This window comes from Chiloscyllium punctatum, chromosome 51 (assembly GCF_047496795.1).
Source record: "Chiloscyllium punctatum isolate Juve2018m chromosome 51, sChiPun1.3, whole genome shotgun sequence".
NCBI lineage: Eukaryota > Metazoa > Chordata > Chondrichthyes > Orectolobiformes > Hemiscylliidae > Chiloscyllium > Chiloscyllium punctatum.
The window spans coordinates 31,429,817-31,501,905 of NC_092789.1; positions in this window are offsets into that span (position 1 = coordinate 31,429,817).

The window sequence follows — 72,089 nt, forward strand, 5'->3', positions numbered from 1 at the left end:
CCCGCCCCCAACGCCTCATCTTCACCATGGACTGATGTCCCACGAAACCTCTGACCGCCATGACTAGGGCCTCCAAGCCTTCCGTTTCTTCCTCTCCAGATGCCACGGCCAGAAAACGTTCACTGACAAACTCATTCGTTTGGCTAAATTGGTCCTCACACTCAACCATTTCTCCTTCCAATCCTGCAATTTTGTCCAGACGAAAGGGATAGCCCTCTGCATCAACATGGGCCCCAGCTATGCCTGTCTCTTCGTCAGCTTCGTAGAACAGCCCATCTTCCGGAGTTACACCGGCAACATTCCCCACCTCTTCCACTGCGACATTGATGACTGCATTGGCGCCATCTCGTGCTGCCGTGAGGAGGTCGAACAGTTCATCCACTTCACCAACACATTCTACCCCGACATTAAATTCACCTGGACTATCTCTGACACCTGCTTCCCCTTCACAGACCCCTCTGTCTCCATCCGCGAGGGCGCACTCAACACTGACAGCTTTTACAAACACACCGACACCCACAGGTTCCTGGATAACACCTCATCCCACTCGACCTCTTTCAAAAATGCTATGTGGTATTTCCAATTCCTCCACCTCTGCCGTATCTGCTCCCAGCAGGAACAGGTCCACCACAGAAAACAAAAGATGACCTCATCCCTTGAAGGCTCATAATTCACCTACCATGCGTTTGAAGAGGCCTTCCACAAAATCTCATCCACCAACCGTACCTATGATCTCAACGCCCACCCCTTCAACCGCAACAAGGACAGAACACCCCCGGTCTTCACATGCACTCAACCAACATCCGCATAATTCGCATCATCCACCGAAATTTGCACCACATACAAATAGTCCTCACCACCAAGGATATATTTCCCTCCCTACCGCTATCTGCATTCTGCAAAGACCGTTTCCTCCGGGACTACCTTGTCAGGTCCATGCTCCCTAATAAGCGAAACTCCACTCCTGGCACATTCCCCTGCTACCTCGGGAATTGCAATCCCTCCTCCCACACCACCCTCCTTAGCTCCATTCAAGGTCCCAGAGGAGCCTTCCACCTCCATCAAAGTTTTACCTGCCGTTCCACATGTCATTTTATGTATGCGTTGCTCCCGTTGCAGTCTCCTCTACATTGGCAAGACCTGGTGCCTTCTCGCAGAGTGCTTTAGAGAACATCTCTGGGACACCTGCACCAATTAACCCCACCACCCTGTGGCCGAACGTCTCAGCGCCCTGTCCCACTCCGCCGAGGATATGCAGGTCCTGGTCCTCTGCCATCGCCACTCCCTCACCACCCGACGCCCGGAAGAAACACACCTTATATTCTGCCTTTGGACCATTCAAACCGAGAGCATCAATGTGGACTTCATCTGTTTCCTCATTTTCGCTGCTCACCACCTTATACCAGTTCCAAACGTCAAGCTCAGCAAAGCCTTCGTGACCTGTCCCACATGTCAATCTTCCTTCACACCCATCCGCACCACCTTCGTCTCCGATCTGTCAACTTTACCCCCTCCACCATCCAACTATTGCACTCTCAGCCACCTTCTCCTCAGCTCCAACTCGCTCTCATTTATCTCTGCACCCCCGAGGCTCCCAGTCTCATTTCTGAGGGCTCCAAGCCGATAGGTCGATTCCACTGTTCCCCGGATACCGCCTGACCTGCTGTGCTTTTCCAGCAATGCACACTGAATTCTGATGTCCAGCATCTGCAGAACTCACTCTCTCCAACAGACAAATAGTGATGGACAGAGAGAAAGGCAGAGTGAACGACAAATTAAAGAGGGAGACTGAAGATCAGAGAAAGATACAAGGTAAGAGAAAGGTAAGTGATAGACGAGAGAGTAGGAAATACATAAAGTGATAGAATGGGAAGATGGTACAAGACAGAATGGCAGAAACTCGGTGAGAGCCGTCGGATTCTTCGCTCATACGATCAGTCCATTTATTACTGCTCTCTTCCTGGTACCAGGATGGAGGGCTCCACTTCTCACTTGACCCTTGCTGTGGGCCTTTTGGAGATCATTACCGTGGACCTGGGATTGCAATTGGTGTCTGATTCATCTTACCCTTTGTGCTGTCCAGTCTCGGAGGACCTGACAACAACATGACGCTTATATTCTTCTTCGTCCTTGGACTCCAGGAACTGTTTCAGTTCATTGCTATTTATTTGAAATGGCAATTCTCAGTTGGATGAGGCCAATCGACCCATCGAACCTGAACAATCGCTTAGCCTGAAGCTGGTAAGATTAAAAAAGAGACAGAGAGAGGGGAAAACAAACACACAGACACACACACACACACACACACACACACACACACACGTACGATTGCACGTGCTCTCACACAGTCACAGGGAAACACATGCTCGGGTTTACACATACATACCCTGCACACACATGCATCCGCAAACACAAAAACATACACACTTACGCACACATGGAAATACCCAGGCAGACCTCCGACATACACACATACACACACAACCACACACACCCGCACTTGTCAACAGAATCACCACAAGCGCTCACACACCCACACCCAGACACAAGCAGATACATACACATACACGCACACACACATCCTTACACGAACATTTGCAAACGTCAACAGCAGAAATAGCTAATTGGTCCATTGCACCTTCATGAAAGCTTCGACATGATCAGTACTGATCCTGCCATTTATGGAATGACGGGCAGAGACACACAAAAGACAGATGAAAATAATTGAATTCGATGTCTGGATGGAGACTGGAGAATAGAACACGTGAGAGACAGAGGTTTGTTGGAACACCTCTGCAGCAGTTTCGAGTTTGTTCGCTTAACTCCTTTCATTCTCAATCTGTCTTGTTCAAGAAATCATGATCAGAACCAAATCCTTTGGACACTTTAATGGGTGCTTGTTTGTGAAGATGAGCTATCGAATCGTGTAACTGCCACAGCTGAACCAAACAAGAACTAACTTGACAGGAAAAAAATGACCCTTCCACTACCAATGTTAAACTAGGCTTTTCCTAATCTCAGCAGCACCTCTGCCTTCACGAGCTGTCTTTTAAACAAAGGACAAAATGACTATCATGGAGTAGATCAGTGCGCCACGGATGCAATCGTCCTTGCGGAAGGGTAACAAGGGACGGGAGGGGAACATGCAATTCGTGGTGACAACCCGCTCACGTGGCGCAAACGGCGGTGAGTGCTCCTCTTGAAGCTAATGCTGGTGAGTGAGGACAAGGCGGACCCGATCGATCCTGTCGGGCAAGTAGAAAGGTGATAAGGTTGAAGTGAGAGAAAGTCAGATCTGGACCCCAGTTTCAGTGCTGAGGAGTTCTAGGTTGAGGATAAATATGCACACTCCGTAAGGCCTTCTTGTCGAAGGTGGCATCTTCAGAAATGATGCAACAGAGATGGAGGAAATTGAGAATGGAATAGCGCGTTTATAGAAAGCAGTGAGTGAGGATACACAGTTAAAGTAACTATGCATGTCAGTGGGCTTATACTGGCTGTTAGTGAACAATCTGTCGTCAAAAATTTAAATAGAGATTTCAACGAAGGGAACCGACCAGGTCAGTGGTGGAGCACCTGAAGGTAAGAGAGGGTAGAAATTGGAAGCAAAATAGGCAAACTTTTACAATTCCCAATGAGAGAGAGAAGCAGTACTGATAATGTCGTTGATACATCACAAATAGATTCGTGGGTGGGGTCCATTGTCGGACCGCAATAAGGAATGTCCCATGTACATCACAAAGAGGAAGGCTACACTTGGAACCATGCCTGAACAATGGCTTCCAGACCTCGCCGATCTGAATAAGGTAAGGGGACCTAAAGAACAGCTCTTCAGGGTGAGCCCAAGGTGGGCCAGGCAGAGGGGTGCCGTGGTAGATGGGACATTTTGTTCAATAAAGTGTGGTACGCCTTCAGAACACCCTCATGTAGTGGTGATGATTAGGCATTGCATGTCTCATTGTGAAGAGAAGCTGGGAGGAGCCCGACAACTGGAAGTTGTTAAAGTGGAGTAAAGAGACAGAGGACTGGCGGATGTACGTCAGAATGAACCGGTGAAGAGGAGAAAAAACATTCAATCGATTTCGGAACAGACGTGCTCTGCGGAGCAAGAGTGGACAGAAAACACAGATGGGCAGAAGAGATTGTGAATGTTAGGAAGGAGGCAAATGCGGGCTTTAGCGGGGTTTTAGACTCAGGCGTGGAAACCGTGGACAGGGGATCACAGGATAAAATATGTTTAGTGACCGTTGTAGAGACTATGGTCTGATGTTCCATGGTGGAATCATTGTCCAGTTGGAGAAGGCAGACACTATCCAAAAACTAACGTCGAGTGTCTGTAATGTTTGTTCAATAGGCCAGACAGTAACCGCACCACGCCTTGTGACAATTTTAAGAAAAGAGTAAGGTTGGATCTGAGAGCACGGAATGCAGTCAGTTAAGAGGGAGATAGTCTAGAATGGAGAACGGGGAACAGGCAACCTGAGGCAATGAATGTGAAGTTAAAAGATTGCAATGATGAGGTCGACTACAGATGAAAGGTCAGAGGGCGCAATCCAAGTACAGGTAGAGTGTTGGAAGTCGGAAAAATACTTTGTGGAACAGGGAGAGGATTCTTGGCTAAAATAATTGGCAAGTAGGAATCCCAGAATATCAGAATTCAGTGATCTAAGACATGCATGATGGTGCCATTCTTTCACAAGGTTATGTTTTCCTTGTCTTTTCTCAGACAGTTGGTAAATACACGTTTTCCCGGGTGTCTAGGTTTAAAGTATTTAAGTGCCAATTTGTTTATAGCTAACCGAAACTGCCTCAGACAAGTGGCATTCAAGTTGAAGAAGTACACTTGCCCAATGAAAGAGGAGTGGCCAGTTCTCCCAACTGGCATGGGGGATCTTGCACAAACAAGAGTGAATTCTGGATGAGCGTTCGCCTTTTGTTTCCCAAAGACACTAGGGATTATGGGCAAAAAGCAGGAATTTGCAGTTCGGCAAGAGAGGCAACCCCTAGGTCGGTGAATGGTGAAATGTGCATGAAGTATTCAATGGACTCCTCCTTTCTTGTGTTCATATGAAACTGTACTTTATTACATGGAACTAGGAGGTTACTTTTTGTCTCAACAATAACTGTTCTTTGACTTTCAGAGACCGGAGATAATATAACACACTATGATCTGGAGATGAAATCTTCAATCCATGCATTTTCGACAGAATTACATTGGATAAGTCTAATCTGATCTTTGACAAACTTATTTCAAAACCGTGAGATGGCACAGGAGCTCCATCCAAGTTTTATTCTTGACACTAGAGTTAGCATCGACATTTTCGGTGCATATGCTTAACTTCTGCATCAAAACCACCTATACCCAACTAACCCTATGAAGCCACAAATTCTGTGTCTCTGAAAAATTCCCAATTCTTCCAAATTTCTTGTTTCCTTGAATCATTGGTCTTGAATATCATCTTGACTTTAATTGAACTGTGCCCAATCTCTCTGCTGTAGAAGTTTTCCATCACTGGGATGTCTTTTTGTAAAGAAGCCATTGCAACTGAACCAAACGATACGTTCACTGACGTATGAAGAGTAATTGGAATCTTAGCTTTCTACAACAGCCAACATGGAAAACATAATGTGGAGGTGGACCACGTAATAAATAAATTAAAATACCAGCTTATAGTGCAAAAGGTTTCTTTCAAAGAAACCTGTTGAACAATAACTAGGAGTTTGAAGGTTAATTTTGTCAACATGGGAGAGATTGTAATGCTGATATCAATGCTGCCTTCAAGTTGCGGTTTACATAATGCTCAATGCAGAGTTTCTGCAATTTCCACAGTTTGTGATAATTGGCTAGACTTCCATGGATCCTGATGATTTTTTTGAATATATGGGAGGGATTTCGTCATGGCACTCCGCTTCCGGGTCTATCCAGTAGTTGGAGGAATGATGGTGGGCAATGGATTTGAAATAGTCTTTTTCGCTGGCTTGGCATCGGGCTGATGTAGGTTAACTCCTGATCTTCTCCCAAAGGGATTGTTATGGTCCGGATCATACCAGACCATCGCCAAATGGTTTATGATTGTTGTCTAAACAGGATGGTTTCCTTATTTTAAGGCAAATGTAAGGTACCGTGCTCCAAATGCGACTTTAATGGTCAAATAATTCAACATTAAGCAAAGCACAATTTATTCAAACACTATCGTTAAAAGGCAAAGGCCAATGAAGAGCTGAGAATCACTTTAATCCATTGGAAAATTTAACAGTGTATTGGATACATTCAATCTTGCTGATGAACTGTTCTGATATAGTAACATGCCATAAACACACCTCTTTGCAAAAACGCAAAGTTAGAAGTCTGATTTCGTCACATGCAATGTATACAACAGAAAGAGAAACGCCACCTTCTAGCTGTGCACGCGAGCGGGTGAAATATCTCTTCACCTTCTGCTGAATTAAAGACCGAAAAACAATCTAGAAATCCTAACCTGTGAGACCAGGACAAACCCATCCAGGCTACTTCTTTGGTTCCAGCTCTTTATAAAACCAAGGCCTTACAAGCCATTTACAATGCCACGGACAGTTCTGCCCATCTTGTTCAATCTATTTCTAAACAGGAACCATGATACAGTAAACATTTTCTAGGCATGCCATTATCACAAGATGATATCAGTTTTCCTTGGATCGTCTCACTCACAACCGTACCTCTCCATACACATCACTGCCACAAATCAAATGCTCATATCCCTTTTTTATTGGGGGGGGGGGTGGGGTGGTGTGGGGCAGTCATTTATGCTTTCTCAATCACCTTTCTCAAACCTCTACTCTGATGCCCAGAGAAAACTACCCTTTCGAACATATGAGCTTGATCATAAGAAGACTGCTCTGCCATTCATTTAGTTAATGGATCATTTGATTTCAAAATCATCTCTGCGCTCAATAGCAGCAGTCTGTACAAATTCGGCTTGCAATATAAGAGGAGTGACTACAAAAGCAGGTTGAAAATACAGAATCCTACAGCTACTCAGTCACTGCCTGTCAACAACGCCCAAGTAATAAGGACTGTGATGGAATATTCCCCACTTCCCCCTGGATGAGTGCAGCTCCAATAACACAAAGGAAGCGTGTTAGTATTCGGGACAAAGCAACCCAATTGTTTGGGAAACACATTTACAAGCATCCATTCCCAACACCACCAACGCTCAGTCTCAGCACGAAATTCGCCAAAAATCTTCAGATAGCATCCTTCGAAGCCACGACCACTTCAGGTGACTATCTCGAATGATTGGAATGCCAGATACATATGAATATCTCCACCTGTAATTAGCCCTATAAGTCATTCACCATTCCAACCTGGAAATATATCCCTGATCCTTCAGTTCCAGAAGAAAATACCCTGCAACTAAATTCATTTTTACACAGTCCCTACACCACATGGACTGCAACTGCTCAAAAAGGCAGCTCAGCACCACCTTTGAAGGAGCAGTAACATTGGGAAAATTCATATTGTTTCCAACCAGTGGCATCCCCATCTGTGAATGAATAAGATCAAGTCTTGCTGCTCTGTTTATGTTGATCTATGTCGAGGACTGTCAGCACTTTACTTGTTTGGACAACGACATACTTACACATCTTCAGCCAGGATAGGTGAGCACCATGACTGTCCGACAAGACATCTGCAACATGGATCATTTTTCCACTTGTGAATAATAAAACACCAAAAAGATTGAAATGTCAGTTTTTAAAAAATGTCAGTACTTCATCCACCCTTGTAGTGAAATATGCAGCGTCGGATTGTTAAAGGTACATATCAGGAAGGTAGGCCAGTGTAGAGGAGACTGCATTTGGATCAATAGATACAGTAATTGGCATGTGCAGAAGAGCAGGTGAAACGTTGATGTATGCCAAAGGCTCCTTTGGAACATGGACGGAGATGAGGGAGAGGTTGGGCGCAGCTTTTGCAAAAGCTGCGGTAGCAGGAGAAGGTGCCAGGAGGGGAGGATTGCTCGGCGCGTGGAAATAAAGAACGGAGCCAACGGTCTTTATGGAAAGCGGCAAAGGGTTGGGCGGGAGAAATATAAATGGTGGCATCCGTTTGTAGGTGGCAGAAATGATGGACGATGTTGCGATGGATACAGAGGTTGGTGAGTTGGAAGGGAAGGACCAGGGGGCTGTTTCCTTCATGCAATTGGATGGTTAGTGTTTGAGGGCGGAGCTGGAGGAAGTGGATGAGATGCGCAGGAGGGATCATCAACCAAGTCAGAGGGAAATTGCGGTCTTTAAAGAAGGAGTGATATAGCTCGTCAAATCACACATTTCGAAACAAAACAGATTTTTCTTATAAAATATCGAATGAAGCACGAAAGAAAAAAATAACAGTATATAGAATATTTTGCCCTATCTGAAAACTCAACCGAATCTATCGCAGCTTAATGATAAAGTTCCAAATCCCAGCAACATCCCAATAACATACCCCATTGGCAAGAATTCAAATTCAAACACAGGTCCTGACAGCAGAGCTGTCGGAGACAGAATCAGCATTTAAATTCTTTTCACTGCAACTTTTCTTTGGATTCCCAGCTAAAACATAAACCAAAGCAGAAGGCCCATGATCTTGAAGAACTAGCAACTAACCTTCCATTGGACAAATGTTTGTAAACTCCTGAAAACGGTTTCCCTGATGGTTGGTTTGAGTAGTATCTGATAGCCATTCGCAAAGACCCAAACCAGGCAAATTGGACCCCCTGCCTTTTAAAACCCTGTTGAAAAGTGATAACAAGAAAAATGTAACCTTGCCCAAGAAACAGCATCAACAGATATTCGACAGGCACATCAAACTCCTTGGTGGAAATCAAGTGCTGATGGGTGATTTAAAAAGAATGCTTAGGTAATTTCTGCTCCGCAGTTGGTAACTTGCATGAGCCTTGAGTTTTAAATGTTACTGAACAAAGATTGTTCGTCAGGTTACGGCACACATTTAACCTCAATTTACTTGAATATCACCATAAGATATGCGGGTGATGTATGATCTCAACTTCTTCATCCCTGAAAGAAGTCCCTGAAGGTAAAGAGATACACTCAGGTTCAATAAAGTTTCTTGCACTCATTCCTCCTCCAGCAGTAATGGATTGCATCGACAACAAGGTTCAAAGGAGTAAAAGCAAGACTTTTGTCGCTTTCTGTTGAGCTCTTCGTCACTAGTTGTGTTCACTGGAAGGCAGAAGCTCTTTATTATCTATCATTCATTATCGTTCTCTCCCTTACGGGCACATAGACACACAAACACAATCGTGCTCATGCACAAACCCATACACACACCCACACACACACACACACACACAAACACAAACACACACACACACAAACACACACGCACAAACACACTCACACAAACACACACACACACACAAATACACACACACACATATACACACAGACACGCAGAGGGCTAGCTCCAACGGGAAACTGTTAAAGGGACAGTTCTATCACGGAGATCCGCAATCAAGTAACTCAAAGGAAACGTGGATCTTCCTCAGTTGAGGAAGTGGGTGGAACGGCATTCTGTGGGATGTCTGCTCTGAAACAGAACATCCCCAGGATGGTGACGAACGAGGACAATGTATTGGGTGTAAACTATGATTCCGCTACGAGGAATAGTGGAGCCACCACATTTTAAACGGTTCCCCCAGAATCTCTGTGCTGCCACTCTCCTGTTCACACAAAATACATCGATCTGATTCAGAAAGTAAAGAGAATTAAGAGGCACTATTTAATGCAGTAAGCATTATTAAACATATCCTGAAATCACTGGAGCAAGGGGTTGCGGTTCCATCTGATCTATAAGTGTCTGAATGACAGACATCGCTATCACCATAACTCAGACGATAAGAGGGTTTACGCTGTGTGTGGAGGGGGCGAGAGGTTTGCCACCTTCTGTGTTGTGCCACTGATTACTTGGTGCAGCAACAATCCTAACATGCCACGATCCTAATATACAAATACTTTGGCTTCTCATCCGCCGTTGGATGCGACGGAACAACATCTTCTTGAGGGATACGGCTGCTGAATGTATTTTGGGAGGTGAGTAGCGTACAGTGCTCCCAATATTTTCTGCCCGATGTAGATTAGGGCATGAGGTAAAGACACTGCTTACGGTCTGGTCTGCATAATATATTTGGGACCTAAAGTGTGCAGAGTGTTCCCAGTGTGTACTGTCCAACGTATATTGGGACCTGAGAAATTCACAGTACTCCCAGTGTGGTCTGCACAATGTCGATTGGGACCTGAAGAATGAAAAGTGCTCCCATTGTTGTCTGTCCAATGTAGATTGGGACGTGGGGAATATACACTGCTCCCAGTGTGGTCTTCTCAAAGTTGATTTGGACCTCAGGATTGGATATTGTTCACAGCGTTGTTTTCTCCATCTACATTGGTGCATGACGATCACAGAGTGTGCCTTCTCAATGTAGATTGGGAATTGAGGATTATGCAGTGGTCCCAGTGTAATCTCTCCAAGGTAGATAGGGATCTAAGAATTGTACACTGCTCCCAGTGTGCTCTACTAAATGTAGTTTGGAACTGAGGCTTACGCAGTGCTCCCAATGTGGTCATTCCGATGTAGACTGGGACGTAAGGTTTACAAACTTCTCCCAGTGTAGCCTGCTCAAAGTAGGTAGGGACCCCAGTATTACATAGTGCCCACAGTGTGGTTTTCTCAATATCGATTGGTGCATGACGATTACATAGTGCTCCAAATTTGGTCTTTCCAATGTAGATTGGGACCTGAGGAGTACACACTGCTTCCAGTGTGGTCTGCCCAAGGTCGGATGAAACCACAGAAGTGCACAACGTTCCCCTTGAGACTATCAAAGGTGGGGAAAGCGAAGAAGGGTAGACAAGTATCCCAATGTGCTCGGCCCAAGTCACACGAGACTTGAGTGGATAAAAAGGGATCAGCACAAATCGAATCATTGATGATTAAGTTAAAATGTCTCAAATGATTTGTTGTGGTTATATATGAAAGATTATTTTCATAGCGAATCAATGGAATAGATATTATGAGCAAGAGACCAAATGCTCTCCTGAAGTGACACGAATCGTGGCAGCTTCCAAAGAGGAGAGGGCGATGGATAACATGATGTTGGATATTTACAGATAACGTATCTGGATGGTGAAGGCACGCCACTAATGGAGAACTGGGTCAAATCTGGGAAAGGGCAGGAGTGGAAATTGTTGAAGCATGGGATATCAGGGCGGATATTTGAGCTGACGGTAATGGAGACAAGGAGAAACTTCATTAGCCAGAGAGTACTGAGTCAATGGAATTCATTGCCACCGAAGACTGTGGAGGCCAGGTTACTGAGTATCGATATGATGTTGAAGGTGGGTACTGTGGCTTTGAGAAAGTGAACGGTATTTTGGATTGACAGCTTACAAACACTTGTCATGCGATTGATTTCCAGTTCCAGATTGTACCGGAAAATTGAAAATATGTAACATTTGGCTGTGAAATAAACACCTGATTTGGTTGCTATTTTGACAACAGTACACATTTAACCAATCAGGTTAAATTATGCACCCGGATAGTAAAACTCAATCGATTTTGCGTTTATTGTTTTGTCAGCATTGAAGCAATAAGACGATCCAGATTTGCAGGAACAATAAAAATCAAGCAGTTTGAAAGTCAGATAGAGCAACTGCCACATGAAATACTCGTTATCAAAGGTACCTTTCCATATGAAATATATTCACATTAAAAGACAGAAGACGACCCAGGGAGGACTTCTTGCCAAAGGATGAAAGACAGCAAAGACCACACTCTGTCTGGCTCTGCAATAAATTGCTGTTAGTTTTATGTCAGTGTTTTATTGGAACAGTATGTTATTATAGGTCAAGGAAGAAGATAACAAGCAGGTGAGGGGTGATGGGCGTGATTAGAGATGTGCATAGTTGGTGTGTCCCTGTTCACATTTAGAGTAAAAGTATACATTCTATTTTTTAATGGGGGAATTTGGGAGTTCTATGTCACTCAAAGTTTAACAGATTACGAGGGGAAGTGAGCATTTCTGGACGATTGGTTTATTTACCAAAATTGTTCACCACCATGTCATAACAGTTTGGGGGCATGGGTCCGTGGCTTGGGCAGGTGTTGACAGACATAGCCTGATTGGACAGATTTGAACATATTGGGAAACGAGTGATCCCAGCAGATTTAAACAATTGACGATTAGTGTCTTAGATCTTTCAATAAATTAGGTGAATTATTTATTTAATGTCGGTTACTTGTGATTGGTTAAGTGAAAAGTAAGCGAAATGGGTCCTAAGATCAGTGAGTTTTGAGATGATTTGAACCTCAGGTTGAAGTTCCGGATATAGTTTAGCTCGCTGAGTTGGACAGGTTCATGTTTAGACATTTTGTCAACCTCAACGTGAGCGACAAATTTTCTCAGAATTCGCTGACATCTGTGGGCACAATATGCTAAAACTGGACCGAAAATGGGAAACGAATGCCATCTGGCAGAGTGCCACCCGCGAGCAGCTGTTATTGCTGCACAAATGCCTAAGATAACAGGCACTACCTAAATGTCTTAAATACAAGCATCCCCTTAACATTCCTCGACCTGAAAGAATAGCAGAGCAAAACTATCGCAGAATGCTTAGAGAAAGGAGCATTGATGCCCACAACAGATTCCATAAATACAACGGCGAAACTTTGCACCAAAAACTTTACTCACTCGTGCAAAAGATCATGAATAGACAGACACAGCGCAAAACGCCATTGATATTAGATAGGGACACACACAGACAATGAAAAACAAAATAGACCTACAAAAAAAATGGACAAACTTTCACAAAAGTAACAACACTGACAACATAGAAGCATGGATAAACAAATTCTCTGACCGACCCTTAACAAGCACTGAAAAGGCCGTCTTATTAAGAGAATTAAATTACAACTTCCAGGATTTGACAAGAAAGATTTATTTGCAGCATTAGAAACAACACTGAACGGCAACCAATTCACAGGAGAAACCCAGCAAATTATCAGACAGGTAGTCAGACCAACATTAAGTGGACAAAAAAGCAAGGTAACACCCACGATACGTAAAAAACAAAAAGACTAGAGAGACTAAAAAAAGGTAAAAATATTTTTATTCAATGTGCGATATTATCCGATGCACACACTACTTGCAGATACCAACACTAACCAACAAGTGTCAATAGAACCGACCAAACAATTAGCGAACTGATTCACAGCCCTACTCAAAAGATCTTTAAAAATCTGGAGAAATAAGTATGACCTACGTCAAAAAAAATGAAACCAAAGGATCCAGCACAGCATGCGTCTATGGATTACTCAAAATTCACAAACCAGGAGTCACAATCAGACCTGGAACACCAATTTACAGATTGGCCAAGGAGATACATCCCGAAAGATTAAAACACTTCGTAGAAATCTCACACCACTCCATCCACTCTACCCAAGAATTCCTGAAGGCAGTCAAAGACACAAAAATGGAAGAGGTTGAAATAATGGTCTGTTTTGATGTAATTGCCCTGTTCACATCAATCAACAGCAACTTGGCCAAGGAAACACTGCCTACACTATTAGAAGACCCGAAGACACACACGCCAAACTCCACCAACATCATCAGCAAAGACAGTATCGGCAAAAGCTAGTGGACCTATGCCTTACCACCGACTTTACCTTCAACAACAAAGCCTACAGACAAACCAATGGAAACCTATGGGATATTCGACTTCAGTGTTCTTAGCAGGGACAGTGATGCAGAGAGTCGAACAAATTGCTCTGCCTACCATCCAACGCTAACTTTGCGTTCGCCAATGGATGACACCTTTGCCATCACTAAACGAAACAAATTAGAGGAAACCTTCAAGACCATCAATAATATCCTTACTGGCATAAAATGCACTGAAGAGTAGGAAAACAGACCCAAACTGCCTTTTCTAGATATGTCAATAGAGCTAAAAGCCAATGGGGAACTTCAAACCACATCTACAGGAAATCAACACATACAGAATAAATATTGAAATGCAGAAGCAACCACCTCAACACCCATAAATGAAGCTGCATAAGAACATTTTTCCAAAGAGCCAATACACCTTACCGCACAGAGAAATTACGCAGAGCAGAGGAAAATCGCCTATACAGTATATTCAAAAAGAAGAGGGACCCAATGAACACGGTACACAGACTTCTCAGCAACAAACCCAAACAAGCAGGCAAAATACGACTCGAAACTGTAGGTACGCTCCCCTTCAAGCAAGACGTGTCGGAAATGACTTCCAGACCACTCAGACACCTTGGCGTCATGGTAGCCCAAAAACCCACCAACACTTGAACAGCAGCGAATGAACTTGAAAGACCCTGTACAGACAACAAGCAAAAGTAGCATCCTTTGCAAAATTCAGGGCAATGACTGTCACAAAAACCACATTGTACAAACAGGGAGAAAACTGGCCGCCGCGATACATGAGCATCAACTAGCCAGAAAATGAAATAACACCCTTCACTAATGTCTTCACAAACAGATGAGGAAGTATACCACTTTGTCTGGAACAACTTATTCATCCTAAGACAAGCCAAACAGACACACGCACGAAAATTACGAGAGGTATGACATTTCAACCGAAACTCTATCAACAAACACATTGCCATGGATCCCATTTACCACCACTTGAGAAAAAGAACAGGGATAGACATCAATGTAGGAAATGACAGCACCACAGGAAATGCCATCACCAACACAAAGAAACCCATCATTTAAATAAAATGCGGGAATTCTCAGCAATGTTTTGTGCGGAGACACACTGAAGATGTTACCTCGTGTGGTGACAAAGCATCGGAACATGGCACAGCGAGCATGCCTACATCCGGGTTTGAGCACTGCCGAAGGGATCGTCAGGTTTGAAGATGATTCCTGAGTTTGCCAAGAACACTTACTAAGGCAGAAAGCTGCCATATTTATGGATTTCGAAAATAGGTTAGAATTGAGTCGAACTAGGATCAAAATGAAAGCTGAATATGTAATCGAATTAGTCAAGCACTTACGTGTATCAGGGAAACAGGCAGGTGCATTTGTTTTAGAAATGTTTAAGATGCAACTGAGGCAAATGGACTGAGAAGATAAAGAAACAAAGAGAGAGAGAGGTGGGGAAGGAAACGAGGGAGAGAAAGAAAGAGAAGAGCAAGAGAGCAAAGAGAGAAGGTTCTTAGCTGAGCAAACAGAGCGAGAGAAGGAGGAGAGAGAATGACAGAGAGAATTTGCACTTCAGAAGTTGGAAATTGTCAGGAAACAGAAGTTACCAGTATGGAGTTGATCAGAGAATGTAGCGATCTCTACAGATATCTCTAAATTGCCACATTGTGATGAGAATGATGTCAAAACCTTCTTTCTTTCATTGAAAACGTGACTAGGCAGATGAAGTGGTCGGAGGACATGTGGGTAATGATTATTCAGGCTAAGCTGGTCGGCAAAGCTTGTGAAGTATTTGCAGCGCTTTCAGATGAGGGGTCAAGTGTTTATGCAGATGTCAAACAGGTTACTTTGAATTATTATGTGTTGATATCAGAAACCAATAGAAAGTGACTTAGAAACATAAAGGAGGAACCAGGTCAGACTTACATTGAGTTCGCATGAATTTTTAAAAATTAGTTTTCATAGATAGATGCAGATCTTAAAACTAGATAAGAGTTTTGAGGATCTAAGAGAGGTTATTCTTCTCGGTTTTTTTAAAATCTCACTTTCTGAGGGGATAAGAATTCACGTCGATAAAAAGAAACTTTAACAAATGAGCAGAACAGCAGTGATGGTAGGTGAATATGCATTGATGCATAACGGAAATTTTAGATTTCGGGTAGAATTTCATCATGTGAGGGATACAAATTAGGAGAACTGAAGATCCTCCACTACAAAATAAAAGTTAGAACACACTGGCAAAGACTTTACCACAGAAGAAAAAAAGAGGCCCAATTCGTTGAAAAGGAGTTGAAAGGTCGATGTGTTTCCACTGTAATAATATGTGATGTATAATGTCACAGTGCTTGTCGTAAAATACATTCTCTTTGTGAAACGATGTGGTGAAGAGGCTTCTTCAATGGCAGTAGTGAAAGTAGTAAAGGAAATCCCAAGAGACATCGATTAGCTGAAGGAGAGTGCACGGAATCGGCAGATGCACTATTCGAGGTAGTGCCTAACCACCATAATGACTTCAATTTCGGGATAACATTTGTTCAGAAAGAACAAGGATGAAGATAAATACGATATAATTTTGAGAAATACAGGATATAGTCAGGTTCAAATATTAAGAGATGAACACGTACAATCTTTCTGACCTGAAACCTGAGAGAGTGGTAATTTGTGGGACAGGTGTACAGTAATTTGACATTTCCCTATGTAAGATCAGGTTGGAATGCCAATTCAAGACGGGCGAATTAACAGTGGGAATGAGTGACGGAGTGTCATTTTCGGGAATGTAATTTGTCCTTGTGAACGATGTATGAGGATCAATTATGGGAGTGGTAGTCCTTACTGTGGTGAAGCCAAAGGTAGACCAGCGAACTTAGGAGTTACAAGAAAAAAAAACTAAACGTCTGCCAGACAGTTTATGAACAAAATCCAACAATGATAATTCACCGGAGGCAGCAAAACCTAAACGGAAAGACGACAGGAGTTAAGTGTCAGTTACCGGACAAACTGCTTGAGGTAAAACGCTGAAGGAAAAACCTGAACAGACAGAGGATGAGGCAGAAGTGTTGAGGCCTCAAAGCCTGTTGGACCTACATCAGAAAGACGGGGAAATGAAAGGTGTGTGTGTGTGTTTGTTTGTTTGTCTGTGTGTGTGCGTGCGTGTATGTCTGTGTGTGTGTGTGTGTGTGCGTGTAAGCATCACAGGAAATGATTCACATTGTATTCCTTTGGGGTTTTAACTGACAGAGAATCTTAAGAAGAAATTGGAAACCACGGAATGTTAGCACAGAGGGGGAATGGACAAAGTGCACCAGGCTGTGTTGCCAAAAGCATACATTCAGGAAGTGTTATTGTGGCACATGATTATTGTGAAGCAAGACATCAAAGAGTGAGGATGACTGAGTTAAGGTACAAAAGCATGTTTACTGATAATGATTGCACAAGGATGTGGTGAAACATTTGACGTGCATGTCATACATGCCAAAGGCTGTATTGACAACAATTCGAAATTAACCAGTCATCATAATGTGTGGTCTAGAGTACTAAAACCCAATCAAGTTTGAATTAATTGTTTTGTCAATATAAAGTTTGAATTAATTGTTTTGTCAATATCGAACCACGATGACCATCTTGTGTTGAGCCCATTGAAAAGCAGACAGTTTGAAAGTCAGATAGAGTAACTGCCATTTGAAACACACCCGATCAAAGGTCCCTTTCCATTAAGACGACCCAGGGAGATATCAGCTGAAGGAAGAAAGACACCAAAGACGACAGCTGCTGTATGGATTCCAGTTAAGTTGACATAATTTTTATCAGTGTTTTATTGGATCAGTACAATGTTACAGAGTTAGAGGCAAATAATAAGCATTTAAGTGAGGGGGCAAGAGATGTGCGTAGTTGTTGTTTAATATTCACTTTTATAGATTAACAATGAATTCCTGTTATTCTCATTAAATTGTGCAATTTGGAAGTTCTCTGTCACTCATATTTAAAAAATAATACGAGCAGAGCTGAATTTTCTGAGGTTATGTTTGAAGTAACAGAGTGTTCAAGGTGTGTCATAATTGTATATGAAACACTGATATATATAGTTACTTGAGTATTAAAGGGATTTAAAGAAAGCAGGTGCAAGGAAATGCAAACTTATCAGCCATGACTGAATGCAGGAGCGACTCGATGTGCTTAATGGCATGAATTCTGCTCCCACGTCTTATGATCTTATGGTCTGGAAGGGAGAGAGAACATCTGAGGATATGAAAGTATATTAACCACGATGGTGCTCCATTTGCACAGGTGTCTGGACCTGAATGGCTTCTTCTCTTTCCCAGGAAATTGATACCAGTCGTGCACGGTGAGATAAACTCATGCCCCACAAGATCAACCAAGGGCACAACACCAGCAGCAATTACAGTTTGTATCAACACTAATGCCAGGCACCCAAACAGAAAAGGCAACAAAATCCTCATTCATTCCTCTTCCCCTCACAGGCACAGTGACCTGCTGTAGTACAGAAGCTCATTATTAATGGACAGGACACACTGTGGTTTATACTGACCTCAGTCTCATTGAGTTTAGCCCTACGTTGGAAGATTTAAAGGGACCGTTCACACAACAAGAACAGCAGTAACTGGGAGCAGGGCCTACACATGACTCCCACTCTGTCCTTTAATAATATCACTCTCAAAGCTGAGATTCGTACACGAATAAATCAGATCTCAGGCAGAATTTTGGCTTGATCCACTTCATTTTGTTTGTGTTCAATGTAAAATGACATTTTTCAATGCTGCACCAGCACGCAGTGCTGCTGTATTGGATTGAGCATTAACGTTCAAAGGTGTGAAGCGATTAATGCATTTAAATACAGAAGGACTTTCGCCATTCGGCGCAAAATGTCACTGTTAGTTCTTTGTGGTGGAGCTAAAAGAGCCAACACTGGAATGATCAGCGAAATATTTCCCTTTACTAAAATAAACAATATGTACATATCCAATGTGAAAGTTTGTGGTGAACCTTCACCACGTCAATTCGTAAACAGTTCGGTTTCTCTGTTCACTGAGAAGTGACTGATTGACAGAAACGCTTAATCCTTGATTCCAGCTACATTTGGTATTCGTGAAATGTCTTTATAATGAGCACAGCGTGGATCCAATCTTCAATTTTGAACTGTGATTATTAACTACAGTGTAGTCACTCATCTGTTATAAAGATCCTCGGTGTTCCAATCACCTCACCAAGACTCTGAAAGACTCTGTAGAGAAAGATGAAATCACTGCTTTTGCTCCTCATCGTCCTGGTGCTTGTCAAACCCATCACTGCGGATGGAGAATCGAGACCAAGGTTCTTCCTTCTCGGTTAGTACATTTCTCCGAAAAATAATTGTAGTATCATCAGTTCCTCAGGTGTTTGCTGGTTTGTATTGTAATTTGAGGGTTTTTTTCTGTCTTCTTTCAATCAGCCCAGATTCTCATTCCTTCCTGCTCTGAAATGATGTTACCATCTCAGTTTAGATAATATTCGAAGAACTGTTCGATTTAATGTGCGACTTATTTACCCACAAAAACTATCCAACAAGGAGATGTCCTTTGCTGCGTTGTTTATACGTTGAATATAGAAACGTTTTCAAATGTCTGTTTGACCCACCCCCTGATCTCTGCAATATCCTTCAGAATCGACAACATTTCTTGATACTCATGCCGCTCTAATTGTGAAACCCAAACTCATCTAATTCTGATGAATCCAAGAGATCAGACAGTATGTCAATTTTTTTTCCCGATTTTCTTCAGTTGCCTGAGCACAGAGCTTTGGAAAGAGTTCCGTATAAATGCAATCAATTCTCTCAAAGATTCCTTGAAATCAATCATGTTAGAATATTTCCATTTCCGATAACGTACTCGGAAATCTCCTTTTTTTAACTTTCCGTATGAAAGAAAAGACTGTGCACAAAATTAGTCGACATTTCCATTGGTTAACTCATATTGGGATCATCGTGGACAGTTCTAATCCTATATCATTCAGTGCGACACTATTTTGAGCACTGTGCGTAGTGATACCAGTGATTTCCCTTGGTTCCACAACTTTATAACACTTTAAACCGTCATAGGCTCGTTATCCCTCAGTGACACAACACTGAAAGCACTGTGCACAAAGATGGACGAGATGTCCCTTCGGTTAGTCACAGTAGAAGCAATGCGTACTTGTCTGGTCTCTACATTCCTTACTTTGTCCAAACTGTAAGCACTGTTCTCTGTCCTTGACGACATATCCCTTAGTTTGACTATACTTCGTTCACTGAACATAGTTATGGTCTCAATCTACCTTGGTAAGACCACACTGTACATAGTTCGCGAAGTGACATCCCTCAGTTCGACGACAGTAGGAGCACAGTGCACAGTCCCTGTCTCAATATGTCTCAGTGACAACATTGTTTTCATAGAACCACGACTGTATGGAAATAGGCCGTTCGACCCAAGACGTCCACACCAATCAGAAGAATGCTTACTCACCGAGACCCATTGGGAAGGTGCAGACAGTTCTCGTCTCTATCTCCCCTGATAAGACATCACTGAGAACACTGGGCACCGTTCTCATCTTTACATCCTTTGGTAACCCCACATTGGGTGTACTGTGCACATTTCTGGCGTCCATCCCCTTGACTGGATCACACTGGCAGTGCTAGATACATTTATGCTCGTCATGTTTCCTGGTTTAATGACACACGGAGTGAAAATTGTCCCAGCTGGAGACGTCAATTAAGTATATCTTTCTGTTTTACAGCTTCCATGAAATATTGTTTAGTCCAGGGAGGAATTTGCAGACGTTCCCTTTGTCTTCCACAGGAAATTCGTTCAAGTGGGTTTTGTGAACATGGGGGGTTCTGCTGCCAGACAAAATGAACGTACAGTACATAAATCTGAAGTGAGACCCGTCTGAGGCGACAACTGTTGCAAACTTTTCCTTCTATTGACTGACTCTGTTCCATTGTGTGGATCCAATGGCCCTGACTTACTGCTTTGTAAATCGTATCAATAAAATCCTTTGCAATGTGTGTTGTCAAAGCTCGAGTCTTTCATTCATTTAATCGGAGAGAGGGGAGGTCACAAAAACACAGGCAGAATCTTCCATATTTTGCAGTTCAAACTGTGTCATCCCTCATCTGTTGGTCTTGTCCTCCACAACATAACATAACAGGAATAAACTGTTGGTGAAGATTCAGCACTCGATTCCATTCTGGCTTTCGGATTTGAACCGTTTTCACCGTGGAAGTCTCGGGTTCTCCAGTGACTAGTCGAATTAATCGAGGTTTGAAAGCCAAATTTTGACTGTAGGTCGTGGTGAAAGAACAAGAAGGAAGGAAAATAATGTCCTTGCCTTCCTTCCAACAAATCTTCCTGCCTCACACACATCTGTCGACATTGTCATTGTTCGAAATGAAGACAACAGAGTCCTGATAAAGATAAAACACTACCACCACACTGAGGATACAGTTCTTTTATTGGGTACAGTCATTGTCCCAAATGCAGAGTACAGATCTGAAATCTCCGATCTGGGCAGCCATGTGGCGCTAGTGGAATTCAATTTAATCACAATCTCTTAAAACAATGCCTCATATATGCACGATGCGTAATCTCCTGCGATCATCACCTGACAAACCTGCGCAATTCATCTCACCTTGGCCTTGTGAAGAGATCTCCAAGGAAATTCTGTGCATATGAGTAATTCATCATGCACGTGGTCCGCATTGTTGGTCGGAATGTCCGTGGGGTGGGAGCAGATCTTTTTTGAACGTGTCTCTGAAGCATTTACTCTATTTTCATGGAAAGCTTACAGAGTGGAAACAATCAATTAGACCCACCGAGCCCACACCAGCACACTGATCATTATCCCTTCTCTAAACAATCCATTAGCTGACGAAGTACATTTTCCATGACTGATCCCGTAATCTGCATGACCTGAGAATGGATAGGCAATTCAGCATGGCCAGTTCACCGAACTTGCTCATCTTTGACTGTGTAAGGAAACCAGAGCACCGGGAAAAAAAACACTCATATGTGGGATTTTTACGTATACAGGTGCTGTCAGAACTGCTGAGGTTCTCCAGCTATTTATATTTTGTTAATTTATGAGCCAAGATCCTGTTTTCAAATTCTACTCAGTTTGAGGTATGTCCCAGCGAATCGAGCTGATAGAGGAACGCTGTGCAACAGATAGAGCAATGGCAGTCTTTTCTCCCACAATTCCACGCCATTGTGAAAGGCGTCTATCTCTGGGCTTGTGTTTGCAGTCCATAGGGTTATTGCGAACGTCTCCCAGCAGCAGGAAGGGAAGCAGTCTCAAGTCCAAAGGCTGAGCTTAACGACTCTGCATTTCCCTTTCACCTTCCCTCCCAGCCAGAGGGGAGAAGGTTCTCTGAGGCCGCAGGAGCGAAAGGCAAATGTTATTAACCTATGAAACTCTGACCACAAAGATACACATAGCTCCATTTGTTTCACTTTGTTCTTTTCTGTGCCCATTCACGATGCCTCGTCAAAAATGTGGGACACCACCAAAAGACATCAGTCACTCACTGATCAACGCCGATACTCCGAGATCAAACACTCCAGTGAGTTAGCCATACAGAACAGAAAGATAATTCCCTTCCACATCCTTTGATTTAACTTGGCGGAAACCAACCTTTGTGTATTCAGGCAGATTTCACTTTATTTATACATTTCAAAATTAGCTTCAAACGCTCACTTTGGGTTGTGCAATCGGATGGAGCAAGGAATTACAGGAAGGGTTTGCTCCATATGATACAATTATAGAGTCTGGCTGTTAGACCATGACAAAGGTTCCCAGAACGAACCAAACGAGGCACCCCGCACCATGGATTTTCAATTTGCATCAACCGGAGGACATCCTGCTCGTTTTCTGATTTTCTGAAATTATTTCAGCCGACATTTAACGTTTACACACAGAATGGCACCAGTGCAACACATTTTACACATCACTACCAGATGTTGATTGTTTGATCTTGCTGTGTATTCTTTTCTTGCACCGCTTCAACAGTCACACATCGAAAATTTATTGCTGCTCCAACTAACAGTAAGAAAGCTCCACCCTTCATTTCCTTGTTCTCTATATTCTCATTCCTATACTGATCATTCTGTTCATTCATTCTCAATCCGTTTGCATATCTCTTTCTCTCTCTAACGATCGCTATCTCTTTCCATACCTATCTGTAAATCTGCTCACAGAACTGTCCCTGAATCTCCCTCCCTCTCTCTATTTCCTCCCACATCCACATCCTTTTTCTATGTGTTTTTTTGTCATTATATCTCTCTTTCTCTATCATGCAGATTTATGAGTTAGTTTTCTCTCTGTATTTATCTCTTTCTCTCTGTGTTTCCCCGATGTATCGAAATGCTTCAGATGTTTAAATAGAGTCATAGAGTCATAGTGATATAAAGCATGGAAACAGGCACTTCGGTCCACCTCTTCCAAGCTGATTAGATATCCCAGACTAATCCAGGCCCACTACCATCACCAGGCCCATATCAATTGAAACCCTTCTGACACATAAACCCATCCAGATGCCTTTTAAATATTGCAAATGTACGAGACACGACCACTTCCTCTGGCAACTCATTCCATTCATGTACGCCCTCTGCGTGAAAATGTTGTGCCTTAGGATTCTTTTACACCTTTCGTTTTTCAAACTCAACCTATGTCCTCCAGTTTTGGACTCCGCCACCCCAGTGAAAATACTTTGTCTATTTACCATATCCATGATCCCTCATGATTTAAAAAAATTCTATACGACTCCGACACTCCAGGGAATGCTGTCTCAGCCCATTCAAACTCTCCTCATAGCTCAAGATTCTTCAACTCTGGCAACATTTTCGGACGTCTTTTCTGAATCCTTCAAGTTTAAAAAGTTCCTCGCCATTGGAAGGAGACCAGAATTGACCGCAATAGTCCAGAAGAGTTCTAATCAATGTCCTTTAATGCCGCAACATCACCTCCAAACTCCTGTATTAAATACTCTGACCAATAAAGAAAACCATACCAAACACCGACTTCATCACCCGATCTACCTGAGACTCTACGTCAATGTGCTTTGAACCTCCCCTCCAAGGTATCTTTACTCAGCAACAAAGGTATTTTTACTCAGCAACAATCTCCAGGACATTACCATTAAGTGTATAAATCCTGCTCAGATGTTCTTTCCCAAAATGGAACCCCCCGTATTTATCTCACTTAAACGTATCTGTCACTTCTCAGCCCGTTGGCCCATTTTAATTAGATCCCGTTTTAATCTGAGGTAACCTTCTTCACTGTCCACTACATCACCAATTTTGGTTTCAACTGCAAATTTACTAACTCTGCCTCTTTTGCTTATATCCAAATCATTTATGTAAATGACGAAGAGTGGTAGATCCAGAACCGATTCCTGTGGCATGCCACTAGCGGCAGGCCTCCAGTTTGGAAAACACAATCCACGAGCACCCTCTGTCTTCTATCTTTGAGCCAGTTCTTTATCCCTTTATTCCATGAGAGTAATCTTGCTAACCAATCTCCCATGTGGAACCTAGTCGAACGCCTGACTGAAGTTCTTAAAGATCACATCTAATGCTCTGGCCTCATCAATCCTCCTTGCTACGTTTTCAGAAGACTCGACTATGGTTGTAAATCATGGCTTCCCATGCTTACAGTCATGTTGACCACGAGTCCTTGCCTTTCCAAATGCTTGTGCACCCTCTCCCTCATGATTTCCTCAATCAACTTGCCCACCTTCGACGTCAGGTTCATTGATCTACAGTTTCCTGGCTTGCCCTTCTCACGTCTCGTAAATAGTGGCACGGTGTTCGCTAAACTTCAGTCTTGTGGCACTTCGCCTGTGACGAACAATGCCATGAATATCTCACCAAGGGGCCCAACAATCACTTCCCATCTCCCCGCAGAGTTCCAGCTTACTCCTGACATGGTGTTGAGGATTTATCGAATTTTATGCGTTTCAAAACATCCAGCAATTCCTCGTCTGGAAAAAGACATTTTTCAAAATGTCATCTTCCATTTACCTATGTTCTATATCTCCTTTTCCACAGCAAACATCGATGCCAAATACTCGTTTAGAGTCTCCCTTATCCTCTTCGGCTCCACACAAATGCCACATTGCAGATCTTTGAGGGGCTGTATTCTCGACAGTTACCCTTCAGTAAATGATTCTTTTATTTTACTCACTTGTCGATTCACCATTTATCGCCAATCCTAACTTAGCCTTAAGATGGTAGCCTTAGTTCCATCGTGAAATGCTATGTTCCATGTCTTGTAGGTAGAGTCCACTGTGCCATTCCAGACGGAATTCCAAGCTTTTGACTTAGCAGTTCAGAAGGAGCAGCTATATATTTCCACATCAGGACAGCGTGTGGTTTGGAGCGGAACGTGCAGGGCGTCGTGTTCCCATACATTGGTTGCTTTGTTCTTCGAGAGGGAAGTCGTCATTTGTTTGGTAAGTGCTGTCTGAGGATCTTTAGAGATTTTATGCATTTTTGTAGTCGATACACGTTACTGCTCCTGTGCCTTTAAGGTGGAGGAAGGGGAGACCTCTGGATGGGTTCCCGAAACATTTGTTCTGTTTTCGCCTTGAACCTGGTGCCAGACCTACAGAGTAATACAGCAATTTCACTTTTTGGTTTGAAGAATGTTTGTTGAGTGTGGTGTCAGCCAGGCGGTCTGATTTACCTGCGATAATGTTGACTCTCTGGATTATTGTTGGAGTTGCAATCAAGCAGACATTTAGAAAGCATTTTTTCATTACATTCCTCACTTCTGCCTCATCGATGGTAGAATGGCTTTAGGGAGCGATTTAGGAGGTGAGTTAATCGTTGCAAGTTTCCCTTACAGTGACTCTACTGATTTGGTGACTTCAGTTCAATTTCTGGTCAATGGTAATCCAGCAGGTGCTCATCTGGAGGGAATTCAATGTTGGCAATACCATTGAATATGAAGGGGCTTTAGTTAGATTCCCTCTCAATGGAAACCCCCAAGAAGTTGTGGGGTGGGCACCATTCAGTGACAGTGACATCATTGAACTTCAAAGGACAATGATTAGCTTTTATTTAAATGGTAATCACCAGCATGTTAATCGTCAGGGAATTCGATAATTCGGTGATGGTAATGCCATGGAATGATATGAGGCAATAAGTCGATTTGCTCTCAATGGTAAACCCAGTTGTGGATAGATGGATTGAGGGGGTGCGGACGGAATCAGTGATGGTAACGCCATTCACTATCAATAGGTAGTGATTCTAAGAGGACCATTGCCTGGCAATTCTGAAACGCGAAGATTCACTGCCAGTTTTCAGCACAGTGTACTCATGTAACAGTCATTGCCGGTTTGTTATACATTTACCCTCTAAGTGAAATTGTCCTGTTGTAAGTCTCCATTCTGTATGACACCCTTCAGTGAAGTTCAGAAGGGTGAACTGGTGCGAAGTATGCACCGATCGCTCATTGTCTGTTTGTGGGAACAGAGCATTAGTGGTGAATATTGACTGTTCGGTCGCTCTTCTTCGGAAACTGTGTTCACTATCATGGGTTCATATAATCACAGCGTCATAGAAATGTACAGCCTGGAAACAAACCCTTCAATACAAATCTTCCTCTGGCAGCGCATTCCAAATATGCACGAACCCAAGTGAAAAAGGTTCCTTTTAAGTGTTATTACTCTTACGTTAAACATATGCCCACTTATTTGGACCCCTCAATCTGGAGATAAGGCGTTCTCAATTTACCCCATCCGTGCCTCTCATGATTTTAGAAAAGTTGTTACGTTCATCCCTCAGCTCCTGACTCTCCAGGAAAAATAGCCCGAGCCGTTTCAACCTCACCCTCTACCTCAAACACTCCAATCCTATTAACATCCTTGTAAATCTTTTCTGAACCCTTTAAGATTCACAACATTCCCTCGATAAGAAGGAGAACGAAATTGCACAGCAACTTCCATAAGTGGCCGACACAACGGCTTGCTCAACCATAACATGACCTCCCAACTACGATACTTAATGCAGCGATGCAGGAATTCCAAACGCAGCCCTCACTATCCTACCTATCTGAAATTGCACTGGCAAAGTTCTATCTGGTAATTGTTGTGAAACGTTATGTGTCCACATGGCAAGAAAAAGCAGACACGCACGTGCATATTCTCACGCAGACATACGTAAACGCTGACATAAAAAAAAACCTGCACAGACTACAGAGTGAAAACATGGGAGAAAATTGGAGAGGGAGGCAAGGAAGGAGGAGACAAAACTCGATAAATCAATGAAGACAGAGATTACAGAAGGAGAGATATTATATATTTGATGAGAGGAGGGGACAGAGGGATTTGAGAAATGTGATGGAGAAAAGGAACGATTATAAATGGAGAGGAACAGTATCGGGAGTGGGGGGAATGAAGAGAACGTGTATACGAGAGAACTAGTTAGAGAGATAAAGAGGGACAACCATGCAAAGGTAAGGAGAATAGAAGGTCGAATTTGACTTGTTATCTAAGACAGGCCAAGGACATCCCAAAATTCTGTTAAACAAAACTATTTACCAAGCACTTCTCTGCTCATGGCAAACAATTTGTACCTGGAAAGCTCACACAAACTTCTGAATTGTAATAAGTGGAAGAGCTGTGCTCATTTTGCTACTGACTGCGTGACTACTGGTGCCAAAGTAACAGCGAGAGATCTATGACTGCATCACTAAGCATAGCACATCCATAAGAAAACTGAGATTGTGTGGGTATCTGTAAATGTTTCTCACACGGTGAGCTGAAAGTTTCGCAGCAATGCAGAATGATTCTGATTTCGGTCAGTGAATGCAACAAAGTGGACTGTTCCATTCATATGACACGGTTGAAGCCCAATCCGCAGAGGTCCTGTGGGACAATTCATTATAGAATCATCGATAATGTGCTCGTCCGTGGAGCACTGTGAAAGGTGGGGTAAACAATGCTCTTCAATCTTGCAACCTTGATACTGCTGGAAACTTTTGCTTCCAATAAAAGATATTATCATTTTCTTTTACCGGGTACATCTTTGAGTGGAGAGTCTGCTAAACCAATGATTGGTCGGGGGATGTCCGTTCAGCCTGTCTAACGTGTACTGCCATGTAAGTGGAACATGGTTGAACTGTGTCGTCTTACGTCAGCAAGTCATAGTGGATTTGTAAGAAAAGATTCCTTTTCAGACGGAATACTATAAGTCAAACTTTCAAGTGTTTGGAAAACATAATTAACACGAACATTGTCAAGAGAGTAGCAAAAACGATTGCCACCACTGATCTATTCTTAGACCCCTTGTATCTCCCTCGAACATGTAGAATTTGGGGGATGATCTCCATCAATTCTACGCAACGATTACAACAGTGTGGGTGTGTGGATGTGTGTAGTTGTGGTGCATGTGTGAGAGTACGGCTGAGGGCGTTTGTGGGTGTGTGTGGATGGGTGTGTGTCGATTTGTTGGTGTATGGGCGTGTGTCTATATTTGATTGCGGATGTGTGATTATGTGTGTGGGTACACGAGTGTGTGTTCGTAAGTGTTAGTGTGTGGGTGTGTGTGGGTGTGTGTAGGTGTGTGTGTGTAGGTGTGTGCGTGTATGAGTGAATATGCATGCGTTTGTGAGTATGGGTGTGTGTTTGTAGGAGTGTGTGCGTTGAAATATGAGTGTGTGCATGTATGTGTGGGTGGGTGTGAATGTGATTGGGTGTGTGAGGGTGTGTGGTTGTGTGTGTGGATGTATGTCTATGTGTATCTGTGTATGCGTGTGGGTGTGTGGGTGTGTGTGAGTGCATTTGTGGGGTTGTATGCGTGAGTGTAGGTAGGTCTAGGTTTATTAGGTGTGTGAGAATGGCTGTGTGTTGCTTGCGTGGGGTGCGAGCGTGGTCTGTGACTGTGGGTGTGTGCGTGGATGCATGTCAGTTTGAGTGTGTATGTGGGTATGTGTGTGGGTGTGTATATGGGTGTTTGGATTTGAATGTGTTTTGAGTGTGTGGGGGTGTGGTACGTGTGGGTGGGTGTGCGTGAATGGCTGTGGATGAGTGGATATGAATGTGTGTGTGGTTGCGTGGTTGTGTGAGTAAGTGAGTGGATGTTAGTGGGTATGCGTCATCGGGTTTGGAGGTGTGTAGGAGAGTGGGTTTGTGTTTTTGTGTGGGGGACGTGTGTGTGAGTTTGCAGTTGTGTGTCTGGGGGTGAGTGTTTGTGTATGTGTGCATACACTTGTGGGTATTGGTGTGTGTGTGTGGGTGTGCATGCACTTGTCGGTGTGTGTGTGTAGATCTGGGTGGGTGTGGGTGTGTCTATGTTTATGCTTGAGTGCGTTTGTGTGGGTCAGTGTGGGCGTGTGTGAGAGTGTGGGTGAGTCTCTGTGGGGTGTGTTCATCTATGCATGTGCATGTTGGTGGGTGTGCGCATTTGTGTCTGTGTGCATGTGGGTTTGTTTGGAAGTGTGTGAGAATGAGTGTTGGTATATGGGCGTGTGTCCATGTGTGAGAGCGGATGTGTGAGTATGTGTGTGGGTACACGAATGTGTGTTCATAAGTGTTAGTGTGTGGGTGTGTGTGGGTGTGTGTCGGTATGAGTGTATAGGTGTGTGCGTGTGTGAGTGAATATGCGTGCGTTTGTGAGTATGGGTGTGTGTTTGTAGGAGTGTGCGTGTTGAAATATGAGTGTGTGTATGTATGTGTGGGTGGGTGTGAATGTGAGTGGGTGTGTGAGGGTGTGTGGTTCTGTGTGTGGATGTATGTCTGTGGATCTGTGTATGTGTGTGTGTGTGTAGTGTTTGTAGGTGTGCGCCGATGCGTGTGTGTGTGTGTGCGTGAGTGTCTGTATATCTGGGTGTGTCTGCCTGTGTGCTCATATCCAATCCTTCCTCACGTCTGATCATTCACACACGCACTTATGCAAACTTTCACTCTCCCTGTCTCTTACACACGTACACTCAACTACAAAGACCCCAATCCCACACACTCTCACAATTGCATTTTTCACACATACACTTAGGCCCACACTCACACTTGCACATGCCCTCCATTCACACACGCATTTAAATGCTCTCTCCCACATGCACACTCACATAAACTTAGACAGCCTCTCTTCACTCGTTTGAACATACACTCACAAACTCACGAAAAATTACAAACTCTCCTCCCATTCATTCATATCACACACACTCTCAATCACATACTCATGCACAGGCACCCCCGCGCACACGCACTCACACGTACACATATTCTTCACCCACTCTAACATACACAAGCTCACACGTCTATTCATGCTCTCTGTCACACACACTCTCACACACACGTACAAAGATGTTTCCTCCCACACACACACTCATACAGTCCCTTTAACTAGACTGACACTCGCACACAGTCACATAATCTTGCACAAAATCTCTTCAACACACACTCTCATACACTCAGGCACACATAAACACACAATCCCATGCACTCAATCTTACACAGATTCTCCAAACACAGTCATACACTCAATCTGACACACCTCTACAGGCCCTCTCGACACACTCACAGAGATTCCCATTCACTTAGACTCTCCTCCTCCACTCACGAACACACTCTCTAACACACACACACTTATACAAACATTGCCCATCACACAATCTCGCACTCACTCCCGCACATTTAGAGAGTCTCTCCTTCAACGCATTCACATATACTTTCTCCCACATACTCATACTCACACAAACTCATGCAGAACCTATGCCACACAGTGACACTCACACGCGCACATACACACACAGACTTTCACAGCCCCTCATCGTACACACTAACATACACTTGCACACACCTCAACTCATACACACACATTTATATTGTCCTTCCACCCCAAGCACATTCAAACACCGACACAGACTCTCCTCCCCTGCACACATATCCACAAGTACGCAGGCACAGTTATGCATACCTTGTCCGCATACACCCACTCAAATGCACTCACATCGACCAAACATTCACTTACATTGATCCTTAATGCACACGCTTACACACAGTCACACATAATCACACACACTAACACACGCTCAGGCCCAATCACACATTTACACGGATCCTCTATCTCACTCATATACACACACACTCTTAAAAACACTCGCACGCATTGACACAAATATTCAGACTCGCACAATTAGACCTTCCACATGCACTCACTAACCCACACATTGCACAGAACCCATCCCACATTTCCACACTCCTACACAGACGCACAGAATCATACAAATTCTTACACAGAACCTACACACACAAACCTTCACACTCGTATACATGTCCTCTCCCAAACACAATGTCACAAAATTAGACAGACCTGACTTCCTCCCTTGCACGCACACTCACCATCACTTACATATACCCTCTCCCTCTGACACACACACACACATACACATAAACTCAGACACACTTTCATCAACCATGCAGACACATACTTAGGCAGATTTATTGCCACATTTACACACATTTAAACACTCAGACACTCACTCACACTTACACAGGCCTTCCTGCCCCACTCTAACACACATTTCCGGTTCCTCTCCCACACACAGCTACACACACTTATGCAGCCCCTCCCGCACACACTACACACAACTTCTCATAGACATAGACGCACACACACCCCCACTAATAAAAGCACACACACACTAAGACTGTGCTACCACTCAATCGCACTCACACACTTGCACAGTTCCATCCACACAGTCACATATTCACACTTGCTTATCCCCTCCACCCACACTCACACACGTACACTCACGCACCTTTACATTATCTGTCCTACACATGCACTCGCACAAAGTTCGACAGACCCTCTTCCCTCATTCGCACACCCACACACACATATACAGATCCTCCCCCACACACGCACTCATACACAAACGTACAGAGTGTCCCACACAAACACTCACACTTGAACGCATATTTGTACAAACCATCCACCTACACAGACATTCGGCAACAGTCACATACACTCGAACAGAATCCCTTCCCAGACACGCACTCTAACACACTCATGCATATAAACACACACTGCCACACCCTCACTCTTACACAGCCTCTTCAACCACACTCTGACTTTCAGACCACACATCTATATCTGCCCGGTCCCACACACACTCACAGAGATTCACACAAACATAGGTAGACCTTCCTCATCAACTCATACACGCTCACACTCACACAAAATTATGTAGATCCTCCCCCCACACAATTATACAGACACTTACACAGATGGTCTTCCACACACATGCACACTCCCCCTCAATACACACATAGATAGACCTTCCTCCCCACACACAGTCACACACACTCAGTCAGATGTCCCTGTGATGGACTCACATGTACTTCCATCGACCGTTCTCCCAAATACTCACACTCACGTGCACTGAAACAGAACCTTCCCCATACACTGGAACACACGCACATTCACGTAGATTTACAGAGACACTCATCCCACACACTCACATATACACAAATACACTTACAAAGTTGGCATCCCACACATACACTCTCATATATACACAAACACTCACACAGACATTCCTCCCACACACTCACACACAATAACACCTACACAGACCACTCTCACCCCCACTCCCACACCAACACACATGCACGAACACACACTCAACTGTACTCGGGCACATTGATGAGATTTTATCTCACATACACTCAAACACACTCACATTTACCACACATTCACTTACATCGATGCTTACCCCACACACTTACACTCGTTCACACATACTCACACACACTTATGTAGAAACTCTCGTAGCGACTGATGCAAACACTCACCTTCACATACTCTTACTCAGTCCTTCCACAAACACACACTCACTAAATCACACACTTGCGAAGAATCCACTCCCACATTCAGACACTTTCACACGCTCACATATCCACATGCACACACTCACATTCGCAGACTTCTGCTTACACTTACACAGAATTCCACACACACTCGCGCACACTGAGGCAAACCTGCCTTCATCCCTTGCATATGCAGTCACACCCACTTACACAGGACCTCTCTTTCTCACACACACGCACACAGACACACTCACAAACAGATGTACACACACGTACGCAGACACTCTCTCACACACAAACGCACACACTAACATACACTCTCACACGCACAGACTAAAACAGACCCTCTACACACATTGACACCATAACACACACTGACAGAAACCCTCTCCAAGACACATACACACACCAACATTATCCATTCTCCCACAATTGCACTCAACACTCTTTCACAAAACCTCGCATCCAGACACACTCAAATACTCACACGCACACTCACAAATACCCTCTCCCAAACAAACTTATACAGACTCTACTCCCACACACACGGTCACCCATACATTCACAGCTCCTTTCCCACACATTCTCAGTTGCAAGTGCACACATAATTCGAACCCATACACTTACACACTCTCACCTATCACACACTCATGCACATTCAAATTTGCACACACACTGCGTCACGCATTTTCACAGTTAAACCATCCACACACTCACACACACTCAGATATGTGCATAAATTCGCAAACACAGACAATCATCACACACTCACACACTTACAGAGATCTTTGCCCACACACTCACATTCACACATGCTCAAATGTACACATGTATTTGTGCTGACCGGCCTCGTACAGACGCGTTCCCACACACTTGCATGGACTACCTTCCACACACCTACAGTCATATACACTTACATAGACGCTCACCAAGACACTCACGTGAAGACAGAAACTCCTCCTTGCTCACACCTAACCAAGCACTATGACACAGACCATTCTCCCACACATACCGTCACACACAATTACACGGACACGGTCACCCACGCACACCCACTTACACAGATCCTTTTCCACACACACGCACGTAGACACATATATATTCATACATTCACATTCAACGTTCCACACTGATACTACTCCGACACATGCACTTACACAGAACCAACCCCACGTAGGCACATGCAATTTGACAGACCCTCCTCCCACATACAGTCACAACCACAGTCACACGCACAGTCCAACATACCTACACACGCAAATGAACAAACACATATGGGCACCTATAAGCTCATGCATACATACACACGTATGGTACTCTTTCACAAACACTCTTACACACATGAACACATACATACAGACACTCAGAGACACATGAATACACAGTCTGACACATAATTTCAACAACATGCACAACTACACACATGCCCTCATGCACACGTCCATATAATCATATACACGCACCCACACACATACGCACCAAGGCACACACACAGTCGCACATGCGTACAGAGAATCTTTCCCCAGACACCGACATCAATTTATACAGAACCATACCCCTACACACAACCTCAAAAAACTCATGCAAATTTACAAATTTCCTCTTGCTACACATGCATACTCCCATACTCACATTTCCACACACATTCACACACACTAACGCAGACCCTCCTCCTACGTGAAGACCGTGACACACACGTACATAGATGATCTCCCACACAGGCCCACTGACACTCACATGTGCACACACATACTCAATCGCACTGACACAGTCCCTCTTCTGACATACATGCTCATATGCACTTACTCTTCTCCCACACACTCACACTCGTATCCACTCCCATATACGCACACTCATACAGATTGACACAGACCCTCTTTATTCACACTTACACTCACACACACTTGCATAGTCCTCTTCCAACACACATTTTTACACCAGGCCTTCCTCCCACCCACTCACACTCATGCACACTCCCATACACACACACGATCACACACACTTATGTCGACCTCCATCCATGCACTCATATCCACACACACGCTGTGACGCACGTATACAACACAGACATGTACATACATCCACACCCATGCACACAGATGCACACATGCACATACACACAGTCAAACATGCCTCCACAGTACCTCATCGACAAACTGACAGGCTCTTATACAGACCCTCCTCCCACACACTCACAATCACGCATACTCATGTATGCGCACACTTACACAGACCCTCATACACCCTCACATTCACACCCACTCATATATACACATAATATTCACATACACGTAGCAGAGCCTCCGTCCACACAAACATATCCATACACACACTCATAGACACTGACGCAGACACTCCTCCAATGCACACACACTCACACACACTTACACACAACCTGTTAACCAACACTCAATGCTACACACTGACACAAACAGTCACACTGACATGCACTCATACTTTCACACACACTGACACATACCCAATCCCCCAACACACACACATATTCACACACTGAGACTGAGCCTGTTCCCACAGGCTCACACTCACATATACACACACGCTCAACACACAGACACAGATCCTCCTCCCACACACACGCTGACACTCACTGACACCTTCCTTGTCCCTCACACACAGTCACGTACACTAAGCATTCCTACCTCACACACACACACTCGCACTCATCCAAAATGACACAGACCGTTTTCCTAAGCGCTCGCATACACTTACTCAGACCTTCTTCGCACGCGCTCGCACAGACACACACATGCACGGTCACATAGAGTAATACACACTCATTGACAAACGCTTCTTGAGACTGTTGCCCACACGCACATATGTGCACATGCACGCGTGCACACACACTCTCGCACACACTTGTACAGACCCTCCTCCCACACACACGTGCACACATACACACGCATATAGATACACTCTCACTCACTCTGTCACATGCACACACATTCTTATGCAAAAGCATACACATACACACATTAACAGACACATGCATACTCTCTGTCTGACACACACTAACAAACACACACGTGTTTGCACACAGGCATTCTCACACTCACTGATGCATGTGGATGTGCATACGCACGTAGTCTCTCTAACCCACACATGCACACAAACATGTACACATGCATGCACACATGCGTCCACACACACATTTACATGCACATGAACACACATACAGACACATTCCCTCTGAAAGTCTATCTACCTCATACACTGGCACTCTGTCTCTCACGCACAGTTTCTCTGCCCCTCTCATGCAATCTCTCTCGGTCTCGCACACACGGGCTCTGTCTCTCCCGAACACTGACTCTCACGCACAATTTCTCTAACTCTCTGACACTGTCTCTCTGTGTTTCTCACACACTGACTCTGACATATATTTCTCTGTCCGTCACACAGTCTCGCTTTCATACGCACTATGTTTCATACACAGTCTCTCTCTGTCTTCACACACAGAGTCTGTCTCATGAACGTAATCTCTGTACTCCATCACAGTTTCCCCCTCTCACACACACTGACCTTTAATCACTGTCTCTTTGTCTCACACGCATGGCCTTTATGTCTCACACATTGACTCTCGCACAGTCCTTCTCTAACCCACACTGACTCTTACACATGCACTGTTTCTCTGTCACTCACATGCATTCTCTCTGTCCATCACACACAGTCCCTCTCTATAACACAGTTTATCTCTTTCTCTTTCTCTCTCTCACGCACACACACATACAACACACGTTTCTCCCACACTGTCTCTCATGCACAGTATGCTTTTCTCTCTCTCTCTCACTCACACAGTCTCTCCATCTTGCACGCACCGTTGTTCACATGCAGTCTTTCTGTCTCTCGAATAAAGTTTCTCTGTCTGACACACAGTGCCTCACAAACATTTCTCTGTCAGTCATATACAGTCTCTCTATCGTGCACACATTATCTCTCTGTTTCACACACAGACTCTCACACGCAGTCTCTCTCTGTGTCTTGCACACATAGTCATTCTGCCTCTCACGAAAACAGTCCCTCTGTCGCACACACAGTCTCTGTCTCTTATCCACATTATGCCTCACATACACAACTTCTCTGTCTCTCACACGCAGTCAATCTGTCTCATCCACACTGTCTCTCACGTACACAGTCTCATTCTCTCACACTCGCTGTATCTTTCACAGTCCATCTGTGTCTCTAACATGGTCTCTCTGTCTCTCACGTACACTATCTTTCAAAAACAATATCTCTATTTTTCTCTCTCTGTATTTCTAACACAGTCTCTCTCTGTCACACACACAAACACACAGTCTCTCTGTCCCGCGCACGCAGCCTTTCTGTCTCACTGACACGGACTCTCGCGCACAGTCTCTCTGTCTGTCTAATACTTTATCTGTGTCCCGCAAACACACACATTCTCCATCTCTCCAACACAATCGATCTGCCTCACACACAATGTCTGTCTCTCTGTCTCTCACACAATCTCTCTGTCCGCCTCACACAATCTCTGTCTCTCACACACACTCTCTCACTCATTCACACACAGAGTCTCCCTGTCTCTCTAACACAGTTTCTTTGTCTCGCACGCACTGCATCTCGCATGCAGTCGCTTTGAAACTCGAACTCAATCTCTCTGTCCATATGTAGCAGTGTCTCTCAGTGCTTAGCATATTCTCCTCTTGTCTGCATGGTTGTCCTTTGGATGATCCGGTTTCCTCCCACAATCTAAAGATATGCAGGTTAGTTAAATTGACCATGCTAAATTGCCCAAAGTGTTAGGCTCACGAATAACACCGGAATGGGTCTGTGTGTGTGTCTCGACCATATTATCACTATCAGTCTAAACCTTTCTCGGTCTAACACATACTGACTCTGAATCACAGCGTCACTTTCTCACACGCAGTCTGTCAGTCTCTGTAACTCTCTCACACAAAGAGTCTCTCTGTCTCTCTAACATAGTCTCTCCTCAACAGACACAGATTCTCTCTCACACACACACAGACACACAGAAATTTTTCACATCCAATGGAATACCCATTGCTGATTCTTGCACTAGCAAACACCTGGGGGTAACCGTCGATCAGAAAGGAACTGGAGCAGCTGCACCAATCCCGTGGCTACAAGAGCAGATCAGAGGTAACTCCTGTCTATTGACTTCATCGACATTTTAACACACTCGGGCTCCGATTGGAGTGGTGCAGGAGAATTCCCCCTGGTAAAAGGAAGTCTAGATTTTTTTTCAGGATATGCAGTTTTAACCTTTTCAATTGTCTGAACAAACCTCTGGGCCATCTTATGGTTGTGACAGACGCAACAAACTTTTCAATTCGTATTAGACCCGTCATCTTGTCGGCATTCACACATCATCATTTCTTCTTTTGCCTCTCTTTTCTTCTTTCTTTCTCTCTCTCCATCCCTGTTGCCCTTTTCCAAGTATCTCTGACACTTGCATTCCTTTAGCCTCTCTCACCCTTCCTTGCTGTTTGTCCTTCCAATCTCTTAAGAGCAATGGTGAAACGAGTTAGAACGTAGAACAGAGAACATTACAGCGCAGTACAGGCCCTCAGACCCTCGAGGCTAGTGGACCGATGAACCTAGTCTGAAGCCCAGCGAACCTACACTGTTACATTCTCTTCATATGCCTATCCAAAGTACATGTAAATGCCCTTAATGTTCGCAAGACTACTACTGGCTGAACGCAGGACGTTTCACGCCCCTGCTACTCTCTGAGTAAATTTTAGATTCTATTCTATGGAGTTCAGTCAACTGAGAGGGGATCTCATCGAAACACAAGGGATTCTTAATGGGCTCGATGGGGTAAAAGGTTTAAAAGTGTCTTCCTATGTGGGTGAGTGCTGGACAAGAGGGCATCGTCTCAGTAAAGAAAAATACAAATGTCTGACGAAAGTAAAATAAGAATGTCTTCTCTCAGAGGATTGTCAGCCTTTTGAACACCACACAGTGCTGTTGGGGGATGCGGTGAAGAATCCTTATGTGTATTAAAAGCTGAGAGGGTTCATTCTTGATCAGTCGGGGGAAGCAAGAGATAGGTCGAGGCAAGGAAAGTGGATGCACAGAATTATAGGACCAGCGATATTCCTACTTCACGGAGGAACAGGATGGAGGGAGCTACAAGGTGGAATGCTGTGGCTATCTATTATAGACTTAAGGTCTCCTCATCTTCTCCACTGTTTCTCAGACACTCTCCCTCCCTTTCTTTCTCCCTCCGTCTCCCTGCCTTAATCACCCGCCTGGATGTTTAAATATTTCTATTTTCAAGCCGTGGTTGAGTTGTTAAACATTCCCTTCTGAAGCACAACTGCCTTATCCTCAGACTCCAGCCAGTCTGAACCACATCAGCGCAATTGTCATGAGCGCGATGTTCCTGGATATAACCCAGCAGCTCGCTGTCTCTTTAAGAGCCGCCAAAATACATCATGAGCTGTTACCAACCAGGTTTCAATCACTAATCGCCTCAAGTGAAGTGTAGAGACTGATTTCAGTGATCGACTGTGTGTCATCAGCACAAAGCAGTGACACATTTTTTGACTGGAGATATTCATCATCTTGCAATTGCGTGATGCAGATGTTACTAGGCAGTTTTCATGCCAAGAGTGCAGTGTGGAAAAGCACAGAAGATCAAGCAGCTTCCGAGGAACAGGAGATTCGACGTTTCGGTCATGAGGAATTTGGGTGTGGGGGTAAAGAGGCTGGAAGTAAATAGGAGCGTGTTTCAGGTGAAGTTAGGTGGGAAGGCGATAGGTAGATGGAAGTGGAGCAAATGGTGATAAGTAGGAGAGGGGGTTGTGCAGATGGATGTGAAAGACACTACACAGGTCAGGAGGGCGATGATGAGTTGGAAGGTTAGATCTGGGAGAGGGTGGGTGAAGAGGAACTGGAGAAACTAGTGAAATCCATATTTATCCCGTAGGGTTTGAGGGTCCCGAGGTGACGATGATTTGTTCTTGCTCCAGGCTTTGTGTGGTTATGGACTGGCAGAGTGTGTCCTTTGCAGAGTGGGAGGTGGAGTTGAAGTGTTAGACTACTGGGCAGTGGGATTGGTCAGATGCGCGCATCCAGGGGGTGTTCCCTGATGCGCTCCTCAAGTTGGCGTCCAGTCTCAAAGGAAGCTTCCACATCCGACAGAATTTTTGCTGTAAGCTGGACACTTCAACTCCCCTTCCCTCTCCACTGAGGACATATAGATCCTGGGCCTCCTCTATCGCTAAACCCTAACCATCAGAAGCCTGGGGGAAGAACGCCTCACGTTCTGCCTTGAGAACCCCAACCCCACCGGATCAATGGTGATTTCACAGGATTCCTCATTTCCACTCCCTGCCACATTCATTGTATTCAAATCCAAGGCCTGTCCTGTCTAATCATTGTCTCTACTATTTATGTGCTCCACTCACCTCTCCAACAGTTCACCTTCCACCACCTTCATCTTCTTATTTCCTTCCAAGCTGACTTTCCCCAGCGTCACCTAACTGCTATTTCACTGTCAGCCCCCTATCCCTGATGAATTGCTTTAGCCCGAAATGTCGATTCCCCTGCTCCCCGGATACTGCCTGACCTGCTCTGCTTTTCAAGGAATACGCCCTCAACTCTGATTTCCAGCATCCACAGTTTCACATTCTCTTGTAGTTTTCCAGACCGAGCCTTGGTATTGTCCAGGTTTGCAACTTCAGCACAAGGACTTCTGCACATTCTGAGGAGTGGCGAATAGTGTGAAAGATTCATCGGTGAACATTCCCCTCTCCTGAACTTCTGGTGGAAAACAGTTTATCTCTGAAGCAGCTGAAGATGTTTGGGCCTCAGTCATCACTTTGAGAGACTCCTACCCATGATGCTCCTGCAAACGGTACACTGGGCCATCAGATCGTGAGGACTCGATTCCAGGAGTTGGGAACATCTGATGTCATTGGATAGGTCGGAATTTATCTGGAGGACTGAATGCAGTTTTGGTCTCCTTCCCTGGCAGAGGGACGCCGTGGCTACGGAGTTAACCAAACTGGTTGCAGCATTTGCTGGACTAGTGTCGGTAGGCCGAATGCATAGCATTGCGCCGTTGCCCCTCGACTTTTCGTGAATGATGGTTCGGGAGAAATCGACAGAACTCTACGACTTCCCACTTGTCCCGGGTAGATGCTGTTCCAACACATGTAGGGATGTCGGAACCATCCAGGGAAAGATCAGCACCCTCCTGTCTGGATTAACAACACAACCCCCCATCGTTCCCTCTCTAACCCACCCTCAGTAAAAGCAGTGTATAACGACGACAAGACGCTCTGCAGAAACTCGCCCAGTTACAGCACCTCCTTAACTTATGGCCACTTCGATTTGAAACACGCGCTGTGTGGGAACATGACACCCTCCCTTTAAGGTCCCCTTATGAGTCCCTCAGCAAAACGAGGAGAAAATATTTCGGACGTTCCTTCAGTGTGGCTCGGTCAGAATCCAGGGCACTTTCCTTGAGGAAGATTGTTGGTCGACCCTCCAGCACATGGACTGCAGAAGTTCACGGCAGGAGGGAATGGACAGTAATTGCTGAACCAGCCAGCAGAGCCACACCCTCACATGAGAGAATAGAAACGAAGGATTCGGGAGGCGCTGGGTCATTGTTTCAGAGGGAGCCTTCTCTCCCAGCATCCCCACCCGTCATCTCACTGAAAGATAGTGTTTCCTTCTGCTCCACCGCACTCTCCAGGTCGGATCGAGCTACAGTTCCGTTGTTACAAGGGCACAGACAGCAGTGTTAGCATAGAAGTTACTGTCGCAGTTATGTAATTGACTGAGTGTTGTAATATGGCATCATACTGCATGGTTCCCATAACAGATAATGGTAGTGTGCTGTGATAGGTTAAGTGTAATGCCGTGAACCAATGTGCCAGACGATGTGGAGCATTGAAAGGCAAACCAGGCCAACATGATTTGTTATGCCAATGTTATCCGATAAGCGCGGGAACAACTGTATTAGCTGTTGAGGAACAAATGGGTCGTGAACAAAGAGCTAAAGGGTCGTGTATCACCCCAGATGGGACAGGGAAGAGAACCTTCCCTCTGAGAAGAGGGTTCAGTTGCAGGGCACTTCACAGTTAAACCGAGAGCTCTCCTGAGACAGACAGAATAAAAGTTTTGGTCAACCACAAAACAAAAGGTATTGTGTTTACTGCTAATTTGGTCTATATTCAGTCAAGTAAGGGACATTCTCGGAAACGCAGCTGTCCAAAGTTAGCTGCTGATGGATCACTCTGATGCAAAGAATTATAAGTTGGATGGTGAATTCAAGCTTGAGGAGACACAGAGGCTGTTCAGGAAAACTGTGCAGGGAAATGCGCAAGTACAGAATAAAGAGATTGAGACAAAATTCAAGATGATGTTTTTAAGAGTGTGTGGATACAACCCTATCATTGAGAAAATATAACAAAGCAAAACAAAAAAAGTGTCGAAATATTGGGGAGTGCACGGACGGGAAGCGGTAGGATTTTTCTTTGTTAGTATTAGTTATTGTGGATGTAATTGAAAGCCAGCAGGTTGGTAGTTGATGGTTAAATGTTTAAATGTAAAATAGTAGAGAATAGTCATCGTGTTAAACTGTTACCCGACTGTTGCATATTTACGACAAGGCCCATACTGTACTTTTAGAAATGAAGAAAAGGGTCTGTTTCGGCAAGGGTGTGTGTGTGTGTGTGTGTGTGTGTCTGCTTGCGTGAGGGAACGAGAGAGAGAGTCATTAGCTTGCAGAAAAGCATTGTCTGTGAGAGAGAGAGTTTAAGCATTGTCATCTGGTTTGTATGCACAATTGCTTCTCGGTTGTCAACTCTTTCTGTCTTTTCCCGGATCTCGATATTCGGAAGTGTTTTGATTTAATTTTTGCACTGCAGCGATTTAGGAGTGTCTTTTTTTAAAGAGACCTTTCAAAAAAGCGTTAGTGGCTAAATGCATTTTGCTGAAGCAGTCCTAGATTAGTTGAGGCAGCACAAACGAGAACAGTTTTTTTAATTAATTAGTGGAAAATAAGAACGTTTAGGAACTGATAGATTTGTAAGTGACGATTGCAAGTTGTAGAGTTAGGGAACTCTAATAATAATAGATAATAAATGACGAGGCGCTATCTGACTTCTAAGGCATAAGGGAAACAGAGATGTGAAAGTGATTTTGAAACAGAGATAATAGGTACGCTGGACTGGTAGATATGTCAGGATGAATAAACGAACTGCAATTGAAACACTGAGTAAGACAATTCCAGGAGCAAGAAACGATATCATTAAACTTTCTGAAAAATGGGAAAGAAGAACTAACTTCTTTCATTAACTAAATGGTTGAAAGACGGTATCTTTGACATAAATATGTGCGAGGAAATCGCAAGGCTTATGAAGAATTACAGACAGAAGGGTAAATCAAACAATAGAATATTGAAGTGGGAATAAGTGGGTGACAGTTTCAGACTGTTTCGATTTGAAGGACAGGAAGTTTTTCAGGCACTAGTTCCAACTGATGGGAGTGCCAGAGAGCATAATAAGCAGCTTCTGTGAACACAATTTGGGCATCAGAGCATCTCCACGTGCTCATCTTAGAATACGGGACAACATTTACATATACAAAGTTGGAAGACTTGGAAACCAACTGCACCCCCACCTGACACCCTCCCCCATCAAACACACACCTTTTAGGTCGAGAGAATGTAACCATTGCCTTGTAATGAGGGAGACAGGTGAGATCGAGGGGGAATTGAATTGGCAAGAGGCTGACCCAGAACAGAATATGTTGAGAATAATACGGAAGGCAAGCCGAATCAAACGCTAATAACCTGTAAAAAGAAAGATTCCAAGGTGAAATTCAGAAGCTTTGCACGTTAAGAGAAGGAAGGGATTGGAAGCATATTTAAATCATTGCAGGGATGTTAGGCAGAAACAGCCGGTGAATAATAGTGTGAGTGATAGGGGAAGATAAAGCGGAGAAGTCAATAATATGGTCGGGAAAATGGACCCGAACAGAACAAGTGGCAAAAGAATGACAAGAGATAGGAGTATGGTCCGAAGTGAAATCTGATGAGGAATTACAATGTAGCAGCTCTAATAAGGGAAAGAAGCCTCCACCGCCATTGCTTGTGAAAAGGTGGAGACAGCTTGGGGAACCCAGGATCTGGAAAGACTGATAAATGTGTTCCCAGTTTACATGATGGAGTAGGAAAATTGATTACAGCTTTGAAAATGAAACCTCAGAACGGTTCTTAGCTATGGGTGATTTGAGTGCACTGCTAATAAAGGTGGTGGGATTCTAGCAACTAAGAGAGATAATGGTTCGAGCTCACTTGAAAAATGTGGTGGACAATCCGATGTCTGATGATGCTGGATTTGACCGAATCAGACAGAATATATGGCGGGCCCTGACAGATTGTTATCAGCCGTAGGTTGATCCCAAAATTTTGACATGTGATCCACTGGGAGACACTGAATACGCGGCAGCCTGTTTGGAAAACCAGTTGAAAAAATGGAGGTTTCAAACAGGACAAAATGTTGAATGTAGTCAACTTTTGACGACAATGTTCTGGACTGCTACTGTGAGGCATTGCTCGTCAAGTCAGTCTAAGTTAGCGGAAGTAATGAGTCTAACGTCCATAGCCCGGCAGGAATTCAGAGATCCTGTCGACCATGCAGTTGAAAGACACCGGAGAGAAAAAAGAAGCTAACTGATCAGCAGGAGAAGATGCAAATAAAGTTGACACTACTGCAGCTCGAGGAACTTAAAAAGGAAAAAAGCCAGAAAAAGCAAGAAAATGTGCCCAGTGACAACGGGGTTTCTCGTATCTAATGTGGTGAGTAATATGCCGGTACAGGGAAACTCTCTAACGGCACCTGGCAAGAGCTCGGAAACCCCATGATGATAAAAAAACGTTTTTGGAGGGACCTTCTTCATAAGTATCATACCGAGGATAAAATAAACTTAACCACAGCCTCGATGGGCCTGGGGTCTTCAACGAGATGTTGGGGGAGGGGGGGCACAAATCGTATGGTGAGACGTCAGATTCATAAATGATCAGGAATAGTGTGTTGGTGGTGTTATCAACCAGACCATTCATGGAGAGATTGCGCCTTTTGAACTTAGCCATCCCAACCCCAGCGTGAACCTTCGAGGCAGGGAAATCCGGCCTGTCCTGCCACAAGTCCATACAGGCCCGATGGGAACTGAAAATCCGTATGGGATGTATTAGGGTTGCATAGTGATTCAAGTGGGAAAGGGAAATATCCTATAATAACGCGGAAAGCTGAAAAGGAACCCTTTGCCCAGGCTAGTGTCGAAGGATTGTTGACACCTACGATGATAAATACTGGAGCTACGTACATTTTCGTCCAACCACAGTGTTCCTCCCACCTTCCCATGTTATGTAAATTTATTATAACTGTAGGGTATTCGAGTATACTGCAGTTAACCAGGTTTACAGCTCCAGTAAATGTACCAATGGGTAGTAAAAGGGTCGTCTTGCCTTTATTAGTCTCTCAGGGGACACCGATTAATTTGCTGGTTTGGGATGCTTTATTTAAGTTAAAATGAAAATTGGATTGTACTCAAAATGGATATAGTAACAACGGAGTGGCCATATGGCCATATATATCGGATAGGTGACATCGATGGTTGTATTTGGGAAACTTGGGAAAAATGGAGGAAAGATGTTTTAGCTTCACTGATTTTGGCTGAGCCAACCAAATCTGAGCTGAATTGCACAGTGATATTTGGCGGGATTCAGAGTAAAATAATAAAGGACCAGCGGCAACGTTAGGTGTGTCACCCGGCAGCATTTCCAGATTGAATCTATAGTTATAAGAAAGCAGGGATCAGCTTTGCAGATAAGACAAAATATTCTTCTCAAGAAGTGGCACAGATTCTGTCACTTTGCTCTGTGAGAAACTGTAAGTAAATAAGGGACATCACTACAAGGATTTGGGACCCATAACGAAGCATGTAGAAATGATGAGTGATTGGCAGATGATAACACCAAGAACCTGGATGTCGAGCGATAGTAACTATGTTCGAGTTGCGGTTTCTATATTTTTTCTGGAAACTACAAGGAACTTGAGATGGTTTCCCAACGGAGTATGGCAATGATAGCTGGAGGACAAAGTTAAAATTCACACAACACCAGGTTATAGTGATTGTCACCTGATGAACGTCGCTCCGAAGGCTAGTGTGCTTCCAATTAAACCTGTTGGACTATAAACTGGTGCTGTGTGATTTTTAATTTTGTACACCCCACTCCAACACCGGCATCTCCGAATCATCGCTGGAGGAAGTCGTCATCTATTTGCATAGTCGTTGGATGCATTGCCAGTCAGCTTCTTTTCAAAACATGGTAAGGATATAAGGACAAGGAAATCACCGAATCCAGTGGAAATAAAATTAAAACTGCCCACATTTACGGAGAAGATCACAGTCTCCTTTGAAACAAGAGGCAGAGGAGGGAATAGCAGCAACAATATTGGGACTGCTGGAAGCAGGAATACTTCGGTAATACTCTTTTGCTGCCTGTTTCAAAAACGGATCCATCCAAATGGAGACAGGTTCATGATTGAAAACCGGTTAATGAAATGGTGTAAAATTGGCCAGCAGTGATTACAAATCCGCATACTTCCTTGACTAAAATACCACCGGAAGCAGATTGGTTTTCAGGTATTGACTTGAGCTCAGCCGTCATTCGATTTCTACTGGCAGAGAACTGTCAATATTTGTTCCCTTTTAAGTATGGGGGAAGACAGTATAGTTATAATCGAATGCTGCAGCGGTTTAAGCATTCGTGACATATATTTATTCAGGTGTTGAAGATGACTCTGGAGGGTGGGCGATTGGAGAGAACAATAATCTAGAATGTTGATGTTTTATTAGTTTGCTCTCAGAGTCAAGGGCAATGTGAGCGTGACACCATATCTCTTCGGGAAAGCTTGACATAGTTGGTCATAAGCTGTCCAGGCAGAAGCTGCATTGCTGTAACCAGCAGGTTGAGTATTTGGGTAGGCTGATATCGATGGGAAGTAACTGGATAACAACTGATCAGATTGTGGCAACAACTCGAGCTGTGAAGTGATATATGTTGGTGATCATTGACAGGTTTAGTGAATGGGTAGAAGAGAACCGGTCGAAGGATTCAGGGGCAGGCACTGTGGTAAAGATTTTCACAACTGAAGTTATTCCGTGATTTAGCATCCATCTGAGATGAGTTCCAATCATAGGTCTTCTTTTATGAAGCAGATGGCTACGTTGGTGCTGCAGACTTTGCAGTCTTAGCAGAGTTTTGGCAGTGTTTATCATCCCCAGTCGCAGGTTATGGTTGAAGGATTAACGGTACTTCTAAGAGTAAGTTGAACCATATTTGTGTGCGCACCAATCTTAACTGGGTCGATTCACTGCTGCTGGCTGAATTGAGCGACCAAATACAGACTAATTGCCTGACACCGCATGAAATGCGTCCTGTTAGATCCATGCTAGTTTCCAAGTGGAGAGGTCCATATGACGGGCCTAGTTTGAAGCAATTGGAATTTCTCCTTAAGCAGTACATGTAACAGTTAACTCTGCTTCGTGAGTCCACCCAAACACCGGAAAAACTGAGGGACCAAGTGTCTTGTGACAAAAAGGTGACCATTAAACCTGGAGATCGGCTGTGTGTTCTGGACTTGCGGGGATAATGGAATGAGCCACGAACACAGGTTCCCTTTACAATAACCAGGGCGTCGCCTACTGCCGTTGAAGTGGAGGGTCGGTCTATGTGCTATCATTTTAATCTCTGCAGTCAAGTGCTTGCAGAGGCACAGGTGGACTCTGTGGTTGAGGTACATCAGGATGGAGAAGGGGCTGTGATGATTGGACGGGGCGGGCTGGGAACGTTATTCCTTTGCGTGACCTGGGGTAGTTGGAGAGTGAGGCTTGTGCCTCCGAAGCCGTCGGTGATGAGGTTGCGAAAATAGACTTTTCTTTCTGCTTTGTGTGGCTGTGAACGGATTGGGGGTGGTTGTTGGTGTCCCCCTCCCCATACAAGAACCGGTCTATTCCTGTGCTGACTTGGGGCCATTAATTGGGCGGGCCGGGCGGATCTCGCTTGGTAGTTCTAATCCTTTGCACGGAGTGCCCAATAGGCACAGTGGTTGAAGCCCGCATCCGTCGTGCTTGTCTCACCGGAATAATCATCGGTATCAATGGGCAAATTTTATGATGACCATGCTGGCTGGGCAGGACTGTTTCTTGTGGACTAAGTCGCAGCCATTGGAATTTGTTTTTCCTGAACACTATTATTCTTCCACATGTTCTCCATGGTGTCGCCATCGTCTGTTTTATCAACCGATTGACCTGAATCACTCGCAAATATATCTGTATCTATTGTGTTTTCTTGTGCTTCTTCCTCCAGTCTTCCACGGTTTGTCGTTACACTGTGTCTGGATGGCAGCACCTTCGAGAGTCTTGTGGTTATTTTACTCCTTGGACTATCAGTAAGAGTAAACTGTCGCTTTCAGTGGCTGAGTTTGAGTTGCGGGACAGATTGAGATTTGAATGTTTCAGACGTGCGATGCACCCGTGTGATGATCTCCATGAGGTTGTTGTCTCGCCCCCGGCTCAGTTTGATACTTTGTCCGCGCCGCATTGGTGTTGCACCGTGACTGGTTTAGTGTAATGAAGGAAATCAGTGTGGCAACGATGATTAGTTTGGAAAGGCAAAGCAAGCATAATTGGTTCTGCTAATGTTATCTGATACGCACGGAATCAAGAACTGTATAAATTACAGACGACAAAAAAGTTAGTGGGCAGTCAGGGAAGACATTTTCCTGACTGTTACAACTTTAGTTTTGCAAGACTGAAATTTTATTTCAGTGAAGGATTTAAAGGATTTGTAGCTCGAGTTGTTGATGAAGTCGTGTATTCTTTCAGCAAGTGGATATTTTCCTGCAAATGTTTCATCACCTCGCGTGGTGACACCATCAGTGCGTCTTGTGTAAACTGTCAGTTGTCTGTTTTACCTGATATTTATGTGTGTTAGTACTTCCAGTTCGGCATCTGAGTGGTCTCAATGCAGGGTCCACCTTAATCTGTAAATTGAATGAGTTCAGGTTGGAATGCCAGGTTTCAAGGAATTTTCTGACGTTTCTCCATCTTTCCATCGCCCGCATCTGAACTCGTGTCCTTCGTTATCTCTGTCTTTGGAAATGAGGGAGTGTTGCTTGTATCGGGCAGGCCTGAACTAATATTCGTGCACTAGTATGATCATTTTTATTCCTGTTTGTAGAATGTAATATTTAACATAGTTTTTGCAGGGCATCCTGTCGATGACTTTCGTCATGTTGGATTTGAATGTCAGGTCTTTAACCTTTGTGATGAGTTTGTCGAAGATGTTCACTCAGGCAATTCAGATTCCCAGGTATTTCTACAGTCGGATAGTTATCTCTGATATGCGTTTGTTGTGCGGTAAGGTCGCTATCCTATGAGGTCGCAGAGTGATTTCTGCTTTGGGCTTGTCCCTTTAATGCCAAGGCTCGTGCTTTGAGGGTCCCCGTTTCGATTAAATTCATTGAACAGGTGTTCTTGCTCTGACTTCTGGATTTGTGCGTTGCTGAAGTTTGTCATTGGCATTTAAATAATTTCCTCATGCAAGTCCGACTGGATGTGCCTGGGAAGGAAATGTTGCAATTAATAATCTGCACAGTATGACAGTTCTGCCTGATCTCACTGATCTGGAGTTCTTCGGTAAGTGTGCATTCCTCCAATACAGGAAGAGAAGTCTGCTGTAGGTTTCCTCTTCTTTAATGAAATTTCATCTGGTAACGATGTTATGTTATTCTTGTGGTGGCTGGTTTACACCAGTTTTGTACGTAAAATGACAATCACGGTATCAGCTGCATAGTGGTTCCAGAATTTGGGTTGTATGATGGGGAAGGCCATCCATTGAGAAAATGGTTATAAGGATATTGCCAGGGTTGGAGTGCTGGAGCTATTGGCCGAATATAATTGGCTGATATAATTTTCCCTGTAATGTCGGAGGATGAGTGGTGATCTTATACAGGTTTATAAAATTATGATGGGCGCGGTTAGGGTGAATATCCATTGCTTGTATAGGGTAGTCCAAAACTAGAGGACATAGTTTTAAAGGGTTCTTTTTAAAATGGATCCTCGGGCAACGGAGGATGATAAGCGCATATTGGAGTCGGGAAGATGGGGAGAAGCATTCAGCACAGCCAGTGATGCTGATTCTCTAAGAACGTGAGAACATGAAGTTTCAAAAGCGTAAAATTTCATTTTAAAACCAGAAAGTGAATCGACACATAAAACAAGGAACTTACTGCAGAAAATGACTGGAAGTGGAATAAAGGTTAACTTAATAACAATCGGATTTGTTGGATGAGACGGCAGACGTCTGGTCTCGTGAGACAATTACAAATAAGATGCACTAATTTAACTTGATACAGTGCTGGCCTTCCCAATTTCTGCACTGGCACCAGGCTTATATTTGCGTGAATTTCAGTTGGCATCAATTAGTCTGAAATTCTACATTTCGTCACGTCGATCAGCCAGTTCTGCAGTGAGGATGGATTCACACTCAATTATATGGTTGCACTCCCATTCAGAACGACTAGCCAGTCTTCCAGGGGGACAGGTTGATTTTCAATCAATCGATGAGGCGCTTGGAAGCTTGATAAATGTCGAGGATGGAAAGAGGGGATAAATTTATTAATTTTACTTTTTTTGTGGAGTAGTGCAGCGGGCGGAAATTCTGGCATGACTTAGTTCTTTCTGCAGAATTGTTCCACAATCCAGTGACATGTTCTGAATCTAGGTCAGATATCAAGACTTTTATGTTCAATAATATTTGAGAGGCGATTTGTCGACAGAGCGCAGCAGGGAAATTTCTATTTATTTATTTATTGTTCATAATCGGTAATGGACGGATTGAAAAATATTACAACAAAAGCAGGAATTCATAGGCAGCCGATTCTGAATACGAGATTTTTTATTATGTAATTCAATTTCTACCATCTGGCCGCCAACATTTTGCTTATTTTCTGTATCATTAAGAGTCTAAAGGTACTATCAATAATTCAAGAATAAGAATGAATGATCTTGGATTACACCAAGAGATATAAACCGTCCTTTTCACTATCACCGAACAGTTAATTATTGCTTTTAAAATTTCACCCGTGGGATGTGGTCATCAGTAATTTATCAGAGACCAAAGAGAGAGAGTGAGAGAGAGATAGGGCGAGAGAGAGAGAGAGCGAGAGGAACTGAAATGTGCTAAGAGGAACAGAGGATTATAGTACGTGCAGAGAACTACAGAGTGACTTTGTGTGTTCTGTTTTGTTGCTGATATATTCGGACGTGGTTTGTATTAACATTAGCTTGCAGATTGTTCTGTCCTGATCCATTGTAAATATCCTCGATCCTCTCATTTGTGTCCAAAAGATGATAACAACTGAATAGTTGCTCACTTGGCTTTCGAGAGTGGCCCAGAGTAGAGGGATGGAATACTTTGCAGTGGAAGGTTCAAGACGTCACAAGGGGATCAGAGTGTGTGACATAGGAGAAGTACATCCCGCAAATTATTTCTGATGGAAAGCTCAGCACCAATGTCTTCATTAACATTTTATATCCGTTCATTTAAAAGGCATGAGAGTTGCTGTCCGAATTTATCTCCCGTCACCCACTTTGAGAAGGTGGAGGCTGAGAATGTTCGCAGCTGAATTCCTTCTTGAACCGCTCCAGCCCGTCTTCTGCAAACCGACACAGAATAAACCCTCAGGGAGGGAATTCGATTTTGACAATATGACTCTGAAGGAATGAACAATATTCTTCAAAGTCAGGAGTGAGTAGTGTCGAATGGAATTTTCATTGAAGCAGTTTCCATCGATCCGTCCCAGTTCTCCTTCCAGGGTTAAGTGAACATGGGTTTGAATATGTTATCTATCATTCGTCTGGTCATGCTTTAGCGACGTATTAGTTGTGCATTTAGTATTGGCACGAAACTGTGATTCTGAGAAGCTATCTCGTTTGAAGCTGGGAGGTGTGTTGGTCTTTCTGCCATTTCTGATCATTAACATCCACTGACATCCCGCCTCACCCCCAACCACCGTGACAATACGATGCTTATAAGGCAACTCTAAAATTTGGAACATGACACAGGTTTTGAATACTGGAGTTCAAACCTTCATTCACGATTGGAAAGCTGTGAGTTAGGGCTCAAATGGATGAGCATAAACAAGAACAGCTCAAATTACAGCGACTGCAGTTTGATTTAGGAACAGACTAAGCTGAAAGATGTCATATCCTATCTTTGCTTTTCTGTGATTCTCTGAATGTCATGGCGGCATCAATAGAGAAACAGTAGGCATCTACCGAGCAACACGGTTTCATTATTTTTATAATCTGCAATTCTGCAAACCCTCCAGTTAAGTTGCAACTTATGGTTAGACTTCCAAAACACCGATGAGATGGGTCTGAACTTCAATCAAACCTCTCGTTATTGAGTCATGATCAGTGTTGCGAAGTTATTGTGTGTACAATTGGAAAATTGTGAAATGCTGAAAGCATTGCGTGATCCCTTTGAAAGATAATTTTTTTGTTGCGGTGCTTAGAGTTAAAATGGATGTTTATGTGTTTCTTTAAAATTTGCAGGAACACAGAGATATCTAATTGAAATATTCTGTATCAAAAGTTCAAGCAGCATCAGTTATCAAGACAAAGAGTTTCCTTTTAATCAAAAAAGCCAATAAATTTAAAATAGGCCGTAATGTTACAAGAAAGTATTAAATTTAAATCGGATGGATTGACAATCCATGACAAATCCGAATGTGAAAGTATCCATAGGTCATCAAGGTTATAAAAGAAAAGCATATTTGAAAAATCGAGAGAGAATGAACAGGCAGATGGCAAAAGATAACAGCTCTCAGTTCTTTTGGAACGCATGACTGTTTTACCCTGGTAACAGGACACACCGTCAAATATTCTGACAATACAATTTACTGGGAAACATTCCTGACAGAATAATGATCGAAAAGACACAGCAAGTTCCAGAATTCACGTAACACAGCTGAAGTTTAGTGAGACTACATTCTATTTTTTTAATATATAACTGGATTTTGCATCAGCGGGAACAGACTAATATTTGAGTTTTGCGATATTCGGCAGTAGCTAAAGGTTAGAGGACAATTGTTCGGTCTGTCATTAATTCAGTTAAGTTGTTCATTGTCGGAGTTATATAAATAATTTGTCACTTTCACACTTTTAAGACAGAGTCAGGGATGTGTACCACTTAAATGAGAGAAGTTTCTGCAATGAGAACTCTCCTTACACTTCTTTATAACGGTTAGAGGGCTAGGTGCTTCCCTTTGGATGATTGGTTTGTAGTTCACAGAAACAGGTCAAACTCCGCGTTATGGCAAATCTAAAGGCAGTGTTGCCCCTTCCATCGACGAGTAAAAGTTAAATAATTCAACTGCACCACATCAGTGGTGGAGTCGGGGTGTTGGGGGAAGTGAGGGGACAGGGGTAGGTGAGGTGAGCCAGTCTGTCACCCTACAATTATCATGTTATCATGAGTATTTCAGTTGTGGACATGGATTGGCTGGGAATGCTTTTAAAAGAGGCAATTGGCTGTTTTATTCTCCAGTGGAAAGGAAGTCTATGGAAAACATTTCAGGAGTTTAGTGGTTTGCTTACTCATGGGAAATGGCAGCAATATCTCATCAAATGCACAGTGATTGAATGATCGACTCGTGGAATAGTCACTAAATTCGAAATCTCGGACCACCAAGTTCATGCTGTGTAGACTCGCGTTTAAACCTTATTCCAAAAGTCTGATATCAAATGTTTAAACAATGTTAAATATCAGCGCACTCAGGAATGTGAAAGGAGAGAATATTGATGTGTTCCTCTGGAATATTATTCCTCCAGAATATTTATCTCTATCACAAACAACTTTGTTCCCAGCACAGATACCAGTCTATTAGCACTTCTTACACTTCTCCATGTTGAGAAACTCCCTTCCATTGCACGTCTCTGTTTCCCGTTGTCAAAAGTTGTAGGCGGGTACTGTACCTTTAGGAGAGAGTGAATGATGTGTTGCACTGAGAGACAATAAGCAGCTATCACATCTTGAGTCAGAGAGAGAGAACTGGAAAACAGGCCCTACATAATGCGCTGAAGGGCGAGCAATCAAACCCAGACTTTTTGGAGTTGGATATGCCTCAAAATACGTTGAACAAAAAGTATTTTCTTGAGGAGTGGGATAGGTTAGTGAATTATCATTTCCAGGAGCAAAGACCATAGTTGAAAGATAGGTTGCAGGAATAAGAGGACATGTGCAGGATTAAGATGCGGTGAACTAGTACTATTCTGCATGAGGAAGAACGCGGGAATGCTGTGCCGTTAAAACAAACCACCTACAACATTAATACTTTCAAAGCTACACCGGTCCAGAAGGAACTGGATACGATGCTCAACGAAGATAACAATGAATAAAGAACAAAGAAACTTACCCGAGACGAACAGTCCCACTGGCCCTCCATGCCGTTGTCTATCCAGACCCTCTCATCGAAACCTGTCGCTTATTTAATAGGAATCTTTATTCCTTTGCTCCCTGCCCATTCATGTATTTGTCTATCTACCTCAAACGTCTCACCTTGAACGTGTGACCCGAGGGAAAAGCATTTTGCTATCCAACCTGCCGATCTATCTCATGATTTTGTAAACGGAAATCAGGTTGGCACTCAATACCAGAATTTCCAATGAAATAACGTTAATCTACTCAAACTATTTTTATAGCTTGCACTTTGAATACCAGACATTATTCTGGTAAACTTCCGCAACATCAACCCCAAATTATGGACAACCATCTGGTAATGTGGCGAACAGAACTGTACACTGTAATCCACATGTGGCAGATCCAAAGGTTTATTCAACTATATTATCCCGTACCAACTTTTGTATCCTACACCTGACTGATGAAGGAAAGTAGGCCACCTGCCTTCTTCACTACCCGATCGATCTACGTTGCCAGTTTCAAGATAAAGTCTATCTTAACATCCAGATATCTCTTTCCATCAATTTTCCTCGTGCATTTCTATTTTCGATAAATTTCGCAAGAGAATTGAATCTTCCAAACTTTAACACCTAGCATTTGCCGGATTGAACTCCATCCGACATTTCTACGCCCAACTTTTTATTTTATCTCTATTTTGTTGCATTCTCTTACATTCCCCTTCACTGTCTGCTACTCCACCAATCGTCATGTTTTCTGAAAATTTGCTAATCAGATCACAAATACGTTCCTGTCGAATATTTGTCTCCATCAGAAACAACATTTTTTCCAGCATGGATACCGGTGTAATACCACTTCTTACACTTCTCCAATTTGAGAAACTCCCTTCCATTACTAGTCTCTGTTTCCTATTATCAAACAATTTATGTATCCTTTTATCTATTACATCTTGGACCCAATGCGACATAACTTTCTCCATCAGCTACTGTGCTGAACCATATCAAACGCTCTGTTGAAGTCCAGGCATATGACATCTACATCCCTTCCCTTGTCAATCAACTTTCTCACTTCCTCAAAAAAAATTATTAAGATGTTAAACTTCCCTGCACAATACCATGTTATTCATCACTTATAAGCCCCTTTACTTCCAAGTGGGAACAGATGCTGTCCATGGACATTTTCTCCAGAAGATGTCCTCCCATTGACGTCAAAGTTCCTGGATCATCTCTGCTATTTTCTGTGACAAGGGGAACAACATGACGAATTCGGCAGTCCTCTGGGACATCACCAGTGTTCAATGATGTTGCAAAGATATCTGATAAATCACCAGCCATTTCCACTCCCGCTTCCATTAGTAATCTGGGTTTCATCCCATCCGGACCTGGGGATTCGTTCACCTTCATTGTTTTTCCCTCCTCATGCTGGCTTCACCAGAGTAATTGAACGTCTTTCTCTAAACTCAGCATCCGTAATGTCCCTGTTCTTGATGAATACCAATGCAATGCACTAATTTAGGATCCCATCCATTTTCTCTGACTCTGCGCATGACTGTCCTCCTTTTTCAGCAAACCAAGACAGTGCGAGTGTAAGACACCAGTTATGTTACTTCACAAACCTGATGGGGCCCAGTAAACATTTGTGGACTCTGAGAAGATCTATGCCATAACAAAATCGGACTCATATCCAATTCAAAGATGGGAGAACAGGGTAGGCAAAGTTGGACAAGCCACTTACATCACCAAATTAGATTTACTGCGTGATTAATGACAGGTAACTATAAGAGAAAGCGAAAGGCCTTTCACTGTTTGAAACCCCAAATAGGCGGTATAAATTCATATTGATGTCCTTTAAAACTAAGAACGCACTGGCCACATACGAAAGGTTCATGAATAGTGTTGAAGCTGGATCAAAAAGCTGTGTAGTCAATTTGGATGATACAGTGATCCTTCGTGAATCTTGCATACATCACATGATACAGTTGGCAGATCTCTTTGAACCAGTAAGATAACCAAAAGTGTCATTAAACCTAAACAAAACTAATTTCCAAAGCCAGTGGTGGCGTTCTTGGGACATAGCATTGGTGTTGAAATGTCGACACCACGGAATGGAAAAACGAAGACCATTAAGAAATTTTCACGATCAGCCGAGGAGAAAGAGGTGCTTCACTTTTTTGGAATAAGCAGATTCGACCATTCCCATTGAAAAGGAATTATTGTGTTTGTGACTGGCTTGACATCATTTTAATATCTGTGTGACAAACAATGTGTCAGGGTCAGGTGTGCAAAAGTATGATAATCGTCTTCCATTCTTGGCATTATTTAAAGGCAAGAATATGAGAATGTTTTGTTGGAGTGTTATGATACCAGCTTTGAATTTACAAACTGTACATATTGTGTGTCATACAAAATGTGAACTTAGGTGACTATCATGTGTAAACAATTATAAAGAGATAGAGAATTAGGAAAGAAAAAGAAGCCATCTTTCCATTATGACTGTTCCTTTAGGGGGCGTGGGTGGGGGGGGGGGTGAGTGGGAGGGGAATGCCAGAAAACGGGGACGTACTTTGATATCTTGTAACTCCAACAATCACAGTGCCATCGCAACGTAACAAAATCCCACTTCACCCATTGTAAGTCTGTTCAGATCCAACCGGAAGAGTAGGATGGAGACAATCACCATGATGTCTGGGGATGTTGATGTCTCTCAGAGGTCAGTGTTTAGGCTGCTGCACACTGTTGGGCAGTCCATCGATGGGGAGTCAGGACTGTCAGACTCACAGTGTTGGGGGAGCGACCTCTGACGGAGTGTCAGTGCTGAGGGACCACAGCACTGTCAGAAGGTCAGTGCTGATGGAGCAACGCACTGTCAGAAGGTTAGTGCTGATGGAGCAACGCACTGTTGGATGGTCATTGCTGAGGAAGGGGGCTTTGTTAGAGGGTCAGTGCTGACAGAGTCGACTCTGTCAGTCACACTGTGTGAGGAAGTTGTCTCCCTTAGACGCTCAGTGCTGGGGAAGCAGGCTCTGTCAGATGGTCAGTGCTGTGTGTTACAGCACTATCAGAGGATCAGTGCTGAGGATGTCAGCTCAGTCAGAAGTTCAGTTGTGAGGCAGATGGTGTTGTTGGTGGGTCAGTCCTTAGATACAGTATATTGTTGGAGTGTTAATGCTCTGGGATCACTGCACTGTGGGAGGGTCAGCATTGAGAGATTGCCGTACTATTCGAAAATCAGTGCTGAGGAAGTGGGCATTGATGGAGGGACACTGCTGAAGGAGCGACACTATCGGAGGGTCAGTGCTGCGGGAGTGTCACGCTGTTGGAGGGTCAGCGATTAGGCAGTGGGTACTTTTGGATGGCCAGTGCTGGTGGACAATAGACAATAGACCATAGACAATAGATGCAGGCGTAGGCCGTTCAGCCCTTCGAGCCTGCACCGCCATTCAATATGATCATGGCTGATCATTCCCAATCAGTATCCTGTTCCAGCCTTATCTCCATAACCCTTGACTCCACGATCTTTAAGAGCTCTATCCAATTCTTTCCTAAATGAATCCAGAGACTGAGCCTCCACTGCCCTCTCGGGCAGAGCATTCCACACAGCCACCAGTCTCTGGGTGAAGTAGTTTCTCCTCATCTCTGTCCTAAATGGTCTACCCCGTATTTTTAAGTTGTGTCCTCTGGTTCGGCACTCCCCCATCAGCGGAAATATATTTCCTCCTGCCAGAGTGTCCAATCCTGGAGCGGGCACAGTCGGAGTGTCAGGGCTGAGGGAGCTCCCCACTGTGGAAAGTCAGTTTATACTCGGTGCTGCACTGTCGGAGATTCAGTGCCAAAAGAAAGGGCATTGTCAGAGGTTCCATGCTGACCGACTGCCGCACTGTCGGGAAGTCAGCACTGAGGATGTGCCGCACCGTTGTAAGGTCACTATGTGTGTCGCAGATGTGTTGCACTGTCAGGAGTTCAGTGCTGAGGGAGTGATGCACTGTCGAAGACCAGTTCGAAAGGAGCGCTGCATTGTTGGAGTATCAGCACTAAGGGACCGTGCTCTATCGGAGCGAGAGCAGTGAGTGCACATGCACTGTTGGAACGTCGGTGCTGCGGGAGCGGACACTTTTGGAGGGTCAGTGCTGAGGGAACATCGCACTGTTGCAGTGTTGGTGCTGAGGGAGTGGGCATTTTCTGAGGGTCAGTGCTGAAGTAGTCGCGCACTGTCAGATGGTAAGGGTTGAGGGGACTCTATGCTGTTGGAGGTATGGTGCCGATGGAGTGCTGCACTGTTGGAGGGTCAGTGCTATGGGAGTGGGCATTTGCGAATTTTTATCATTGAAGGAGTGCCACACTGTTGGGGGTTCAGTGCTGAGGGCATGTTGCACTATGGGACGGTCAGTGCTGAGGGAGTGATGCTCTGTCAGAGGATCAGTTTGAAGCAAGCGCTGCATTGTTGGAGGGTCACTACTAACGGACTGGGCACTGGCGGAGCATCAGCACTGAGGAACATGGCACTGTTGGAGGGTCGCGGTTGTGAAAGTGGGTACTGCTGGAGGGTCTGTGCTGAGAGAACATTGCACTATCAGAGGGTCGGTGCTGAGGGAGTGTACATTTTCGGAGGGTCAGTATTGTGGGGCGCTGCTCTGTTGGAGAGTCAGTGCAGAGGGGAATCCATACTGTCGGATGGTAAATGCTGAAAGAGCAGGAACAGTCAGAGGGTCAGTGTGGAGGGAGTTCACACTGTCAGAGTGTCAGTGCTGATACAACTGATAATGTTAGAGTGTCGCACTTTTGGAGGGTCAGAGCAGAGGGAGTCCCACACTGTCGAAACGTCAGTGCAGCCTCATTGTCGGACGGTCAGTGCTGAAGCGTATATCCCACAGTCGTAGACGCAGTGCTAAATTTCAGAGAGTCAGTGACATGTGAGTGCCACACTGATTGATAATCAGTGCGGAGGGTTCTCCGCACTGTCAGAGAGTCAGTATTCAGGGAGTAGGGACTTTCACAGTGTTCATGCTGAGGGAATGTGGCACTCTCAGGGGGACAGCCCAAAGGTGATGTTACCCTGTTGGAGGGTCTGTGGTGAGGGCAAGCCGACAATTTCAAAAGGTCAGTGCTAAGGGAGCTCGATACTGTAGAAGGGTCAGTGCTGAGGGAGTTTGGCCCTGTTAGATGGTCAGCCTGAGGGAATGAGACTCTTTTGGAGGGTGAGTATTGAGAGAGTGCCACACTGTTGGATGCTCACCGCGGAAGGACATCCAAACTATCGCAGGGTCAGCTTGATGGAGCCACCATTGCAGGAGTGTGAGTATGAAGGAGTTTCCTCATTTGGAGGGTTAGTGCTGAGTGACCACCTGATGACGTGCTGCACGATCGAAAAGTCAGTGCTGAGGGAGCGCAGCACGAATGGTGGGTCAGCACAGAGTGTGTGCCGGACTGTCAGATGGTTAGTGCTGAGGAAGTGCCGCACATTTGGAAGATCAGTCCAGAAGGCTTGCTGCAATGTTCGAACGTCAATGCTGAGAGAGTGCCACATCGTTGAACAATCGGTGGTGAGCCACACACTGTCGGAGTTTCAGCTTTGAGTGATCTCCGTACTCTTGGAGGGTCATTGCTGTCCGAGCTCCACACTGTGGGATTGTCAGGTCTGAGTGAGCGTGACACTGTTGCAAGGTTAGAGCGGATGGAATGCCGCATTGTTGGAGGCTGTACTGTGGTAGTGCCATACTGGTGAGTTCAGTGACGAGCGAGCTCTTGATGTTCAGAATGCCAGTGTTTAAGGACAAGAGCACCTGTCATAGGGTCAGTGCTGAGGAAGCCACAAACTGTTTGTGGGTCAGTGTTGAGTGACCTCCACACTGACGGACTGTCAGTGCTGAGGGAGTGAAGCACTGTTGTATGGACAGTGTCGTGGGAGTGGGCACCATTGTGCATTCAGAGTTGTGGGTGTGGGCTCTTTAGGAGGTGTAGCGCTGACGAAGTGGGCATATTCAGATGGTCAGGGCTGAGGGAATGCCAAAATCTCGGAAGTCAGTGTTGATAGAGTGCCCCAGATTTGGATAGTCAGTCTTGAGGAAATGCCTTTCTCTCAAAAGGTTCAGTGATGAGGGACTTCCACATTGTCGAAGAGAAATTGGGAGTTTAGTGCCGAAGGAGCTCTGCACCCTCAGGGATTCAGTGTTAAGGGGAACAGCACTATTGGAGGGTCGATGCTGGGGAAGGACAAGTCAGTATTGAGAGAGTGCCGCAATGTCAGAGGGTCAGTGCTGAAGGAGTGGGCACTCTCAGAGCGTCATTTCTGATGGGGTGCGGCACTGCAAGAGGGGTAGTGCTGTTGGAGCTCTGGATTGTCAGATGATCAGTGCAGAGTGTGCGCCACACTGTCACTGGATCAGTGATGTGGGAGTGGGCATTGTTGGAAGGTCAGTGCTGAGAGAGCGCTGCTCTGTTGGTGGTTCAGAGCTGAGAGAGCGTCTCGCTGTCAGAGGATCAGGGCTGAGTAAGCACAGCACCGTTGGTGGGAAGTGCTGAGGGAATGCCGCGCTGTTGGAGATTCAGTGCTGAGGGAGCGCAACATATTTCAAGGGTCAGTGGTGAGGGAGCTCCGCGCTGTCAGAGGTTCACTGCTGAGGAAGCACAGCACCGTTGGTGTGTCAGTGCCGGTGAAGTAAAACACAGTCGAAGGATCAGCATTCATGGAGCTCCGCACTGTCAGAGTGACAGTGTTGAGGAATTGTGGAACTCTTAGATTGTCAGTGCTGAGGATAATACACTGTCGAGGGTCAGTGCATTGGGAGTATGCAGTTCAGAAGGTGAGTGCTGATAGAGCGCTGCACTGTTGGTGAGTCAGTAATCAGGAAACGTAAGTCAGTCCGAGGCTCAGCACTGACGGAGTGCTGTACTGACGCAGGTTCAGGCTGAGGGAGATCGGTTGTATCAGAGGGTCAACGCTGAGAGAGTGTCGCACTGTTGGACGATCAGTCCTGAGGATGTGCACCGTTGTCATTGGGTCAGTGAAGGGCGAGAGCGGATCTGACATTGACTCAGTGCTCAGGCTACTCTGCTCTGTTGGAGGGACTGTCCCAATGTTGTAGGGTCAGTGCTGTCGGAGTGCCACACTGTCGAACACCTCCACACAGTTGCAGTGTCAGTGCTGCGGAAACATGGGACTTCTAGAGCGTTGTGGGAGTGGGCACTGTTAGGGCATATGTGCTGAGGGTGTCTGCACTTTCAGAGCGCCAGCACTGTGGAAGGCCAAACTGTTGCAGGGGCAGTACTGATGAATTGCCACACAGTCAGAGGGTCAGAACTGCATCAGTAGGCACTCTTGTAGGGTCAGCGGTGAGGGAGCACCACACTTTCGGGGTTTACTGCTGAGGGAGTGCCTCACTGTCGCAAGATGAGTGCTGAAGAAATGTCACACGGTTGGATGGTCTGTGCTGACGTAGTGGGCACAGTTGGACGGTCAGCGCTGAGGGAGCATTGCACAGGATGAGGAATCACGCTGAGGTAGGACATCACTGGCAGAAGGTCAGTGCTGAGAAATTGACCCACGTTGGTTGTAGAATGCTGAGGGAAATCCACATTGTCCGAGGCCCAGTGCTGACGGGGTTAACATGGTCAGATGGTCAGTGCTGAGGGCGTGTTGCACTCTTGGAGAGTCAGTGGGAGGGTGTTTCCACTATCGGAGGGTCAGTGCTGATGGAGCTGGACAGGGTCGAAGGGTCCATGTAGAGTGAGCGCAACACTGTTCGAGGGTCAGTATTAAGGGAGTGGGCACTGCCAGAGCTTTAGTGATGGAGGCGTTCACACTATAGAAGAGTCATTGCTGAGCCAGTGCCATGCATTCGGAGTCTCAGTGCTGAGGGAACGCTGCATTGTTGGTGGGTCAGCGCTTAGAGAGCATGCAATGTTGAGGGTCAGTGCTTTGGGAAAGCACAATTTGGAGAGTCACTGCTGATAGAGCGCTGCACTGTCGGAGGGTCAGTACTGAGGAAACACTCGTCTGTCGGTGGTTCAGTGCTGAGGGGGCGCTGCACTGATGCAAGGCAAGGCTGAGGGCGCTCGGTTGTGTTGGAGTGTCAGTGCTGTTGGAACTCCACATTGTCGTCGGGAGTGCCGCACAGTTGGAGCGTCTGTGCTGAGGTAATTACACACTGTTAGAGGGTCAGCGCTGAGGGAGTATCACACTGTCAGAGTATCAGAGCTGAGCATTTGCTGCACTATCAGAGTTTCAGACATGAGGGAACTCTGCACCGTCAGAGGCTCAGTGAAGAGAGGGCTCCGTACTTTTGGAGGTGCAGTCCTGAGTGTGTGCCCTTTTGTCAGACAGTCAGTGCTGAGTGAGCTCCGCATTGTCGGCGGGTGTGTTAAGGAAATGTCATACTGTTAGACATTGAGTGCTGAGGGAGTGGGCAATGTCAGAGTGGGCTGACAGAATACCGCGCTGTTGGATGTTCAGTGCTGAGGGAGCGCCGCTCGCTTGGAGGTTCAGATCTGAGGGAGTGACACACTGTTGGAAGTTCAGTGCTGAGGCAATGGGCACTGTTGGGGTTCAGCGCTGAGGGAATAGGCATTGTCAGATGGTGAGCGCTGAGGGTGTAGGTACTCTCAGAGTGTCAGTGCTGTGGGATCTCCAGACGATTGAAGTGACTGTGCTGTGAGGGACGTTAATCTATTTAGTTCTTTACCGCAGAGGGCTGAAAATATTGGGTTATTCAATATATCCCAGTTTAAGAAAGAGAGAGATTTTTAATGAGTGTGGAATTATGGTTTAAGGGGGAAAGACAGGGAAGCTGCAGGAGAGATTGGTCAGATCAGCTGTAGTCCCATTACATGGGACGACAGACTCGATGTGCTGAATGGACACTTCTCCTGTGGTGGGAGATGTGCTCTGGATCGCTGTCTACCAGGAGCGCAAGTAGTAATTTCGCTCAGTGGTTAGCACTGCTGCCTTCCAGCGCCAGGCACATAGGTTCATTTCCAGTCTCTGGGGACTGTTGGTGTGGAGTTTGCACATTCTCCCTGTATGAGCATGGGTTTCCACTCGGTGCTCAAGTTTCCTCCTACAGTCCAAAGCTGTGCAGGGGCGGGTGGATTAGACATGGGACGTTTTCCCACAATGTCACAGGGTTGTGCAGGCTGGATGAATTATATCTGCAAAAATGTAGACCGGAATGCTGCTTGGAGCGTCGGTGTGAACTCGATAGGCCGAATGGTTAAAGACTTTGGATGAAGAAGACAGGTCATTCAGCCCACCGAGCTCGCTCTACCATTCACTCTTGGCTGATTGGTTTCTCTACAACATTTCCTGTTTTGTCCCCGCAACCCTTGACACCCTTGATGCTCAAAACCTATCGATCTCTATATAAAATGTATTAAATAACCTGACATCTACAGCCGTGTATGGCAACAAATTTCATCGATACACAATGATCTGGCTGAAACGAAGATCTCCTTATCCCCGTTCTGAAAGGTCAACCCTTTAGTTCAAGGCTGTGCCTCGGATTCTCGTCTCTGCCACCAATGAAAACATCTTCCCAACATCCACGCTGTACAGGCCATTCAGTATTCTGCTTCTCTACCATTGGGATTCTAAACATATACCTTCGAACAGCCGTCTCTCTGACGCCCTGTGAGATTGGAGAAAATGACCAGCAGATTGACCTAGTGATGGGTGTGGTGAAATTTCGAACGGGTCTCTGAAATGACGATGCAGCGAGCTAGAGCAAGCAAAGGTTGTATTAAAGGGTGAGAACAGATATGAATGATTTAAAGCAATCATGGAATGAGCCTGTCGAGTTCCTTACTCCAAGGAACGTTGACAGTCTAATCGTCTTGTTGTGGAAATGTTCGGTTCAGAACAAGATAAAAACAATGACTGCAAATGCTGGAAACGAGAGTCTAGATTAGGGTGGTGCTGGAAATGCACAGCAGTTCAGGTAGCATCCGAGGAGCAGTAAAACAGACGTTTCGTGCAAAAGCCCTTAATCAGGATACACAGCTCCAAGGAGTTTGGACGGATTTTGTACATAATCGCTCCTCACAGTATCCCAGCGCTGAACAGCAACACCCAAGACGAACCCTCAGACAAGGGAAGTGCACTTTGGAGGGAAGAAGGTGAAGCAAGGAATATAGTCCTGAGGACTAATTCAGGAAAGTGTTTCACAGGAAAAACTACTGGTGAAAGTTCAGTGGGAGCAGAATCCGGAATCAAAATCTGCAAATCAGTGTGAATAGTGAAGAGTGTCGACAAAGAAATCAGACAGCTGCGCTGAGAAAGTGAGAGGCAGACAGAGACAAAGAGAGAGAGTTTGAGAGCAAGAGATAGTGTGTGAGAACGTTAGAGAGAGGAATGGAGAGTGAGAGAGGCGGAGAGAGGCAGACAGCGAAGCAGAGAGCACGACAGATAGAGACAGAAAGGCAGAACTTTTGAGAGAGTAAGAAACGACAGGAAACAATTCACAGCTGTAAGGAAGGCAGAGAGAGTGGGAGGTGGTTAGCGAAATGGAGTTACTCCGATTGTTACATAGTGACTGAGACTGAGACGAGAGACAGTGAGTGAGTCAGTGTGAGTAAGGGTGAGAAGCGATAGTGAAAGAGATGAAAGAATGACGTATACTTACATAAATAAATATAAATGTAGATGGCATGAGAGTATCAGCAAGAGTGACAGAGAGACAGTGAAAGAAAAAGGCAGATTCGGCAATATATGGGAAAGAGGAGACAGTATGAGAGAAATGAGTCGGTGAAAGGCCGAGAGACAGGAACAAAATAACAGAGTAAGATATACATGGGAGATGCAGTGAGGGAGTAAATGGGACAATAGAATGACAGAGAGAGTGAGAAAGATGAGAAGGTGTGAGACAGTGAAATAGGGGTACAGGCACAGCCAGATGATAAAGAGAGCGACTGACAGGGAGAGTGAGCAAGAACAGAGGTAGACAGAAGGTGAGAGAAAGGCAGAAAGTGGGAAACATAAGATTGATGAAGTGAAAGCAAAATAGAAATAAGATTGAGAGTATGAGGACAAGACAGAAACAAAGTGAGAGACAAAGATAGGCGTTGGGAGTCTTTGCCGAGATTTACAGTCTGGTTTTTTTCTGCTGTCTTCCAGATAACAGTTTGGAGGGTTAATTCTCACTTGCCCTTTTACGTGGTGCTGTTGGAAACAATTCCATTTGGAACTGGGAATGTAAACGGTTTCAAATTCGCTCTGCTTTCTCCAGGTTCGGAGGAACTCACGTGAAGATGAAAGGAGTATTCTTTCTCCTCCTTGAACTCCTGGCCCTGTCTCTGTCCGGGGCTGACCTTTTGCCAGGGAGGCATTCCGTCTACCAAGGTGAACAGCCACCACATAAGGCGTGCGGGGGCTTGTTGAGAGGCTGGTTCTCAGATTGAAAGGACACTGCTGGCCCAAGCTGATACCACACAACACTACTGGCCCCAGGCACCCTGCATTCCCTGTCAGTCCGCCCCCTGGCAGTGCCTCCTGTTTGCTTGGCACTGAGCCTTTGAGGACCAATGAAGCAAACAGATGGACAGCCAGCCAGAGGGAAGCACAAACACACACACAAGGTGAGATCCAGAAATATATTACCTAAGAGCAGGATTCAGCCAATCAGTCCCTCAGTATTCTAACAGCTGATCCTCTCAATTTCCCGCTTGCACCTTACACCCCTTGATGCCTTTAAAATAATAAAAAAGAAACTCTTTCTCTTGTTCAAGTCTCTGTGACAATCCAGTACCCACCCACATATGCTGCCAGATCCTTCCATTCAGGCACAGCCCGTGTGAATAGACAGCAATCATTGAATTCGATATCTACGTTGAAGCTGGCGAACAGAGCAGTTGTGAGACACAGGTTTGTCAGGAGCTCTGTGGGGCAGGATTAGAGGTTTATTTTCTGCGCGTGGTGGTACATTCCCAATGCCTCATATCCACAGTCTGTCAGAAAATGGAAAATAAGTAACAGAGTCAAAAGTTTTTCATGGGTGTTTGTTTGCGGAGACTGATGTTGGAAGTGCGTGATCCCTCTGATCCTATTCACGCCCACTCCCGGCTGTTCAGGTGAGAAATGCCCATCGATCAACGTTGGTAATCCCGATGTGGTGCGCGAGTGAGCTGAGTGCGCTGGTTATGTTCGCTGAGACTGGAGGAAAATGTGACGTGGTGAGAGGCCTGTGCCGACAGCAGCCCTGTCGAGGGAACCAACTGAAGATCAGAGCCAAGTGCTACCAGGGCACCCATTGTTGCCAGGCGAAGAAGTTGGTGATTTTGGATCTGCTGATGGCCCAGACGCTCTCTGTCTTCCATGTGTGAGCACGCAGTAGAATATATATAATGGGGATGGGGAGATGGCAGTCACAGACTCCCGATACTTCCCTTCCCCAAAGCGTCGCTTGAAACTGAAGCCTCGTACAGCCTTATGATCCTGCCCTCTGCCATACTGGCAATAAATATTGAGGACGGTGTCTGCCAATTGGTCTCTCTCTGTCTCCGTGTGTTCTTGATCCATCCTGAAAGTTCAGATCTGAGGAGGGATTGGATATGAGCACACAGACAGACACAGAGAAGCATAGAGACACACTCCCACACACACACACAAACACACAGATGGTCAGAAACACACACACACACACACAGGCATACACAGACGACAGACGCATTCAGATGCACACACAAACTACACACAGACACACACACAGGCACACACCACCACATACACACCCACACACGTCCATCTACGCACATACGCCCCCAGTCCCATACACAGACACAGACACCCACACATAGCCAAACACATCCACACGTAAATCCGCATCCACACACAACCACCAATGCCCACACTCGCCCACATCCACCCACAAATGCACACACATCTGCACCCATACCAACACACACACTCACACTCACACTCGCAAATACACTATACACACTCACACATAAATTCACATCCGACCACACTCACACAAAGATAAACGGACACACACCCACATGCACTCGCACCAATACACACACAGACACAAACACACACACCCAGATACATGTACACACACAGACACATGCACAGTACAGAGACACTCGCACTCACGCCCACACAAACTCCCCTATACGCACCCACCCACACCCACACCCAGCCATACCCACCCATGCCCACGCACATCCACACACATCGACACACGCACACACACACATACACACAATTACACACGCACTCAAACTCACAAACACACTCCACACAGTTATATACACTCCCTCACTGACACAGACACCCATGCACACACACACTACCGCATAGGCATGTGCACACCCAACCCCACACATTCAAATATACCCAAACACACCCACATATGCACAGGCACAAATACACGCACCCACACACACTCACGCCCACACACTCACAAGAGAGACACACACTCAAACACAAATCGACACATATTCACGCACACACCCACACACACCCACACACACGCACTTAAACATACATACACAGACACATTCATACACACAGACGCACACATCCACCCTCCGGACACACACACCCACAATCGTGCACGCACTCCACTTTCTCAAACATACAATTGCACATGCACTTGCGCACACCCAAACACACACCCACTCATACACACAACCGCACACCCACACAGACAATCCCCACACACAGACACACACATTCACAACCACCCACCCACACATAAACACATAAACAGGCAAACCTACAACCCCTCACACCCCCATTCTCACTTACACGTACTGACACACCCACGCACGCACCCCCGACACACCAACGCACGCACCCCCAACACACCCATACATCCACCACCATTCACACACACACACACGCACATGCAGCACACCCAAATACCCCACACATACCCACATACACTACACGCCCACACACAATCACCCACGCACACACATCCACACAAACAGACACACGCACCCACAAACTCGCATCCACCCCCCGACACACACACAGCGTCGTATAGAATTAATGGAACTTATCTCCCAAATGCTACATGTTAGAGAGAGATACAAGGGTACAAATGATCGATCAGCGGTGGCAGTCGTTTTCGTTACACTATTGAAAATGATCAACGCAATTTATTTTATCAAAATACTCGATTCTCTGCTTGATATCTTTCCATCTGGAAAGAGTTTTTTTTTCAAATCCGAGACCTACAATTTGCTGATGGTACAAAGGCACAGATCAACCACGATCCTCTTTAGTGTAAGTGCACGTTTGACGGTCTGAATGGGCACTGCCCGAGTCAATCATTACATTAACAAATTGAGCATTCACAGATGTAACCGGTAAAAGCAAAACACGATATCGTCTGTTGGTAATAAAGGTTTCCACCGGCATCAAGTTTGCAAGAATCAAGTTCAGTGCTTTTCTCACCTTACACTGAACTCCTCAGACGAGCAGTGAGATGAGTGGATCGCGGTCACCCTTTACATGAGATTTCAGATTATTCTATATTGAAAAGTCCCCCAGGCCCTCTGCGGATTGGGCTCCAACTGTGGTTATTTAAAGGGAGCAGTTCAATGGGTTGCTTATCACGTACTCAAATGAAAGTCATTCTGCGTTGTTGCGAAACATTCAGCTCACCTTGGTACAAAGTATTAGATTTCTACACAGTTAAAAATCACACAACACCAGGTTATCGTCCAACAGTTTTAATTGGAAGCACACCAGCTTTCGGAGCGATGCTCCTTCATCTTCTTCCTTCGTCTTTTCCTGTTGTCTCTCTCACTCGCGCTCTCGTACTCACTCTCTCTTCATTTTCATCACTCTCTCACTCTAGATGTTGTTTCGCTGTATTTTCGAGTTTTCCTGTTCTCCACCATGTTGCTCAATCCCCTCTCTCCCCTCCTCTTAGTAAATATGTACTACCTCTCCTTCTACATTCACTGTTTTCCTTTACACATTCCGGTTGTGTCCCCTCCTTCCCCTGCCTCCATCATCCATTTTCTCTCACGCTTCACATTGGACTCTTGTGTGAATGTATACGTATATCTGTGTGAGAATGTGTGCATGCATGTCTGTTTTCACTTGCCACGCCGGCACATAATGTCTCAAAAGTAACAATGAACTGAACCTCGGAATTGAAATTGCAGATATTTTTGGGACAGTGAGGGCTGCGTTTGGAATTCGTGTCTTCGTTTGTCAATGCATTGACTAAAGCAGTTGAGAGGTCATGTTGCGGCTTTATTGTCCAGACAACTTTTGGAAGATGGTGTGCAGTTCTGGTCTTCTTCGTATCTGAGCAATGTTGTGAATCTTAAAAATGTTCAGAACGGATTTACAGGGATGTTGCTGGGTGGAGACGATTTGAGCTGAAAATGTGTTGCTGGAAAAGCGCAGCAGGTCAGGCAGCATTCAAGGAGCAGGAGAATCGACGTTTCGGGCATGAGCCATTCTTCAGGAATGAAGAAAGTGTGTCCAGCAGGCGAAGATGAAATGTCGGGAGGAGGGACTTGGGGCAGGGGCGTTGGAAATGGGATAGGTGGAAGGAGGTCAAGGTGAGGGTGATAGGCCGGTGTGGGGTGGGGGCAGAGAGGTCAGAAAGAAGATTGCACATTAGGAAGGCGGTGCTGAGTTCAAGGGATTTGCCTGAGACAAGATGGAGGGAGGGGAAATGAGGAAACTGGCGAAATCCGGGTTCATCACTTGTGGTTGCAGCGTTCCTCGGCGGAAGATGAGGCGCTCTTCCTCCAGCGTCGTGTTGCTATGGTCTAGCGATGGAGGAGTCCTCGGACCTGCATATCCTTGGTGGAATGGGAGGGGGAGTTGAAGTGTTGAGCCACGGGGGTTGGGTTGGTTGGTCCGGATGTCCCAGACATGTTCTCTGAAATGTTCCGCAAGTAGGCGGCCTGTCTCCCCAATATAGAGGAGGCCACATCGGGTGCAGCGGATGCAGTAAATGATGTGTGTGGAGGTGCAGGTGAATTTGTGGAAGGATCCCTTGGGGCCTTGGAGGGAAGTAAGGGGGAGGTGTCGGCGCAAGTTTTGCATTTCTTGCAGTTGCAGGGGAAGGTCCTGGATTGGATTTTGGATTGGTGGGGGATGTGGACCGGATGAAGGTGTCACGGAGGGAGTGGTCTTTTCGTAACGCTGATAGGGGAGGGGAGGAAAATATATCCCTGGTGGTTGGGTCCGTTTGGAGGTGACAGAAATGACGACGGATGATACGCTGTATATGGAGGTTTGTCGGGTGGTAGGCGAGGACCAGTGGGGTTCTGTCCTGGTGGTGATTGGAGGGGCGGGGCTCAAGGGGGAGGAGCTGGAATTGGAGGAGATGCGGTGGAGAGCATCGTCGATCACGTCTGGGCTGAAATTGTGGTCTTTGAAGAAGGAGTCCATCTGGGTTGTACAGTATTGTAACTGGTCCTCCTGGGAGCAGATGCTGTGGAGACGAAGGAATTAGGAATATGGGATGGCGTTTTTACAGAGGGCAGGGTGGGAGGAGGTGCAGTCTAGGTAGCTGTGGGAGATGGTCGGTTTATAGTAAATGTCCGTATTGATTCGGTCATCCGACATAGAAATGGAAAGGAGTAGGAAGGGGAGGGATGAGTCTGAGACGGTCCAGGTGAATTTGAGTTCGGGGAGGAAGGAGTTGGTAAAGTGGATGAATAGTTCAACCTCCTCGTGGCAGCACGAGGCAGAGCCGATACAGTCATTGATGTAGCAGAGGAAAAGGTAGGGGGTGGTGCCAGTGTAGCTGCAGAAGATGGACTGTTCCACATATCCTAAGAAGAGGCAGGCATAGCTGGGGCCCATGCGGGTGCCCATGGCTACTCCTTTGGTTTGGAGGAAGTGGGAGGATTGGAAAGAGAAGTTGTTCAGGATCCAGAGGGATATCATGTACATGTATTTGTAAAGGCAAGAACTGGTTAGGGATATTCAAATGGCGCTGTGTGTGGGAAACCATGTCACACCAATTTAATTGAATTTTTTGAAGAAATAACGAAGAGGATTGATGAGGGCAGAATGGTAGATGTGATTTATATTGATTTCAGTCAGGCGTTCGACACGTTTCCCCATGGGAGATTGATGAGCAAGATTAGATCTCTTTGAATAAAGGAGAACGAGCCATTTGGTTACAGAAGAGAGCGAAGCCAGAAGCCGATGGTGGAGGGTTGTTTTTCAGACTGCAGGCCTGTGACCAGTGGAGTGCCTCAAGGATCGATGCTGTGTCCAATACTGTAGACATTTACATTAACGATTGGATGTGAGCATAAGAGGTATAGTTAGTAAGTTTGCAGATGACACCAAATTTGGAGGCTTAGTGGACAGTCAAATTACAACGATTTTTAAATCAGATGGGCCAATGTGCTGTGAAGTGGCAGATGGAGTTTGTTACATAAATGCGAGGTGCCGCATTTTGGGAAAGCAAACATTAGCAGTACTAGTGTACATAATGGTAAGGTCCTAGTGAGTGTTGCTCCACAAAAAGACAATGGAATGCACGTTCATAGTTCCATAAACTTTGAGTCGCAGGTAGATAGGATAGTGAATACGGCGTTCGTTATGCTTTCTTTATTGGTCAGAGTATTGAGTACAGTATTTAGGAAGACATGTTGTGGCATTAAAGGACAGTGGTTGGGCCACTTCTGGAATATTCGGTCAATTCAAATCTCCTTCCGAAGGCAAGGATTTTATGAAACTTGAAAGGGTTCAGAAAGGACTTATGAAGATGTTGCCAGGGTTGGAGGATTTGACCTATAGGGAGAAGCTGAATAGGCTGTGGCTGATTTAGCTGAAGGGTCGGATGCAGAGAGGTGAACTTGTAGTGGTTTATAAAATCATGAGAGGCATGCTGAGGATAAATAGACAAATTCTTTTCCCTGTGATAGGGGAGTTCAGAAGTAGAGGGCATCGGTTGACGTTGAAAAAGGAAAGGTATAGAAGAGATCAAAGCGACAATACTTTCACGCAGAGGGTGGTACATGTACGGAATGAAATGCAAGAGGAAGTGGTGGAGGCTCGTACAATTGCAACAATTAACAGGTATCTGGATGGGTATAGAGAA